This window comes from Pristiophorus japonicus, chromosome 19, assembly GCF_044704955.1.
Source record: "Pristiophorus japonicus isolate sPriJap1 chromosome 19, sPriJap1.hap1, whole genome shotgun sequence".
NCBI lineage: Eukaryota > Metazoa > Chordata > Chondrichthyes > Pristiophoridae > Pristiophorus > Pristiophorus japonicus.
In genome coordinates, this window is record NC_091995.1 from 32,360,308 (window position 1) to 32,432,396 (window position 72,089).

The window sequence follows — 72,089 nt, forward strand, 5'->3', positions numbered from 1 at the left end:
GCAACAGAAGGCACGGCCACCGATGGTTGAGCGATTATAATCAGGGTTGCTCAAGAGGGCAGAATTTGAGGAGCGCAGATATCTCAGGGCGGGAAGTTGTGGGCTGAAGGAGATTACAGATAGGGAGGGGCGAGGCCATGGATGAGAATTTTGAAATTGAGGCTTTGCTTAACCGGGAGCCAATGTAAGTCAGCGAGCACAGGGATGAAACATAGAAACATAGAAATTAGGTGCAGGAGTAGGCCATTCGGCCTCTCAAGCCTGTACCACCATTCAATAAGATCATGGCTGATCATTCAACCTCAGTACCCCTTTCCTGCTTTCTCTCCATACCCCTTGATTCCTTTGGCCATAAGGGCCATATCTAACTCCCTTTTGAATATATCTAATGAACTGGCCTCAACAACTCTCTGCGGCAGGGAATTCCACAGGTTAACAACTCTCTGAGTGAAGAGGTTTCTCCTCATCTCGGTCCTAAATAGCTTACCCCTTATTCTTAAACTGTGACCCCTGGTTTTGGAACTCCCCAGCAACAGGAACATTCTTCCTGCCTCTAACCTGTCCAATCCCATCAGAATTTTATATGTTTCTATGAGATCCCCTCTCATTCTTCTAAACTCCAGTGGATACAAACCGAGTTGATCCAGTCTCTCCTCATATGTCAGTCCTGCCATCCCAGGAATCAATCGGGTGAACCTTTGTGTACTCCCTCAATAGCAAGAACGTCCTTCCTCAGATTAGGAGACCAAAACTGAACACAATATTCCAGGTGTGGCCTCACCAAGGCTCTGTACAACTACAATAAGACCTCCCTGCTCCTCTACTCAAATCCTGTAGCTATGAAGGCCAACATGCCACTTGCCTTCTTCACCACCTGCTGTACCTGCATGCCAACCTTCAATGACTGATGTACCATGACACCCAGGTCCTGTTGCATCTCCCCTTTTCCTAATCTGTCACCATTCAGATAATATCCTGTCTTCCTGTTTTTGCCCCCAAAGTGGATAACCTCACATTTATCCACATTATACTGCATCTGCCATGCATTTGCCCACTCACCTAACCTGTCCAAGTCACCCTGCAGCCTTTTAGCATCCTCCTCACAGCTCACACCACCACCCAGCTTAGTGTCATCTGCAAACTTGGAGATGTTACACTCAATTCCTTCATCTGAATCATTAATGTATATTGTAAATAGCTGGGGTCCCACCACTGATCCCTGCGGCATCCCACTGGTCACTGCCTGCCATTCTGAAAAGGACCCATTTATTCCAACTCTCTGCTTCCTGTCTGCCAACCAGTTCTCTATCCACGTCAATACATTACCCCCAATACCATGTGCTTTAATTTTGCACACCAATCTCTTGTGTGGAACCTTGTCAAAAGCCTTTTGAAAGTCCAAATACACCACATCCACTGGTTCTCCCTTGTCCACTCTACTAGTTACATCCTCAAAAAATTCTCGAAGATTTGTCAAGCATGATTTCCCTTTCATAAATCCATGCTGACTTGGACCGATCCTGTCACTGCTTTCCAAATGCGTTGCTATTTCACCTTTAATAATTGATTCCAACATCTTCCCCACCACCGATGTCAGGCTAACCGGTCTATAATTCCCCGTTTTCTCTCTCCCTCCTTTTTTAAAAAGTGGTGTTACATTAGCATGGTGATGGGTGAGCGGGACTTGGTTCTGGTTAGGACACAGGCAGTCGACTTTTGGATCACCTCAAGTTTACATAGGGTGGAACGTGGGAGGCCAGCCAGGAGTGCACGAGAATAGTCAAGTCGAGAGGTAACAAAGGCGTGGATGAGGGTTTCAGCAGCGGATGAGCTGAGGCAGAGGCGGAGACAGGCGATGTTACAGAGGTGGATACTCTGAACTCATAACTTTATCACATCATGGCTCGATTTCTCTAATGCCTCTCTGCTTCCATGCTCTGTAAGTTACAAATCATTTGCAATGGCACTGCCTGCGTCCCATATGCTCTCGCATTCCCCGACTTCCTGGATATTTGGTTCCTCTGGATTCCTGAACCCCGCTTAAATCTCCCTGCACTGTTCTAATGAAACTGCTCGAGGAATAGCACCTCAACTTTCCACCAGGACAACCTGGTGGACTCAACATTGAGTTCAATAATTTCACATTGCAACCACTGCTCCCGTTCTCTCAGACAGCAGGGTCTGCTTTTGTCATTTACTGTCTTGGACCCATCCTTTGTTTCTTCACTTGTCCCATTACCATCTCCATTTGCCTCGCACCATCATCCCTTTTGAATCTCGCTTGCCTTCCACCCAATCACAGACCTTCCCTTTTGATCTTTCCTCCCCTCCCCCTTTCCTTGGCCCCTCCTTTCCCTTCCCACCTTTCCCAGCCCCCCACCTTTCCTTGCCCCTGCTTTCCCTCCCCCCCCCTTTTCTCTTCTCCTCCCCTTTCCCTTCCCTCCTTTCCATTCCCCCCTTTTTCCTGTTCCTGCCCCTTTCCCTGCATCTCCCCCTTTCCCTGCCTCTCCCCCTTTTCCCATCCGCTCCCCCTTTCCCTGCCACTCCCTTTCCCTGCCCCTCCCCCTTTCCCTGCCTCTCCCCCTTTTCCCATCCGCTCCCCCTGCCCCTTCCCCTTTTCTCCGCCCCTCCCCCTTTTCTCTGCCCTCGCCACTTTCCTTGCTCCTGCACTTGCTTAAAATCCGTTACCTTTCTAACTTTTTCCAGTTTTGACGAAGGGGCATCGACCTGAAATGTTAACTCTTTCTCTCGCCACAGATGCCACCCTGAACCTGCTGAGTATTCGCAGCATGGTCATAAGCCCATCCTCAACCTCACCTGCACACCCTTCGCACCCCCGTCCTGCCTCATTGACCCCTTTCAGTCCGATGTCCCTGCTTGCACCCTTCGACCTCTGACACAGGTCTAACCCTTGTTGCCCATCCTCTTCTCGCCGCCATTTTGGTTTCACGGGATATGGGCATCGCTTGCAAGGCTGGTATGTATTTCCCATTCCTGGCTAACCTGAGATGATGGTGAGACTTCTCCTCGAACCGCTGCAGTAAATGTGGTGAAGGTACTCCCACAGTGCTGTTAGGCAGGGAGTTCCAGGATATTGGCCCAGCGACGATGAAGAAACAGCGATATACTTCCAAGTCAGGCTGGTGTGTAACTTGGAGGGGAGCTTGGAGGTGATGGTGATCTTACAAAATTGACGCTCTTGTTTTTCTCAGTGGTTAGGGGTCGCAGGGGAGGGAGGTGCTGTTGGAGTAACCTTGGTGAGTTGGTGCGGTGCATCTTGTAGATACGACATACAGCGGCCACACTACATCAGTCCCTGGCCAAAGACCGTGCTAAGTGGAGGAAGTGCATCCGGGAGGGCGCTGAGCTCCTCGAGTCTCGTCGCCAAGAGCATGCAGAAATCAAGCGCAGGCAGTGGAAAGAGCGCGCAGCAAACCAATCCCACCCACCCCTTCCCTCAACGACTATATGTCCCACCTGTGACAGAGACTGTGGTTCTCGTATTGGACTGTACAGCCACCTGAGAACTCATGTTAAGAGTGGAAGCAAGTCTTCCTCGATTCTGAGGGACTGCCTATGATGATGGTGATGATACACCAGTGGTAGAGGGGTAGGATATGGAGTTCAGTGGCAGTATTGGCAGCAAGCAAAATACTCCATCCTGGATGGTGTCGAACATCTTGAGTGTTGTTGGAGCTGCACCCATCCAGACAAGCGGTGAATGTTCCAACACAAGAGACGTGTCGAGGGGCAGGAACACAATGATGGGGAATTTGTTTAATTCCGTCCAGCTGGGTGGGACTGCACTCGCCTGCTTCCATTCTCATCTATCCAGTCATAACGGGAGAATCTCCTGCAATAGCTTGTCTTCCCGACCCGCACTGCAGCGTCTGCTGTCCCCCAAGGATCTATCCTTGGTCCCTCCTATTTCTCATCTATATGCTGACCCTTGGTGACATCATCCGAAAACACAGTGTCAGTTTCCACATGTACGCTGATGATACCCAGCTCTACCTCACCACCACTTCTCTCGACCCCTGCTTGGTATCTAAATTGTCAGACTTCTTGTCTGACATCCGGTACGAGTTCCCAAGCCACTGACTCCATTTCTTTCCCGAGCATCTGCCTGAGGTTGAACCAGACAGTTTGCAACCTTGGTGTTATATTTGACCCCGAGATGAGCTTCCGACACTTATCCACACCATCACCGAGAACGCCTATTTCCACCTCCGTAACACTGTCCGACTCCGCCCCTGCCTCAGCTCACCTGCTATTGAAATTCTCATCCATCCCTTTGTTACCTCTCGACTTGAATCTTCCAATGCTCTTCCAGTCTGCCTCCCATCTTCCACCCTCCATAAACTTTGAAGTCATCCAAAACTCGCACCAAGTCCCGTTGACCCATCACCTCCTGTGCTTGCTGACCTACATTAGCGCCCGATCCGGCAATGCCTTAATTTTAAAACTCTGACCTTTGTTTTCAGATCCCTCCATAGCCTCGCCCCTCCCTATCTCTGTAATCTTCAGCCCCACAACCCCCCGAGATATCTGTGTTCCTCCATCCTGGTCTCTTGAGCGTCCCGATTTTACTCACTCCACCATCGGCGGCCATGCCATCAGCTGCCGAGGCCCCAAGCTCTGGAACTCCCTGCCTAAACCTCTCCGTTTCTCTACCTCTCTTTCCTCCTTCAAGATACTCCTTAAAACCTACCTCTTTGACCAAGCTTTTGGTCACCTGCGCTAATATCTCCTTGTGCGGCTCGGGGTCAAAAGTTGTTTGATAATCGCCCCTGTGAAGCGCCTTGGGACCTTTTACTATGTTAAAAGAAATATATAAATGCAAGTTGCTGTCGGTGAGCGTTAGATGGGAGAGCAACTCGTGGAACACAGCAAAAACGAAGTCCAAACCTCATGACTTTGGGTAGCGATCAAGACTTGTGGGATTCTCACCACGATGGGAGACAAGGAAAGGCAGTGTGGTACCGGAGAGGAGAGAAGAGATGTGTCCCCCAGATTGTTATCAGTGGCATATTACCAGGAATGGTAGCACAGTGGTTAATTATGGGACTCATAATCTAGAGGTTTGGGCTATTAATTTAGAGATATGAATTCAAATCCCACCATGGCAGATGGGGAATTTAAACTCAGTTAATTAAATAAATCTGGAATAATGATCTAGCGTCAGTAATAGTGACCATGAAACTATTGGATTGTTGTAAAAACCCAGCTGGTTTACCAATGTCCTCTGGGAAGGAAATCTGCTGCCCTTACCTGGTCTGGCAAATATATGACAACCTCTGACATGTCTTCCTTTTTCCTAAACCGAGGATTTCCCTCCGCCGTGGTTAACATGGTTCTCGACTGTGTTCTATTTCCTGTACCTCTGCTCTCCCTCCCTCCCTCTCAGAACCACGACAGGGTTCCCCCTGTTCTCACCTTTCACCCCACCAGCCTTCGCATGCAAAGGATAATTCGCCGCCATTTCCGCCACCTCCGGTGATCCCACCACCAATCACATCTTCCCCTCCCCTCCCCTCTCAGCATTCTGAAGGGACTGCTCCCTCCACGACACCCTGGTCCATTCCGCAGTCACCCCCAGCACCCCCTCCCCTTCCCACGGCACCTTCCCATGGCAAGCGCCGGAGATGCAACACCTGCCCTTTTACCTCCTCCCTTCCCACTGTCCAGGGCCCCAAACATTCCTTCCAGGTGAAACAGCGATTTACTTGTACTTCTTTCAATTTAGGACACTGTATTCGCTGATCACGAAGTGGTCTCCTCTACAGTGGGGAGACTAAGCGTAGATTACGAAGTACCTACGTTCAGTCTGCAAGTGTGACCCTGAGCTTCCGGTCGCCTGTCACTTTAATTCTCCACTCCATTCCCACTCTGACCTCTCCGTCCTCGGTCTCCTACACTGTTCCAACGAAGCTCAATGCAAGCTCGAGGAACAGCACCTCATCTTTTGTTTAGGCATTTTACAGCCTCCTGGACTCAACAACAAGTTCAACAGGCTCCCTCCCCACCATCCCCGCCCTCCCAAGCCTGTTTCTTTTTTTTCTCCTTGTCTCTAATGACAGCTGGTCATTATTCCACCATTCATACCCTATCTTGACTCATCATCATCATCATAGGCAGTCCCTCGGAATCGAGGAAGACTTGCTTCCACTCTTAATATGAGTTCTTAGGTGGCTGTACAGTCCAATACGAGAACCACAGTCTCTGTCACAGGTGGGACAGATAGTGGTTGAAGGAAAGGGTGGGTGGGACTGGTTTGCCACACGCTCTTTCCGCTGCCTGCGCTTGATTTTTGCATGCTCTCGGCGATGAGACTCGAGATGTTCAGCGCCCTCCCGGATGCACTTCCTCCACTTTGGGCGGCCTTTGGCCAGGGACTCCCAGGTGTCAATGGGGATGTTGCACTTTATCAGGGAGGCTTTGAGGGTGACCTTGTAATGTTTCCGCTGCCCACCTTTGGCTCGTTTGCCCTGAAGGAGTTCCGAGTAGAGCGCTTGTTTTAGAAGTCTCGTGTCTGGCATGCGGACAATGTGGCCTGCCCAGTGGAGCTGATCAAGTGTGGTCAGTGCTTCAATGCTGGGGATGTTGGCCACATCGAAGACGCTAAAGTTGGTGCGTCTGTCCTCCCAGGGGATTTGTAGGATCTTGCGGAGACATCATTGGTGGTATTTCTCCAGAGACTTGACGTGTCTACTGTACATGGTCCGTGTTTCTGAGCCATACAGGAGGGCGGGTATTACTATGGCCCTGTAGACCATGAGCTAGGTGAAGTTTTGAGGGCCTGGTCTTCAAACACTCTTTTCCTCAGGCGGCCGAAGGCTGCACTGGCGCACTGGAGGCAGTGTTGGATCTCGTCGTCAATGCCTGCTCTTGTTGATAGGAGGCTCCCGAGATAAGGAAAGTGGTCCACGTTGTCCAGGGCCGTGCCGTGGATCTTGATGACTGGGGGGCACTGCTGTGCGGCGAGGACAGGCTAGTGGAGGACCTTTGTCTTACTGATGTTTAGCATAAAGCCCGTGCTTTCATACGCCTCAGTAAATACGTTGACTATGTCCTGGAGTTCAGCCTCTGTGTGTGCTGAGATGAAGAAGTGGGTGGGAGGGGGCTCGTGTGGGGCATGAACATCGACATTGATCTGCTGGGTTGAATGGCCTGTTTCTGGGCTGTTAATGCTATGAAAGTCCATGTAAGAAAGAAAGAAAGACTTGCATTTATAGGGCGCCTTTCACGACCACCGGCGGTCTCAAACGCTTCACAGCCAATGAGGTACTTTTGAAGTGTAGTCACTGTTGTAATGTAGGAAACAGAGCAGCCAATTTACACACAAGCAAGCTCCCACAAACAGCAATGTGATGATGACAATAAAATGTTTTTTTGTTATGTTGATTGAGGGATAAACATTGGCCCCGGGAATAACTCCCCTGCTCTTCTTCGAAATAGTGCCGTGCGATCTTTTACGTCCACCTGAGAGGACAGATGGGGCCTCGCTTTAACGTCTCATCAGAAAGACGGCACCTCCGACAGTGCAGCGCTCCCTCAGCACTGCACGGGGAATGTCGGCCTGGATTTTTTAAAAAATGTGCTCAAAACTCCAGAGTGCAGACTTGAACCCACAACCTTCTGACTCAGAGGCCAGTGTGCTACCCACCAAGCCATGGCTGACACACATGATGTAGTGGGGCGTGCAATCAGATATCATTCCCGCGCTGTGATTCAGACGCCCGGACGGGTTCAGTTGGGGGTAGGCGGGGGCGCGGGGAAAGTTGCTGCAGTGGAGCCTGGCAAACGCCCCCACGATTGCAGTTGCCTGCTGCGTTCTGAGCAACAGCGCTGCGAAAAGGGGGCCAGGAGCAGACAAGAAGCAGCAGCAGCAGCAGGAGGAGGAGGCAGAAGACAAGCCTGCGGAACAAAAGAGATCGGCCAGCGGGATTCGTCACGCAGGGCCTAATAGACCAAACCCATAATTAAGTGCCTCGCACATCTCCAGCGCACAACAATCATCTCCACACGTGCCCAGTGCCTGTGCCAAACATAGCGTCCGCTCCATTGGGCCTGTGAGTGCTGCCTCGCTTCTGCCCAACAACCTCAACCTGCCATAAACCAAGAGACATGCCCCAGGGTCAATCACCACCTCCTGCCCCCGCCTCCCCCCCGCAGCCTGTATGCAGCTTTACAGTGTGTGTGTGTGTGTGAGCTCACAACTCCACTTCTGTTGCTGGGCGTGCACAAGCCTCACAATCAATTTAACTAACTCGCAACCAGGCCACAAAAATAAACTGCTCTTTCAAAGAACCGCCACAGGCAAAACGGGCCACAGGACCTCCTTCCATGCTGTACGATTGTACGATTCTATCAAACGCACGGGTACCAACCGGCTGGATTTGTGGTCAGGGACTACTTCGGGCGTGAATGGCGGCGGGTCAGAAAATGGTCTGCGATGGCAGCCAACAGATTCGGTTGCTGCGCCCTGAGAGTGGAGCGGAACGCTAAGGGAGGATATTTCACACCTCGCTTAGGGCGTGAGGCAGGGTGAGCAACTGGAAATCCGTTGCGGAAGAACCGGCCTCGTGGCACCCTCCGAGAGGCTTCCCTGCAATTCAAAAAAACCGGGACAAAAAGCACAAAGAGCATTCCCAATGTATTACCGATTCCAAATGAAGATAAATCGCAAAAGGACAACAAAAGAAAAACCAATCAGACTTAGCTCATGCAGTCATTCCTTCCCTCAGCATTGCCGGGACAGTTCTGCACACCAGCGTTCTCTGGCGGTCTCACTACGGGGCGCTGTGAGTGTCGCTCCAAGCAAATATTGTATTGCTGTCGAAACCAGGGCGATGCACACCTGCGCGACACTCCCGGGCGGGACTGATCACCGCCGCTGAAAAACCGGCAGCAAGTTTCCCAGTGGGGCGCTGGAAGCTGTTCGCGACCTATGACCGCCCCCTCTGGGGTGCTAACAGAGGTGCAATCCCAAGGAACATCCGGCCCACAGAGTACAAGGTCACAGATACCAGGAACAAGCGCATGGGCACAGACAGAATAAACAAAAGCACACACACAATAAACACAGCGACACAAGAGGCGAGGTATTCGGCGGCTCACTCTGCAAAGCGTTTCCACCATCGACAAGCCACAGTCAGGAGTGTGATGGAATGCTCACCACTTGCCTGAATGAGTGCAGCTCCAACAGCACCCCAAGACAAAACACTCAGTCCCACCCTCACTCCCCAACACCAGTCACTCAGTACCACCCTCACTCCCCGAGACCAGTCAGTCAGTCCCACTCTCACTCCCTGAGACCAGTCACTCTGTCCCACCCTCACTCCCCGAGACCAGTCACTCAGTCCCATCCTCACTCCCCGAGACCAGTCACTCAGTCCCATCCTCACTGCCCGAGACCAGTCAGTCAGTCCCACTCTCACTCCCTGAGACCAGTCACTCTGTCCCACACTCAATCCCCGAGACCAGACACTCAGTCCCATCCTCACTCCCCGAGACCAGTCACTCAGTCCCATCCTCACTGCCCGAGACTAGTCAGTCAGTCCCACTCTCACTCCCTGAGACCAGTCACTCTGTCCCACACTCAATCCCCGAGACCAGTCACTCAGTCCCACCCTCACTCCCCAAGATCAGTCACTCAGTCCCACACTCACTCCCCGAGACCAGACACTGTGTCCCATCCATCACTCCCCGAGACCAGGCACTTGTCCCTCCCTCAATACCCGAGACCAGCCACTCAGTCCCATACTCACTCCCCGGGACCGGACACTGTGCCGCTCCCTCAATACCCGAGATCCGTGTCACTCCGTCCCACCTTCACTCCCCGACTCCAGTCACTCAGTCCCACCCTCACGCCCGAAACCAGACACTGCGATCCACACTCATTCCTCGAGTCTAGTCACTCAGTACCACCCTCACTCCACAAAACCAGTCATTCAGTCCCACCCTCACTCCACGAAACCAGTCACTCAGTCCCCCCCCCACTCACCGAGACCAGACATTCAGTTCCACACTTAGCCCCCGAGAACAGACTCTCAGTCTCACCCTCAGTCCCCGAGGCCAGTCACTCAGTCCCACTCTCACTCCCCGAGACCAGTCACTCAGTCCCACCCTCGTTCCCCGAGACCAGTCACTCATTCCCACCCTCACTCCCCGAGACCAGTCACTTAGTCCCAACCTCACTCCCCGAGACAAGTCACTCAGTCCCCCCCACCCTCACTCCGCGAGACAAGTCACTCAGTCCCACCCTCATTCTCCGAGACCAGTCACTCTGTCCCACCCTCACTCACCGACGCCAGTCTCTCAGTCCCCACCGTCACTCCCCGAGAGCAGACACTCAGTCCCACCCTTTCACTCCGATTCCAGTCACTCAGTCCCACCCTCACACCCCGAGAACAGTCACTCAGTACCATCCTCACTCCCTGAGACCAGACACTCAGTCCCACCTTCACTCTAGGAGATCAGTCACTCAGTCCCACCGTCACCCCACGAGACCAGTTACTCATTTGCATCCTCACTCCCCGAGACCAGTCACTCAGTCCCACTTTCACTCCCCGAGACCAGTCACTCAGTCCCACCCTCACTCCCCGAGACCAGTCACTCAGTCCCAACCTCAATCCGCGAGATCAGTCACTCAGTCCCACCCTCACTCCCCGAGACCAGACACTGTGTCCCACACTCAATCCCCGATACCAGTGACTCAGTCCCATCCTCACTCCCTCAGACCAGTCACTCAGTCATACCCTCACACACCAAGACAAGTCACTCAGTCCCACCCTCACTCCCCGAGACCAGACACTCAGTCCCACACTCAATCCCCGAGACCAGTGACTCAGTCCCATCCTCACTCCCTCAGACCAGTCACTCAGTCATACCCTCACACACCGAGACAAGTCACTCAGTCCCACCCTCACTCCCCGAGACCAGTCACTCAGTCCCACCCTCACACCCCGAGACCAGTCACTCAGTCCCACCCTCACTCCCCGACACCAGTCACTCAGTCCCAACCTCACTCCCGAGACCAGTCACACAGACCCATCTTCACTCCCCGAATACAATAACTCAGTCCCACCCTCACACCCAGAGACCAGTCACTCAGTCCCACCCTCACTCCCCGAGACCAGTCACTGTGTCCCAGCATCACTCCCCGAGACCAGACAGTCAGTCCCATCCATCACTCCCCGAGACCAGACACTTGTCCCTCCCTCAATACCCGAGACCAGCCACTCAGTCCCATACTCACACTCCGAGACCAGACACTGTGCCGCTCCCTCAATACCCGAGATCCATGTCACTCCGTCCCACCCTCACTCCCCAAGACCAGACACTCAGTCCCACCCTCACTCCCCGACACCAGTCACTCAGTCCCAACCTCACGCCCGAAACCAGACACTGCGACCCACACTCACTCCTCGAGACTAGTCACTCAGTACCACCCTCACTCCACGAAACCAGTCACTCAGTCCCACCCTCACTCCACGAAACCAGTCACTCAGTCCCCCCCCGCGCTCACCGAGACCAGACACTCAGTCCCACCCTTACTCCCCAAGAACAGATTCTAGGTCCCACCCTCACTCCCCAAGACCAGCCTCTCAGTCCCACCCACACTCCCCGAGACCAGTTACTCAGTCCCACCCTCGCTTCCCGAGACCAGTCACTCATTCCCACCTTCACTCCCCGAGACCAGTCACTCAGTCCCAAACTCACTCCCGAGAAGAGTCACTCAGACCAATCCTCACTCCCCGAGACCATTCACTCAGTCCCACACTCACTCCCCGAGACAAATCAGTCAGTCCCCCCCAACCTCACTCCGCGAGACAAGTCACTCAGTCCCACCCTCATTCTCCGAGACCAGTCACTCTGTCCCACCCTTACTCAGCGACGCCAGTCACTCAGTCCCCACCCTCAATCCCCAAGAGCAGACACTCAGTCCCACCCTCAATCCACGAGACCAGTGAATCAGTCACAACCTCACTCCCGAGACCACTCATTCAGTCCCACCCTCACACCCCGAGAACAGTCACTCAGTACCATCCTCACTCCCTGAGACCAGACACTCAGTCCCACCTTCACTCTAGGAGACCAGTCACTCAGTCCCACTTTCACTCCCCGAGACCAGTCACTTAGTTCCACCCTCATTCCCTGAGACCAGACTCTCACTCCCACACTCACTCCCGAGACTAGTCACACTGAACCTTCCTCACTCCCCGAGACCAGTCACTCAGTCCCACCCTTACTCCCCGAACCAGTCACTCAGTCCCAGCCTCACTCCCTGAGACCAGACACTCAGTCCCACCCTCACTCCCCGAGACCAGTCACTCAGTCCCACCCTCACTCCCCGAGACCAGACACTTTTCCCCACCCTCACTCCTCGAGGCCACTGTCTGTCCCACCCTCACTCCCCGTGACCAGTTACTGAGTCCCACCCTCACTCTACGAGACCAGTCACTCAGTCCCACCCTCACTCGCCGAGAACAGTCACTGTGTCCCACCCTCACTCCCGGAGGCCAGTCACTCAGTACCACCCTCACTCCCCAAGACAAGACACTCAGTCCCACCCTCACTCTAATAGACCAGTCACTCAGTCCCACCCTCACTCCCCGAGATCAGTCACTCAGTCCTACACTCACTCGCCGAGAACAGTCACTGTGTCCCACCCTCACTCCCGGAGGCCAGTCACTCAGTCCCACCCTCACTCTACGAGACCAGTCACTCAGTCCCACCCTCACTCGCCGAGAACAGTCACTGTGTCCCACCCTCACTCCCGGAGGCCAGTCACTCAGTACCACCCTCACTCCCCAAGACAAGACACTCAGTCCCACCCTCACTCTACGAGACCAGTCACTCAGTCCCACCCTCACTCCCCGAGATCAGTCACTCAGTCCCACAATCACTCCCCGAGACCAGACACTGTGTCCCATCCATCACTCCCCGGGACCAGGCACTTGTCCCTCCCTCAATACCCGAGACCAGCCACTCAGTCCCATACTCACTCCCCGGGACCGGACACTGTGCCGCTCCCTCAATACCCGAGATCCGTGTCACTCCGTCCCACCCTCACTCCCCAAGACCAGACATTCAGTCCCACCTTCACTCCCCGACTCCAGTCACTCAGTCCCAACCTCACGCCCGAAACCAGACACTGCGACCCACACTCACTCCTCGAGACTAGTCACTCAGTACCACCCTCATGCTACGAAACCAGTCACTCAGTCCCATCCTCACTCCACGAAACCAGTCACTCAGTCCCCCCCCCACTCACCGAGACCAGACATTCAGTTCCACCCTTAGTCCCCGAGAACAGACTCTCAGTCGCACCCTCAGTCCCCGAGGCCAGTCACTCAGTCCCACTCTCACTCCCCGAGACCAGTCACTCAGTCCCACCCTCGTTCCCCGAGACCAGTCACTCATTCCCACCCTCACTCCCGGAGACCAGTCACTTAGTCCCAACCTCACTCCCTGAGACAAGTCACTCAGTCCCCCCCACCCTCACTCCGCGAGACAAGTCACTCAGTCCCACCCTCATTCTCCGAGACCAGTCACTCTGTCCCACCCTCACTCACCGACGCCAGTCTCTCAGTCCCCACCGTCACTCCCCGAGAGCAGACACTCAGTCCCACCCTTTCACTCCGATTCCAGTCACTCAGTCCCACCCTCACACCCCGAGAACAGTCACTCAGTACCATCCTCACTCCGAGACCAGACACTCAGTCCCACCTTCACTCTAGGAGACCAGTCACTCAGTCCCACCATCACCCCACGAGACCAGTTACTCATTTGCATCCTCACTCCCCGAGACCAGTCACTCAGTCCCACTTTCACTCCCCGAGACCAGTCACTCAGTCCCACCCTCACTCCCCGAGACCAGTCACTCAGTCCCAACCTCAATCCGCGAGATCAGTCACTCAGTCCCACCCTCACTCCCCGAGACCAGACACTGTGTCCCACACTCAATCCCCGATACCAGTGACTCAGTCCCATTCTCACTCCCTCAGACCAGTCACTCAGTCATACCCTCACACACCGAGATAAGTCACTCAGTCCCACCCTCACTCCCCGACACCAGTCACTCAGTCCCAACCTCACTCCCGAGACCAGTCACACAGACCCATCTTCACTCCCCGAATACAATAACTCAGTCCCACCCTCACACCCAGAGACCAGTCACTCAGTCCCACCCTCACTCCCCGAGACCAGTCACTGTGTCCCAGCATCACTCCCCGAGACCAGACAGTCAGTCCCATCCATCACTCCCCGAGACCAGACACTTGTCCCTCCCTCAATACCCGAGACCAGCCACTCAGTCCCATACTCACACTCCGAGACCAGACACTGTGCCGCTCCCTCAATACCCGAGATCCATGTCACTCCGTCCCACCCTCACTCCCCAAGACCAGACACTCAGTCCCACCCTCACTCCCCGACACCAGTCACTCAGTCCCAACCTCACGCCCGAAACCAGACACTGCGACCCACACTCACTCCTCGAGACTAGTCACTCAGTACCACCCTCACTCCACGAAACCAGTCACTCAGTCCCACCCTCACTCCACGAAACCAGTCACTCAGTCCCCCCCCGCGCTCACCGAGACCAGACACTCAGTCCCACCCTTACTCCCCAAGAACAGATTCTAGGTCCCACCCTCACTCCCCAAGACCAGCCTCTCAGTCCCACCCACACTCCCCGAGACCAGTTACTCAGTCCCACCCTCGCTTCCCGAGACCAGTCACTCATTCCCACCTTCACTCCCCGAGACCAGTCACTCAGTCCCAACCTCACTCCCGAGAAGAGTCACTCAGACCAATCCTCACTCCCCGAGACCATTCACTCAGTCCCACACTCACTCCCCGAGACAAATCAGTCAGTCCCCCCCAACCTCACTCCGCGAGACAAGTCACTCAGTCCCACCCTCATTCTCCGAGACCAGTCACTCTGTCCCACCCTTACTCAGCGACGCCAGTCACTCAGTCCCCACCCTCAATCCCCAAGAGCAGACACTCAGTCCCACCCTCAATCCACGAGACCAGTGAATCAGTCACAACCTCACTCCCGAGACCACTCATTCAGTCCCACCCTCACACCCCGAGAACAGTCACTCAGTACCATCCTCACTCCCTGAGACCAGACACTCAGTCCCACCTTCACTCTAGGAGACCAGTCACTCAGTCCCACTTTCACTCCCCGAGACCAGTCACTTAGTTCCACCCTCATTCCCTGAGACCAGACTCTCACTCCCACACTCACTCCCGAGACTAGTCACACTGAACCTTCCTCACTCCCCGAGACCAGTCACTCAGTCCCACCCTTACTCCCCGAACCAGTCACTCAGTCCCAGCCTCACTCCCTGAGACCAGACACTCAGTCCCACCCTCACTCCCCGAGACCAGTCACTCAGTCCCACCCTCACTCCCCGAGACCAGACACTTTTCCCCACCCTCACTCCTCGAGGCCACTGTCTGTCCCACCCTCACTCCCCGTGACCAGTTACTGAGTCCCACCCTCACTCTACGAGACCAGTCACTCAGTCCCACCCTCACTCGCCGAGAACAGTCACTGTGTCCCACCCTCACTCCCGGAGGCCAGTCACTCAGTACCACCCTCACTCCCCAAGACAAGACACTCAGTCCCACCCTCACTCTAATAGACCAGTCACTCAGTCCCACCCTCACTCCCCGAGATCAGTCACTCAGTCCTACACTCACTCGCCGAGAACAGTCACTGTGTCCCACCCTCACTCCCGGAGGCCAGTCACTCAGTCCCACCCTCACTCTACGAGACCAGTCACTCAGTCCCACCCTCACTCGCCGAGAACAGTCACTGTGTCCCACCCTCACTCCCGGAGGCCAGTCACTCAGTACCACCCTCACTCCCCAAGACAAGACACTCAGTCCCACCCTCACTCTACGAGACCAGTCACTCAGTCCCACCCTCACTCCCCGAGATCAGTCACTCAGTCCCACAATCACTCCCCGAGACCAGACACTGTGTCCCATCCATCACTCCCCGGGACCAGGCACTTGTCCCTCCCTCAATACCCGAGACCAGCCACTCAGTCCCATACTCACTCCCCGGGACCGGACACTGTGCCGCTCCCTCAATACCCGAGATCCGTGTCACTCCGTCCCACCCTCACTCCCCAAGACCAGACATTCAGTCCCACCTTCACTCCCCGACTCCAGTCACTCAGTCCCAACCTCACGCCCGAAACCAGACACTGCGACCCACACTCACTCCTCGAGACTAGTCACTCAGTACCACCCTCATGCTACGAAACCAGTCACTCAGTCCCATCCTCACTCCACGAAACCAGTCACTCAGTCCCCCCCCCACTCACCGAGACCAGACATTCAGTTCCACCCTTAGTCCCCGAGAACAGACTCTCAGTCGCACCCTCAGTCCCCGAGGCCAGTCACTCAGTCCCACTCTCACTCCCCGAGACCAGTCACTCAGTCCCACCCTCGTTCCCCGAGACCAGTCACTCATTCCCACCCTCACTCCCGGAGACCAGTCACTTAGTCCCAACCTCACTCCCTGAGACAAGTCACTCAGTCCCCCCCACCCTCACTCCGCGAGACAAGTCACTCAGTCCCACCCTCATTCTCCGAGACCAGTCACTCTGTCCCACCCTCACTCACCGACGCCAGTCTCTCAGTCCCCACCGTCACTCCCCGAGAGCAGACACTCAGTCCCACCCTTTCACTCCGATTCCAGTCACTCAGTCCCACCCTCACACCCCGAGAACAGTCACTCAGTACCATCCTCACTCCGAGACCAGACACTCAGTCCCACCTTCACTCTAGGAGACCAGTCACTCAGTCCCACCATCACCCCACGAGACCAGTTACTCATTTGCATCCTCACTCCCCGAGACCAGTCACTCAGTCCCACTTTCACTCCCCGAGACCAGTCACTCAGTCCCACCCTCACTCCCCGAGACCAGTCACTCAGTCCCAACCTCAATCCGCGAGATCAGTCACTCAGTCCCACCCTCACTCCCCGAGACCAGACACTGTGTCCCACACTCAATCCCCGATACCAGTGACTCAGTCCCATTCTCACTCCCTCAGACCAGTCACTCAGTCATACCCTCACACACCGAGATAAGTCACTCAGTCCCACCCTCACTCCCCGAGACCAGACACTCAGTCCCACACTCAATCCCCGAGACCAGTGACTCAGTCCCATCCTCAGTCCCTCAGACCAGTCACTCAGTCATACCCTGACACACCGAGACAAGTCACTGAGTCCCACCCTCACTCCCCGAGACCAGTCACTCAGTCCCACCCTCACACCCCGAGACCAGTCACTCAGTCCCACACTCACTCCACGAAACCAGTCATTCAGTCCCACCCTCACTCCACGAAACCAGTCACTCAGTCCCCCCCCCACTCACCGAGACCAGACATTCAGTTCCACACTTAGTCCCCGAGAACAGACTCTCAGTCTCACCCTCACTCCCCGAGACCAGTCACTCAGTCCCACCCTCGTTCCCCGAGACCAGTCACTCATTCCCACCCTCACTCCCCGAGACCAGTCACTTAGTCCCAACCTCACTCCCCGAGACAAGTCACTCAGTCCCCCCCACCCTCACTCCGCGAGACAAGTCACTCAGTCCCACCCTCATTCTCCGAGACCAGTCACTCAGTCCCACCCTCACTCCCCGAGACCAGTCACTCAGTCCCACTTTCACTCCCCGGGACCAGTCACTCAGTCCCAACCTCAATCCGCGAGATCAGTCACTCAGTCCCACCCTCACTCCCCGAGACCAGACACTGTGTCCCACACTCAATCCCCGATACCAGTGACTCAGTCCCATCCTCACTCCCTCAGACCAGTCACTCAGTCATACCCTCACACACCGAGACAAGTCACTCAGTCCCACCCTCACTCCCCGAGACCAGACACTCAGTCCCACACTCAATCCCCGAGACCAGTGACTCAGTCCCATCCTCACTCCCTCAGACCAGTCACTCAGTCATACCCTCACACACCGAGACAAGTCACTCAGTCCCACCCTCACTCCCCGAGACCAGTCACTCAGTCCCACCCTCACACCCCGAGACCAGTCACTCAGTCCCACCCTCACTTCCCGACACCAGTCACTCAGTCCCAACCTCACTCCCGAGACCAGTCACACAGACCCATCTTCACTCCCCGAATACAATAACTCAGTCCCACCCTCACACCCAGAGACCAGTCACTCAGTCCCACCCTCACTCCCCGAGACCAGTCACTGTGTCCCAGCATCACTCCCCGAGACCAGACATTTGTCCCTCCCTCAATACCCGAGACCAACCACTCAGTCCCATTCTCTCACTCCGAGACCAGACACTGTGCCGCTCCCTCAATACCCGAGATCCATGTCACGCCGTCCCACCCTCACTCCCCAAGACCAGACACTCAGTCCCAGCTTCACTCCCCGAGACCAGTCACTCAGTCCCACCCTCACACCCCGGGACCAGTCACTCAGTCCCACCCTCACTCCCCGACACCAGTCACTCAGTCCCAACCTCACGCCCGAAACCAGACACTGTGACCCACACTCACTCCTCGAGACTAGTCACTCAGTACAACCCTCACTCCACAAAACCAGTCACTCAGTCCCACCCTCACTCCACGAAACCAGTCACTCAGTCACCCCCCGCACTCACCGAGACCAGACACTCAGTCCCACCCTTACTCCCCAAGAACAGATTCTCAGTCCCACCCTCACTCCCCAAGACCAGCCTCTCAGTCCCACCCACACTCCCCGAGACCAGTTACTCAGTCCCACCCTCGCTTCCCGAGACCAGTCACTCATTCCCACCTTCACTCCCCGAGACCAGTCACTCAGTCCCAAACTCACTCCCGAGAAGAGTCACTCAGACCAATCCTCACTCCCCGAGACCATTCACTCAGTCCCACACTCACTCCCCGAGACAAATCAGTCAGTGCCCCCCAACCTCACTCCGCGAGACAAGTCACTCAGTCCCACCCTCATTCTCCGAGACCAGTCACTCTGTCCCACCCTCACTCAGCGACGCCAGTCACTCAGTCCCCACCCTCACTCCCCAAGAGCAGACACTCAGTCCCACCCTCAATCCACGAGACCAGTGAATCAGTCACAACCTCACTCCCGAGACCACTCATTCAGTCCCACCCTCACACCCCGAGAACAGTCACTCAGTACCATCCTCACTCCCTGAGACCAGACACTCAGTCCCACCTTCACTCTAGGAGACCAGTCACTCAGTCCCACCGTCACCCCACGAGACCAGTCACTCAGTCCCACTTTCACTCCCCGAGACCAGTCACTCAGTTCCACCCTCATTCCCTGAGACCAGACTCTCACTCCCATACTCACTCCCGAGACTAGTCACACTGAACCTTCCTCACTCCCCGAGACCAGTCACTCAGTCCCACCCTTACTCCCCGAACCAGTCACTCAGTCCCAGCCTCACTCCCTGAGACCAGACACTCAGTCCCACCCTCACTCCCCGAGACCAGTCACTCAGTCCCCCCCACCCTCACTCCGCGAGACAAGTCACTCAGTCCCATCCTCATTCTCCGAGACCAGTCACTCTGTCCCACCCTCACTCACCGACGCCAGTCTCTCAGTCCCCACCGTCACTCCCCGAGAGCAGACACTCAGTCCCACCCTTTCACTCCGATTCCAGTCACTCAGTCCTACCCTCACACCCCGAGAACAGTCACTCAGTACCATCCTCACTCCATGAGACCAGACACTCAGTCCCACCTTCACTCTAGGAGACCAGTCACTCAGTCCCACCGTCACCCCACGAGACCAGTTACTCATTTGCATCCTCACTCCCCGAGACCAGTCACTCAGTCCCACTTTCACTCCCTGAGACCAGTCACTCAGTCCCACCCTCACTCCCCGAGACCAGTCACTCAGTCCCACCCTCACTCCCCGAGACCAGACACTCAGTCCCACACTCAATCCCCGATACCAGTGACTCAGTCCCATCCTCACTCCCTCAGACCAGTCACTCAGTCATACCCTCACACACCGAGACAAGTCACTCAGTCCCACCCTCACTCCCCGAGACCAGTCACTCAGTCCCACCCTCACACCCCGAGACCAGTCACTCAGTCCCACCCTCACTTCCCGACACCAGTCACTCAGTCCCAACCTCACTCCCGAGACCAGTCACACAGACCCATCTTCACTCCCCGAATACAATAACTCAGTCCCACCCTCACACCCAGAGACCAGTCACTCAGTCCCACCCTCACTCCCCGAGACCAGTCACTGTGTCCCAGCATCACTCCCCGAGACGAGACAGTCAGTCCCATCCATCACTCCCCGAGACCAGACATTTGTCCCTCCCTCAATACCCGAGACCAGCCACTCAGTCCCATACTCACACTCCGAGACCAGATACTGTGCCGCTCCCTCAATACCCGAGATCCATGTCACTCCGTCCCACCCTCACTCCCCAAAACCAGACACTCAGTCCCACCTTCACTCCCCGAGACCAGTCACTCAGTCCCACCCTCACACCCCGAGACCATTCACTCAGTCCCACCCTCACTCCCCGACACCAGTCACTCAGTCCCAACCTCACGCCCGAAACCAGACACTGCGACCCACACTCACTCCTCGAGACTAGTCACTCAGTACCACCCTCACTCCACAAAACCAGTCACTCAGTCCCACCCTCACTCCACGAAACCAGTCACTCAGTCACCCCCCGCACTCACCGAGACCAGACACTCAGTCCCACCCTTACTCCCCAAGAACAGATTCTCAGTCCCACCCTCACTCCCCAAGACCAGCCTCTCAGTCCCACCCACACTCCCCGAGACCAGTTACTCAGTCCCACCCTCGCTTCCCGAGACCAGTCACTCATTCCCACCTTCACTCCCCGAGACCAGTCACTCAGTCCCAAACTCACTCCCGAGAAGAGTCACTCAGACCAATCCTCACTCCCCGAGACCATTCACTCAGTCTCACACTCACTCCCCGAGACAAATCAGTCAGTCCCCCCCAACCTCACTCCGCGAGACAAGTCACTCAGTCCCACCCTCATTCTCCGAGACCAGTCACTCTGTCCCACCCTCACTCAGCGACGCCAGTCACTCAGTCCCCACCCTCACTCCCCAAGAGCAGACACTCAGTCCCACCCTCAATCCACGAGACCAGTGAATCAGTCACAACCTCACTCCCGAGACCACTCATTCAGTCCCATCCTCACACCCCGAGAACAGTCACTCAGTACCATCCTCACTCCCTGAGACCAGACACTCAGTCCCACCTTCACTCTAGGAGACCAGTCACTCAGTCCCACCGTCACCCCACGAGACCAGTCACTCAGTCCCACTTTCACTCCCCGAGACCAGTCACTCAGTTCCACCCTCATTCCCTGAGACCAGACTCTCACTCCCATACTCACTCCCGAGACTAGTCACACTGAACCTTCCTCACTCCCCGAGACCAGTCACTCAGTCCCACCCTTACTCCCCGAACCAGTCACTCAGTCCCAGCCTCACTCCCTGAGACCAGACACTCAGTCCCACCCTCACTCCCCGAGACCAGTCACTCAGTCCCACCCTCACTCCCCGAGACCAGACACTTTTCCCCACCCTCACTCCCCGAGGCCACTGTCTGTCCCACCCTCAATCCCCGAGACCAGTGACTCAGTCCCACCCTCACTCCCCGTGACCAGTTACTGAGTCCCACCTTCACTCTACGAGATCAGTAACTCAGTCCCACCCGCACTTCCCGAGACCAGTCACGCAGTCCCACAATCACTCCCCGAGACCAGACACTGTGTCCCATCCATCACTCCCCGAGACCAGACACTTGTCTCTCCCTCAATACCCGAGACCTGCCACTCAGTCCCTCACTCACTCCCCGAGACCAGGCACTTGTCCCTCCCTCAATACCCGAGACCAGCCACTCAGTCCCATACTCACTCCCCGGGACCGGACACTGTGCCGCTCCCTCAATACCCGAGATCCGTGTCACTCCGTCCCACCCTCACTCCCCAAGACCAGACACTCAGTCCCACCTTCACTCCCCGACTCCAGTCACTGATTCCCAACCTCACGCCCGAAACCAGACACTGCGACCCACACTCACTCCTCGAGACTAGTCACTCAGTACCACCCTCACTCTACGAAACCAGTCACTCATTCCCATCCTCACTCCACGAAACCAGTCACTCAGTCCCCCCCCCCACTCACCGAGACCAGACATTCAGTTCCACCCTTAGTCCCCGAGAACAGACTCTCAGTCTCACCCTCAGTCCCCGAGGCCACTGTCTGTCCCACCCTCAATCCCCGAGACCAGTTACTGAGTCCCACCCTCACTCCCCGAGACCAGTCACTCAGTCCCACTTTCACTCCCCGAGACCAGTCACTCAGTCCCACCCTCACTCCCCGAGACCAGACACTTGTCCCTCCCTCAATACCCGAGACCAGCCACTCAGTCCCATACTCACTCCCCGAGACCAGACACTGTGCCGCTCCCTCAATACCCGAGATCCATGTCACTCCGTCCCACCCTCACTCCCCAAGACCAGACACTCAGTCCCACCTTCACTCCCCAACTCCAGTCACTCAGTCCCAACCTCACGCCCGAAACCAGACACTGCGACCCACACTCACTCCTCGAGACTAGTCACTCAGTACCACCCTCACTCCACGAAACCAGTCACTGAGTCCCACCCTCACTCCCCGAGATCAGTCACTCAGTCCCACCCTCACTCTATGAGACCAGTCACTCAGTCCCACCCTCACTCGCCGAGAACAGTCACTGTGTCCCATCCTCACTCCCGGAGACCAGTCACTCAGTCCCACCGTCAGCCCACGAGACCAGTCACTCATTTGCATCCTCACTCCCCGAGACCAGTCACTCAGTCCCACCCTCACTCCACGAAACCAGTCACTCAGTCCCCCCCCCCACTCACCGAGACCAGACACTCAGTCCCACCCTTACTCCCCGAGAACAGACTCTCAGTCCCACCCTCACTCCCCAAGACCAGCCTCTCAGTCCCACCCACACTCCCCGAGACCAGTTACTCAGTCCCACCCTCGCTTCCCGAGACCAGTCACTCATTCCCACCCTCACTCCCCGAGACCAGTCACTCAGTCCCAAACTCACTCCCGAGAAGAGTCACTCAGACCAATCCTCACTCCCCGAGACCATTCACTCAATCCCACACTCACTCCCCGAGAGCAGACACTCAGTCCCACCCTCATTCTCTGAGACCAGTCACTCTGTCCCACCCTCACTCAGCGACGCCAGTCACTCAGTCCCCACCCTCACTCCCCGAGAGCAGACACTCAGTCCCACCCTCAATCCACGAGACCAGTGAATTAGTCACAACCTCACTCCCGAGACCAGTCACTCAGTCCCATCCTCACTCCCCGAGACCACTCATTCAGTCCCACCCTCACACCCCGAGAACAGTCACTCAGTACCATCCTCACTCCCTGAGACCAGACACTCAGTCTCACCTTCACTCTAGGAGACCAGTCACTCAGTCCCACCGTCACCCCACGAGACCAGTCACTCAGTCCCACTTTCACTCCCCGAGACCAGTCACTCAGTTCCACCCTCATTCCCTGAGACCAGACTTTCACTCCCACACTCACTTCCGAGACTAGTCACACTGAACCTTCCTCACTCCCCGAGACCAGTCACTCAGTCCCACCCTCGCTCCCCGAACCAGTCACTCAGTCCCAGCCTCACTCCCTGAGACCAGTCACTCAGTCCCACCCTCACTCCCCGAGACCAGACACTTTTCCCCACCCTTACTGGCCACTGTCTGTCCCACCCTCAATCCCCGAGACCAGTTACTGAGTCCCACCCTCACTCCCCGTGACCAGTTACTGAGTCCCACCCTCACTCCCCGAGACCAGTTACTGAGTCCCACCCTCACTCTACGAGACCAGTCACTCAGTCCCACCCTCACTCACCGAGAACAGTCACTGTGTCCCACCCTCACTCCCGGATCCCAGTCACTCAGTACCACCCTCACTCCCCAAGACAAGACACTCAGTCCCATCCTCACTCTAGGAGACCAGTCACTCAGTCCCACCGTCACCCCACGAGACCAGTCACTCATTTGCATCCTCACTCCGTGAGACCAGTCACTCAGTCCTACCCTCAATCGTTGAGACCTGTCACTCAGTCCCATTATCACTCCCCGAGACCAGTCACTCAGTCACACACTCACTCCCCGAGACCAGAAACTGTGTCCCAACCTCACTCCCCGACACCAGTCACTCAGTCCCAACCTCACTCCCCGAGACCAGTTACTCAGTCCCAACCTCAATCCCCGAGATCAGTCACTCAGTCCCACCCTCAGTCCCCGAGACAAGACACTGTGTCCCACACTCACTCCACGAGACCAGTCACTCAACCCACACTCAGTCCCCGAGACTAGTCACACTGAACCTTCCTCACTCCCCGAGACCAGTCACTCAGTCCCATCCTCACCCCCAATACCTGTCACTCAGTCCCAGCCTCACTCCCCGATACCAGACACTGTGTCGCACCCTCACTCCCCGAGACCAGAGACTCAGTCCCACCCTCAGTCACCGAGACAAGTCACTCAGTCCCAACCTCACTCCGCGAGACAAGTCACTCAGTCCCATCCTCACTCCCCGAGACCAGTCACTCAGTCCCCACCCTCACTCCCCGAGAGCAGACTCTCACTCACACTCTCACTCCGTGAGACCAGAGACTCAGTCCCACCCTCACTCCCCGAGAGCAGACACTCAGTTCCACCCTCATTCCCTGAGACCAGACACTGTGTCCCACCCTCAATCCCCGAGACCAGACAGTCAGTTCCATCCATCACTCCCCGAGACCAGACACTTGTCCCTCCCTCAATACCTGAGACCAGCCACTCAGTCCCATACTCACTCCCCGAGACCAGACACTATGCCGCTCCCTCAATACCCGAGATCCATGTCACTTCGTCCCACCCTCACTCCCCAAGACCAGACACTCAGTCCCACCTTCACTCCCCAACTCCAGTCACTCAGTCCCAACCTCACGCCCGAAACCAGACACTGCGACCCACACTCACTCCTCGAGACTAGTCACTCAGTACCACCCTCACTCCACGAAACCAGTCACTCAGTCCCACCCTCACTCCACGAAACCAGTCACTCAGTCCCCCCCCCACTCACCGAGACCAGACACTCAGTCCCACCCTCACTCCCCGAGACAAATCACTCAGTCCCCCTCACCCTCACTCCGCGAGACAAGTCACTCAGTCCCACCCTCATTCTCCGAGACCAGTCACTCTGTCCCACCCTCACTCAGCGACGCCAGTCACTCAGTTCCCACCCTCACTCACCGAGAGCAGACACTCAGTCCCACCCTCACTCCACGAGACCAGTGAATCAGTCACAACCTCACTCCCGAGACCAGTCACTCAGTCCCCTCCTCACTCCCTGAGACCAGTCACTCAGTCCCACCCTCACACCCCGAGAACAGTCAGTCAGTCCCACGTTCACTCCAGAGTCCAGTCACTCAGTCCCACCCTCACACCCCGAGACCACTCATTCAGTCCCACCCTCACACCCCGAGAACAGTCACTCAGTACAATCCTCACTCCCTGAGACCAGACACTCAGTCCCACCGTCACCCCACGAGACCAGTGAATCAGTCACAACCTCACTCCCGAGACCAGTCACTCAGTCCCCCCCTCACTCCCTGAGACCAGTCACTCAGTCCCACCCTCACACCCCGAGAACAGTCAGTCAGTCCCACGTTCACTCCAGAGTCCAGTCACTCAGTGCCACCCTCACACCCGAGACCAGTCACTCAGTCCCATCCTCACTCCCCGAGACCACTCATTCAGTCCCACCCTCACACCCCGAGAACAGTCACTCAGTACCATCCTCACTCCCTGAGACCAGACACTCAGCCCCACCTTCACTCTAGGAGACCAGTCACTCAGTCCCACCGTCACCCCACGAGACCAGTCATTCAGTCCCACTTTCACTCCCCGAGACCAGTCATTCAGACCCACGCTCACTCCCTGAGACCAGTCACTCATTCCCACCCTCACTCCCCAAGACCAATTATTGAGTCCCACCCTCACTCCCCGAGACCAATCACTCAGTCCCACCCTCATTCCTCGAGACCAGTCACTCAGTCTCACCCTCAGACCCCGAGACCAGTCACTCAGTCCCACCCTCACTCCTCGAGACCAGTCAATCAGTCCCACACTCACTCTCCGAGACCAGTCACTCAGTCCCACCCTCACACCCCAAGACCAGTCACTCAGTCCCACCCTCACTCCCCGAGACCAGTTACTCAATCCCACCCTCACTCCCCGAGACCAGTCACCCAGTCCGATCCTCACTCCCCGAGACTAGACATTCAAACCCACCCTCACTCCCCGAACCAGTCACTCAGTCCCACCCTCACTCGCTGAGACCAGACACTCAGTCCCACCCTCACTCCCCGAGACCAGACACTTTTCCCCACCCACACTCCCCGAGGCCACTGTCTGTCCCACCCTCACTCCCGAAGACCAGTTACTCAGTCCAACCCTCACTGCCCGAGACCAGTCACGCAGTCCCACCCTCACTCTACGAGACCAGTCACTCAGTCCCACCCTCACTCGCCGAGAACAGTCACTGTGTCCCACCCTCACTCCCGGAGGCCAGTCACTCAGTACCACCCTCACTCCCCAAGACAAGACACTCAGTCCCATCCTCATTCCAGGAGACCAGTCACTCAGTCCCACCGTCACCCCACGAGACCAGTCACTCATTTGCATCCTCACTCCGCGAGACCAGTCACTCAGTCCTACCCTCAATCGTTGGGACCTGTCACTCAGTCCCATTATCACTCCCCGAGACCAGTCACTCAGTCACACACTCACTCCCCGAGACCAGACACTGTGTCCCAACCTCACTCCCCGAGACCAGTCACTCAGTCCCAACCTCAATCGCCGAGATCAGTCACTCAGTCCCACCCTCAGTGCACGAGACAAGACACTGTGTCCCACACTCACTCAACGAGACCAGTCACCCAACCCACACTCAGTCCCCGAGACCAGACACTCAGTTCCACCCTCATTCCCTGAGACCAGACTCTCACTCCCACACTCACTCCCGAGACTAGTCACACTGAACCTACCTCACTCCCCGAGAACAGTCACTCAGTCCCATCCTCACCCAGAACCAGTCACTCAGTCCCACCCTCACACCCCAAGACCAGTCACTCAGTCACACCCTCACTCCCTGAGACCAGTCACTAAGTCCCACCCTCACTCCCCGAGACCATTCACTCAGTCCCACATTCACTCCCCGAGACCAATCCATCAATCCCACCCTCACTCCCCGAGACCATTCACTCAGTCCCACCCTCGCTCCCTGAAATCAGACACTCAGTCCCACCCTCACTCCTCGAGACCAGTCACTCAGTGTCACCCTCAGAACCCGAGACCAGTCACTCAGTCCCACCCTCACTCCTCGAGACCAGTCACTCAGCCCACATTCACTCCCCGAGACCAGTCCATCAATCCCACCCTCACTCCCCGTGACCAGTCACTCAGTCCCACCCTCACTCCCCGAACCAGTCACAAAGTCCCACCCTCACTCCCCGAGACCATTCACTCAGTCCCCACCCTCGCTCCCTGAAATCAGACACTCAGTCCCACCCTCACTCCCCGAGACCTGTCACTCATTCCCATCGTCATACCCCCAGACCAGTCACTCAGTCCGACCCTCACTCCCCGAAACCAGACATTCAAACCCACCCTCACTCCCCGAACCAGTCACAAAGTTCCACCCTCACTCCCTGAGTCCAGTCACTCAGTCCCACCCTCACTCCCAGAGACCAGTCACTCAGTCCCACCCTCACTCCCCGAGACCATTCACTCAGTCCTACCCTCGATCCCTGAAATCAGACACTCAGTCCCACCCTCACTCCCCGAGACCAGTCACTCATTCCCATCGTCATACCCCCAAACCAGTCACTCAGTCCGACCCTCACTCCCCGAGACCAGACATTCAAACCCACCGTCACTCCCCGAACCAGTCACAAAGTCCCACCCTCACTCCCCGAGACCAGTCACTCAGTTCCACCCTCACTCCTCGAGACCAGTCACTCAGTGTCACCCTCAGACCCCGAGACCAGTCACTCAGTCCCACCCTCACTTCTCGAGACAATTTACTCAGTCCCACCCTCACTCCCCGAGACCAGTCACTCAGTCCCACCCTCACTCCCCGTGACCAGTCACTCAATCCCACCCTCACACCCCAAGACCAGTCACTCAGTCCCACCCTCACTCCCCGAGACCAGTCACTCAGTCCCACCCTCACTCCCCGAGACCATTCACTCAGTCCCACCCTCGCTCCCTGATATCAGACACTCTGTCCCACCCTCACTCCTCGAGACCTGTCACTCATTCCCATCGTCATACCCCCAGACCAGTCACTCAGTCCGACCCTCACTCCCCGAGACCAGACATTCAAACCCACCCTCACTCCCCGAACCAGTCACAAAGTACCACCATCACTCCCTGAGTCCAGTCACTCAGTCCCACCCTCACTCCCCGAGACCAGTCAATCAGTCCCACCCTCACTCCCCGAGACCATTCACTCAGTCCCACCCTCGCTCCCTGAAATCAGACACTCAGTCCCACCCTCACTCCTCGAGACCAGTCACTCAGTGTCACCCTCAGAACCCGAGACCAGTCACTCAGTCCCACCCTCACTCCTCGAGACCAGTCACTCAGTCCCACATTCACTCCCCGAGACCAGTCCATCAATCCCACCCTCACTCCCCGTGACCAGTCACTCAGTCCCACCCTCACTCCCCGAACCAGTCACAAAGTCCCACCCTCACTCCCCGAGTCCAGTCACTCATTTCCATCGTGATACCCCCAGACCAGTCACTCAGTCCGACCCTCACTCCCCGAGATCAGTCACTGAGTCCCACCCTCACTCCCCGAGATCAGTCACTCAGTCCCACCCTCACTCTACGAGACCAGTCACTCAGTCCCACCGTCAGCCCACGAGACCAGTCACTCATTTGCATCCTCACTCCCCGAGACCAGTCACTCAGCCCCACCCTCACTCCCTGAGACCTGTCACTCAGTCAAAACCTCAATCCCCGAGATCAGTCACTCAGTCCCACCCTCAGTCCCCGAGACAAGACACTGTGTCCCACACTCACTCCACGAGACCAGTCACTCAACCCACACTCAGTCCCCGAGACCAGACACTCAGTTCCACCCTCATTCTCTGAGACTAGACTCTCACTCACACACTCACTTCCGAGACTAGTCACACTGAACCTTCCTCACTCCCCGAGACCAGTCACTCAGTCCCAGCCTCACTCCCCGATACCAGACACTGTGTCCCACCCTCACTCCCCGAGACCAGTGACTCATCCCACCCTCACTCCCCGAGACCAGTCACAGTCCCATCCTCACTCCCCGAGACCAGTCACTCAGTCCCACACTCACTTCCCGAGACCAGTCACTGAGTCCCACACTCACTTCCCGAGACCAGTCACTCAGTCCCACCCTCACTCCACGAGACAAGTCACTGTGTCCCACCCTCACTCCCCGAGACCAGACACTGTGTCCCACCCTCATTCCCTGAGACCACACACTCAGTCCCACCCTCAGTCCCCGAGACCAGTCACTCAGTCCCACCCTCACTTCCCGAGACCAGTCACTCAGTCCTACCCTCACGCCCCTAGACCAGACACTGTGCCCCAACCTCACTCCCCGAGAACAGTCTCTCAGTCCCATCCTCACTTCCCGAGACCAGTCACTCAGTTCCACCCTCACTTCCCGGGACCAGTCACTGTGTCCCACCCTCACTACCTGAGACCAGACACTGTGTCCCACCCTCACTCCCCGAGACCAGTGACTCATCCCACCCTCACTCGCCGAGACCAGTCATTTAGTCCCACCTTCACGCCCCGAGTCCAGTCACTCAGTCCCACCCTCATTCCCCGAGACCAGTCACTCAGTCCCAACCTCACACCCCGAGAACAATAACTCAGACCCATCCTCACTCCCCGAGACCAGTCACTCAATCCACACTCAGTCCCCGAGACCAGACACTCAGTTCCACCCTCATTCCCTGAGACTAGACTCTCACTCATACACTCACTTCCGAGACTAGTCACACTGAACCTTCCTCACTCCCCGAGACCAGTCACTCAGTCCCAGCCTCACTCCCCGATACCAGACACTGTGTCCCACCCTCACTCCCCGAGACCAGAGACTCAGTCCCACCCTCACTCACCGAGACAAGTCATTCAGTCCCATCATCACTCCCCGAGACCAGTCACTCAATCCCCACCCTCACTCCCCGAGAGCAGACTCTCACTCACACTCTCACTCCCTGAGACCAGAGACTCAGTCCCACCCTCACTCCCCGAGAGCAGACACTCAGTTCCACCCTCACTCCCCGAGACCAGACTCTCACTCCCACCCTCACTCACCTCGACCAGTCACTCAGTCCCATCCTCACTCCCCCAGTCCAGTCACTCAGTCCCATCCTCACTCCCCGAGTCCAGTCACTCAGTCCCACCCTCACTCCCCGAGAGCAGACACTCAGCTCCACCCTCACTCCCTGAGGCCAGACTCTCACTCCCACCCTCACTCTCCGAGACCAATCATTGCGTCCCCCCTCACACCGCGAGACCAGTCACTCAGTCTCACCCTAAGACCCCGAGACCAGTCACTCAGACTCACCCTCACTCCCCGAGATCAGTCACTCAGTCCCACCCTCACTCCCCAAGACCAAACACTGTGCCGTACCCTCACTCCCTGAAACCAGACTCTCAGTCACACCCTCACTCCTCGAGACCAGTCACTCAGTGTCACCCTCACACCCCGAGACCAGTCCATCAATCCCACCCTCACTCCCCGAGACCAGTCACTCAGTCCCACACTCACTCCTCGAGACCAGTCACTCAGTCCCACCCTCACTCCTCGAGACCAGTCACTCAGTCCCACACTCACTCCCCGTGACCAGTCACTCAGTCCTACCCTCACACCCCAAGACCAGTCACTTCAGTCCCACCCTCACTCCCCGAGCCCAGTCACTCAGTCCCACCCTCACTCCCCGAGACCATTCACTCAGTCCCACCCTCGCTCCCTGAAATCAGACACTCAGTCCCACCCTCACTCCCCGAGACCAGTCACTCATTCCCATCGTCATACCCCCAGACCAGTCACTCAGTCCGACCCTCACTCCCCGAGACCAGACATTCAAACCCACCCTCACTCCCCGAACCAGTCACAAAGTCCCACCCTCACTCCCTGAGTCCAGACACTCAGTCCCACCCTCAGGCCCCGAGACCAGTCACTCATTCCCATCGTGATACCCCCAGACCAGTCACTCAGTCCGACCCTCACTCCCCGAGATCAGTCACTGAGTCCCATCCTCACTCCCCGAGACCAGTCACTCAGTCCCACCCTCACTCCCCGAGACCAGACACTTTGCCCCACCCTCACTCCCCGAGACCATTGTCTGTCCCACCCTCAATCCCCGAGACCAGTGACTCAGTCCCACCCTCACTCCCCGTGACCAGTCACCTAGTCCCACCCTCACACCCCGAGACAGTCACTCACTCCCAGCCTCACTCCTCAAGACCAGTCACTCAGTCTCACCCTAAGAACCCGAGACCAGTCACTCAGACCCACCCTCATTCCCCGAGACCAGTCACTCAGTCCCACCCTCACTCCCCGAGATCAAACACTGTGCCGTACCCTCACTGCCTGAAACCAGACTCTCAGTCACACCCTCACTCATCGAGACCAGTCAATCAGTGTCACCCTCAGACCCCGAGACCAGTCACTCAGTCCCACATTCACTCCCCGAGACCAGTCCATCAATCCCACCCTCACTCCCCGAGACCAGTCACTCAGTCCCACACTCACTCCCCGAGACCAGTCACTCAGTCCCACCCTCACTCCTCGACACCAGTCACTCAGTCCCACACTCACTCCCCGTGACCAGTCACTCAGTCCCACCCTCACACCCCAAGACCAGTCACTCAGTCCCACCCTCACTCCCCGAGACCAGTCACTCAGTCCCACCCTCACTCCCCGAGACCATTCACTAAGTCCCACCCTCGCTCCCTGAAATCAGACACTCAGTCCCACCCTCACTCCCCGAGACCAGTCACTCATTCCCATCGTCATACCCCCAGACCAGTCACTCAGTCCGACCCTCATTCCCCGAGACCAGACATTCAAACCCACACTCACTCCCCGAACCAGTCACAAAGTCCCACCCTCACTCCCTGAGTCCAGACACTCAGTCCCACCCTCAGTCCCCGAGACCAGTCACTCATTCCCATCGTGATACCCCCAGACCAGTCACTCAGTCCGACCCTCACTCCCCGAGATCAGTCACTGAGTCCCACCCTCACTCCCCGAGACCAGTCACTCAGTCCGACCCTCACTCCCCGAGATCAGTCACTGAGTCCCACCCTCACTCCCCGAGACCAGTCACTCAGTCCCACCCTCACTCCCCGAGACCAGACACTTTGCCCCACCCTGACTCCCCGAGACCATTGTCTGTCCCACCCTCAATCCCTGAGACCAGTGACTCAGTCCCACCCTCACTCCCCGTGACCAGTCACTCAGTCCCACCCTCACACCCCGAGACCAGTCACTCACTCCCACCCTCACTCCTCAAGACCAGTCACTCAGTCTCACCTAAGAACCCGAGACCAGTCACTCAGACCCACCCTCACTCCCCGAGACTACTCACTCAGTCCCACCCTCACTCCCCGAGATCAAACACTGTGCCGTACCCTCACTCCCTGAAACCAGACTCTCAGTCACACCCTCACTCATCGAGACCAGTCACTCAGTGTCACCCTCAGACCCCGAGACCAGTCACTCAGTCCCACCCTCACTCCTCGAGACCAGTCACTCAGTCCCACATTCACTCCCCGAGACCAGTCCATCAATCCCACCCTCACTCCCCGAGACCAGTCACTCAGTCCCACACTCACTCCCCGAGACCAGTCACTCAGTCCCACCCTCACTCCTCGAGACCAGTCACTCAGTCCCACACTCACTCCCCGAGACCATTCACTCAGTCCCACCCTCGCTCCCTGAAATCAGACACTCAGTCCCACCCTCACTCCCCGAGACCAGTCACTCATTCCCATCGTGATACCCCCAGACCAGTCACTCAGTCCGACCCTCACTCCCCGAGATCAGTCACTGAGTCCCACCCTCACTCCCCGAGACCAGTCACTCAGTCCCACCCTCACTCCCCGAGACCAGACACTTTGCCCCAACCTCTCTCCCCGAGACCACTGTCTGTCCCACCCTCAATCCCCGAGACCAGTGACTCAGTCCCACCCTCACTCCTCGTGACCAGTTACTGAGTCCCACCCTCACTCTACGAGATCAGTAACTCAGTCCCACCCTCACTGCCCGAGACCAGTCACGCAGTCCCACCCTCACTCTACGAGACCAGTCACTCAGTCCCACCCTCACTCGCCGAGAACAGTCACTGTGTCCCAACCTCACTCCCGGAGACCAGTCACTCAGTACCACCCTCAATCCCCAAGACAAGACACTCATTTGCATCCTCACTCCCTGAGACCAGTCACTCAGTCCCACTTTCACTCCCCGAGACCAGTCACTAAGTTCTACCCTCAATCGTTGAGACCAGTCACTCAGTCCCATCATCACTCCCCGAGACGAGTCACTCAGTCCCAACCTCACTCCCCGAGACCAGTCACTCAGTCCCACCCTCACTCCTCGAGACCAGTCACTCAGTCCCAACCTCAATCCCCGAGATCAGTCACTCAGTCCCACCCTGAGTCTCCGAGACAAGACACTCAGTTCAACCCTCATTCCCTGAGACCAGACTCTCACTCCCACACTCACTCCCGAGACTGGTCACACTGAACCTTCCTCACTCCCCGAGACCAGTCACTCAGTCCCACCCACACTCCCCGAACCAGTCAATGTGTTGTACACTCACTCCCTGAGACCAGAGACACAGGCCCACCCTCACTCTCCGAGACAAGTCACTCAGTCCCAACCTCACTCCGCAAGTCACTCAGTCCCACCCACACTCCCCGAGACCAGTCACTCAGTCCCCAGACTCACTGCCCGAGAGCAGACACTCAGTTCCACCATCACTCCCCGAGACAAGACTCTCACTCACACCCTCACTCCCCGAGACCAGAGACTCAGTCCCACCCTCACTCCCCGAGATCAGTCACTCAGTCCCACCCTCACCCCCCGAGACCATTCACTCAGTCCCACCCTCGCTCCCTGATATCAGACACTCAGTCCCACCCTCACTCCTCGAGACCTGTCACTCATTCCCATCGTCATACCCCCAGACCAGTCACTCAGTCCGACCCTCACTCCCCGAGACCAGACATTCAAACCCACCCTCACTCCCCGAACCAGTCACAAAGTCCCACCCTCACTCCCCGACACCAGTCACTCAGTCCCACCCTCGCTCCCTGAAATCAGACACTCAGTCCCACCCTCACTCCCCGAGACCAGTCAGTCATTCCCATCGTCATACCCCCAGACCAGTCACTCAGTCCGAACCTCACTCCCCGAGACCAGACATTCAAACCCACCCTCACTCCCCGAACCAGTCACAAAGTCCCACCCTCACTCCCCGACACCAGTCACTCAGTCCCACCCTCACTCCTCGAGACCTGTCACTCAGTCCCACCCTCACTCCTCGAGACCAGTCACTCAGTCCCACATTCATTCCCCGAGACCAGTCCATCAATCCCACCCTCACTCCCCGTGACCAGTCACTCAGTCCCACTCTCACACCCCAAGACCAGTCACTCAGTCCCACCCTCACTCCTCGAGACCAGTCACTCAGTCCCACCCTCACTCCCCGAGACCATTCACTCAGTCCCACCCTCGCTCCCTGAAATCAGACACTCAGTCCCACCCTCACTCCCCGAGACCAGTCACTCATTCCCATCGTCATACCCCCAGACCAGTCACTCAGTCCGACCCTCACTCCCCGAGACCAGACATTCAAACCCACCCTCACTCCCCGAACCAGTCACAAAGTCCCACCCTCACTCCCTGAGTCCAGACATTCAGTCCCACCCTCACTCCCCGAGTCCAGTCACTCATTTCCATCGTGATACCCCCAAACCAGCCACTCAGTCCGACCCTCACTCCCCGAGATCAGTCACTGAGTCCCACCCTCACTCCCCGAGATCAGTCACTCAGTCCCACCCTCACTCAACGAGACCAGTCACTCAGTCCCACCCTCACTCGCCGAGAACAGTCACTGTGTCCCAACCTCACTCCCGGAGACCAGTCACTCAGTACCACTCTCACTCCCCAAGACAAGACACTCTGTCCCATCCTCACTCTAGGAGACCAGTCACTCAGTCCCACCGTCAGCCCACGAGACCAGTTACTCATTTGCATCCTCACTCACCGAGACCAGTCACTCAGCCCCACCCTCACTCCCTGAGACCTGTCACTCAGTCCCACCTCAATCCCCGAGATCAGTCACTCAGTCCCACCCTCAGTCCCCGAGACAAGACACTGTTTCCCACACTCACTCCACGAGACCAGTCACTCAACCCACACTCAGTCCCCGAGACCAGACACTCAGTTCCACCCTCATTCCCTGAGACTAGACTCTCACTCACACACTCACTTCCGAGACTAGTCACACTGAACCTTCCTCACTCCCCGAGACCAGTCACTCAGTCCCAGCCTCACTCCCCGATACCAGACACTGTGTCCCACCCTCACTCCCCGAGACCAGTGACTCATCCCACCCTCACTCCCCGAGACCAGTCACAGTCCCATCCTCACTCCCCGAGACCAGTCACTCAGTCCCACACTCACTTCCCGAGACCAGTCACTGAGTCGCACACTCACTTCCCGAGACCAGTCACTCAGTCCCACCCTCACTCCACGAGACAAGTCACTGTGTCCCACCCTCACTCCCCGAGACCAGACACTGTGTCCCACCCTCATTCCCTGAGACCACACACTCAGTCCCACCCTCAGTCCCCGAGACCAGTCACTCAGTCCCACCCTCACTTCCCGAGACCAGTCACTCAGTCCCACCCTCACGCCCCTAGACCAGACACTGTGCCCCACCCTCACTCCCCGAGAACAGTCTCTCAGTCCCATCCTCACTTCCCGAGACCAGTCACTCAGTCCCACCCTCACTTCCCGGGACCAGTCACTGTGTCCCACCCTCACTACCTGAGACCAGACACTGTGTCCCATCCTCACTCCCCGAGACCAGTGCTTCATCCCACCCTCACTCGCCGAGACCAGTCATTTAGTCCCACCTTCACGCCCCGAGTCCAGTCACTCAGTCCCACCCTCATTCCCCGAGACCAGTCACTCAGTCCCAACCTCACACCCCGAGAACAATAACTCAGTCCCACCCTCACTCCCCGAGACCGGTCACAGACCCATCCTCACTCCCCGAGACCAGTCACTCAGTCCCACCCTCACTCCCCGAGACCAGTGACTCATCCCACACTCACTCCCCGAGACCAGTCACAGTCCCATCCTCACTCCCCGAGACCAGTCACTCAGTCCCACACTCACTTCCCGAGACCAGTCACTGAGTCCCACACTCACTTCCCGAGACCAGTCACTCAGTCCCACCCTCACTCCACGAGACAAGTCACTGTGTCCCACCCTCAGTCCCTGAGACCAGACACTGTTTCCCACCCTCATTCCCTGAGACCACACACTCAGTCCCCGAGACCAGTCACTCAGTCCCACCCTCACTTCCCGAGACCAGTCACTCAGTCCCACCCTCACGCCCCTAGACCAGACACTGTGCCCCACCCTCACTCACCGAGAACAGTCCCTCAGTCCCATTCTCACTTCCCGAGACCAGTCACTCAGTCCCACTCTCATTTCCCGGACCAGTCACTGTGTCCCACCCTCACTACCTGAGACCAGTCACTCAGTCCCAACCTCACACCCCGAGAACAATAACTCAGTCCCACCCTCACTCCCCGAGACCGGTCACAGACCCATCCTCACTCCCCGAGACCAGTCACTCAGTCCCATCCTCACTCCCGAGATTAGTGACTCAGTCCCACCTTCACTCCCCGAGACCAGTCACTCAGTCCCACCCTCACTTCCCGAGACCAGTCACAGTCCCAACCTCACTCCCCGAGACCAGTCACTCAGTCCCAGCCTCACTCCCGGAGAACAGTGACTCAGTCCCACCCTCACTCCCCGAGACCAGTTACAGTCCCATCCTCACTCCCCGCGACCAGTCACTCAGTCCCACACTCACTTCCCGAGACCAGTCACTGAGTCCCACCCTCACTCCCCGAGACCAGGCACTGTGGCCCACCCTCACTCCCCGAGAACAGTCTCTCAGTCCCATCCTCACTTCCCGAGACCAGTCACTCAGTCCCACCCTCACTCCCCGAGACCAGTCACTGTGTCCCACCCTCACTCCCCGAGACCAGACACTGTGTCCCACCCTCACTCCCCGAGACCAGTGACTCATCCCACCCTCACTCGCCGAGACCAGTCATTTAGTCCCACCTTCACGCCCCGAGTCCAGTCACTCAGTCCCACCCTCATTCCCTGAGACCAGTCACTCAGTCCAAACCTCACTCCCCGAGAGCAATAACTCAGTCCCACCCTCACTCCCCGAGACCAGTCACAGACCCATCCTCACTCCCCGAGACCAGTCACTCAGTTCCAGCCTCACTCCCCGAGACCAGTGATTCAGTCCCACCTTTACTCCCCGAGACCAGTCACTCAGTCCCACACTCATTTCCCGAGACCAGTCACTCAGTCCCACCCTCACTCCCCGAGGCCAGTCACTCAGTCCCACCCTCTGAGTCCAGTCACCCAGTCCCACCCTCACTCCCGAGACCATCCACTCAGTCCCACCCTCACTCTCCGAGACCAGTGACTCATCCCACCTGCACTCACCGAGACCAGTCAATCAGTCCCACCTTCACTCCCCAAGTCCAGTCACTCAGTCCCACCTTCACGCCCCAAGACCCGTCACTCAGTCCCACCCTCTGAGTCCAGTCACTCAGTCCCACCCTCACTCCCCGAGAGCAATAACTCAGTCCCAACCTCACTTCCCGAGACCAGTCACTCAGTCCCACCCTCACTCCCCGAGAGCAATAACTCAGTCCCAACCTCACTTCCCGAGACCAGTCACTCAGTCCCACCCTCACTCCCCGAGAGCAATAACTCAGTCCCAACCTCACTTCCCGAGACCGGTCACTCAGTCCCAATCTGCGAGATCAGACACTCAGTCCCACCCTCACTCCCCGAGACGAGTGACTCATTCCACCCTCACTCCCCGAGACCAGTCACTCAGTCCCATCCTCACTCCCCGAGACCAGTGACTCAGTCCCACCCTTACTCCCCGAGACCAGTCACTCAGTCCCACACTCACTTCCCGAGACCAGTCACTCAGTCCCACCTTCAGTCCCCGAGACCAATCACTCAGTCCCACCCTCACTCCCCGAGGCCAGTCACTCAGTCCCATCCTCACTCCCGAGACCATCCACTCAGTCCCACCCTCACTGCCCGAGACCAGTGACTCATCCCACCTGCACTCGCCGAGACCAGTCACTGAATCCCACCTTCACTCCCCAAGTCCAGTCACTCAGTCCCACCCTCACTCCCCGAGAGCAATAACTCAGTCCCACCCTAACTCCCCGAGACCATTCACAGTCCCATCCTCACTCCCCGAGACCAGTCACTCAGTCCCAGCCTCAGTCCCGGAGAACAGTGACTCAGTCCCACCCTCACTCCCCGAGACCAGTCACAGTCCCATCCTCACTCCCCGAGACCAGTTACTCAGTCCCACACTCACTTCCCGAGACCAGTCACTGAGTCCCACACTCACTTCCCGAGACCAGTCACTCAGTCCCACCCTCACTCCCCGAGACCAGACACTGTGTCCCACCCTCATTCCCTGAGACCAGTCACTCAGTCCCACCCTCAGTCCCCGAGACCAGTCACTCAGTCCCACCCTCACTCCCCGAGGCCAGTCACTCATCCCATCCTCATTCCCGAGACCATACACTCAGTCCCACCCTCACTCCCCGAGACCAGTCACTCAGTCCCATCCTCACTCCCCGAGACTAGTGACTCAGTCCCACACTCACTTCCCGAGACCAGTCACTCAGTCCCACCCTCACTTCCCGAGACCAGTCACTCAGTCCCACCCTCACGCCCCTAGACCAGACACTGTGCCCCACCCTCACTCACCGAGAACAGTCTCTCAGTCCCATCCTCACTTCCTGAGACCAGTCACTCAGTCCCACTCTCATTTCCCGGGACCAGTCACTGTGACCCACCCTCACTCCCCGAGACCGGTCACAGACCCATCCTCACTCCCCGAGACCAGACACTCAGTCCCATCCTCACTCCCGAGATTAGTGACTCAGTCCCACCTTCACTCCCCGAGACCAGTCACTCAGTCCCACCCTCACTTCCCGAGACCAGTCACAGTCCCAACCTCACTCCCCGAGACCAGTCACTCAGTCCCAGCCTCACTCCCGGAGAACAGTGACTCAGTCCCACCCTCACTCCCCGAGACCAGTTACAGTCCCATCCTCACTCCCCGCGACCAGTCACTCAGTCCCACACTCACTTCCTGAGACCAGTCACTGAGTCCCACCCTCACTCCCCGAGACCAGGCACTGTGGCCCACCCTCACTCCCCGAGAACAGTCTCTCAGTCCCATCCTCACTTCCCGAGACCAGTCACTCAGTCCCACCCTCACTCCCCGAGACCAGTCACTGTGTCCCACCCTCACTCCCCGAGACCAGACACTGTGTCCCACCCTCACCTCCCGAGACCAGTGACTCATCCCACCCTCACTCGCCGAGACCAGTCATTTAGTCCCACCTTCACGCCCCGAGTCCAGTCACTCAGTCCCACCCTCATTCCCTGAGACCAGTCACTCAGTCCAAACCTCACTCCCCGAGAGCAATAACTCAGTCCCACCCTCACTCCCCGAGACCAGTCACAGACCCATCCTCACTCCCCGAGACCAGTCACTCAGTTCCAGCCTCACTCCCCGAGACCAGTGATTCAGTCCCACCTTTACTCCCCGAGACCAGTCACTCAGTCCCACATTCATTTCCCGAGACCAGTCACTCAGTCCCACCCTCACTCCCCGAGGCCAGTCACTCAGTCCCACCCTCTGAGTCCAGTCACCCAGTCCCACCCTCACTCCCGAGACCATCCACTCAGTCCCACCCTCACTCCCCGAGACCGATGACTCATCCCACCTGCACTCGCCGAGACCAGTCAATCAGTCCCACCTTCACTCCCCAAGTCCAGTCACTCAGTCCCACCTTCACGCCCCAAGACCCGTCACTCAGTCCCACCCTCTGAGTCCAGTCACTCAGTCCCACCCTCACTCCCCGAGAGCAATAACTCAGTCCCAACCTCACTTCCCGAGACCAGTCACTCAGTCCCACCCTCACTCCCCGAGAGCAATAACTCAGTCCCAACCTCACTTCCCGAGACCAGTCACTCAGTCCCACCCTCACTCCCCGAGAGCAATAACTCAGTCCCAACCTCACTTCCCGAGACCGGTCACTCAGTCCCAATCTGCGAGATCAGACACTCAGTCCCACCCTCACTCCCCGAGACGAGTGACTCGTTCCACCCTCACTCCCCGAGACCAGTCACTCAGTCCCATCCTCACTCCCCGAGACCAGTGACTCAGTCCCACCCTTACTCCCCGAGACCAGTCACTCAGTCCCACACTCACTTCCCGAGACCAGTCACTCAGTCCCACCCTCAGTCCCCGAGACCAATCACTCAGTCCCACCCTCACTCCCCGAGGCCAGTCACTCAGTCCCATCCTCACTCCCGAGACCATCCACTCAGTCCCACCCTCACTGCCCGAGACCAGTGACTCATCCCACCTGCACTCGCCGAGACCAGTCACTGAATCCCACCTTCACTCCCCAAGTCCAGTCACTCAGTCCCACACTCACTCCCCGAGAGCAATAACTCAGTCCCACCCTAACTCCCCGAGACCAGTCACAGTCCCATCCTCACTCCCCGAGACCAGTCACTCATTCCCAGCCTCAGTCCCGGAGAACAGTGACTCAGTCCCACCCTCACTCCCCGAGACCAGTCACAGTCCCATCCTCACTCTCCGAGACCAGTTACTCAGTCCCACACTCACTTCCCGAGACCAGTCACTGAGTCCCACACTCACTTCCCGAGACCAGTCACTCAGTCCCACCCTCACTCCCCGAGACCAGACACTGTGTCCCACCCTCATTCCCTGAGACCAGTGACTCATCCCACCTGCACTCGCCGAGACCAGTCACTCAGTCCCACCCTCACTCCCCGAGACCAGTGACTCATCCCACACTCACTCCCCGAGACCAGTCACTCAGTCCCACCTTCACTCCCCGAGACCATTCACTCAGTACCACCTTCACTCCCTGAGATCAGTCACTCAGTCCCACCCTCTGAGTCCTGTCACTCAGTCCCACCCTCTGAGTCCAGTCACTCAGTCCCACCCTCACTCCCCGAGACCAGTCACTCAGTCCCATCCTCACTCCCCGAGACCAGTCAATCAGTCCCACCCTCACTCCCCGAGACCATTCACTCAGTCCCACCCTCGCTCCCTGAAATCAGACACTCAGTCCCACCCTCACTCCCCGAGACCAGTCAGTCATTCCCATCGTCATACCCCCAGACCAGTCACTCAGTCCTACCCTCACTCCCCGAGACCAGACATTCAAACCCACCCTCACTCCCCGAACCAGTCACAAAGTCCCAACCTCACTCCCCGAGACCAGTCACTCAGTCCCACCCTCACTCCTCGAGACCAGTCACTCAGTGTCACCCTCAGAACCCGAGACCAGTCACTCAGTCCCACCCTCACTCCTCGAGACCAGTCACTCAGTCCCACATTCACTCCCCGAGACCAGTCCATCAATCCCACCCTCACTCCCCGTGACCAGTCACTCAGTCCCACCCTCACACCCCAAGACCAGTCACTCAGTCCCACCCTCACTCCCCGAGACCAGTCACTCAGTCCCACCCTCACTCCCCGAGACCATTCACTCAGTATCACCCTCGCTCCCTGAAATTGAAACACTCAGTCCCACCTTCACTCCCCGAGACCAGTCACTCATTCCCATCGTCATACCCCCAGACCAGTCACTCAGTCCGACCCTCACTCCCCGAGACCAGACATTCAAACCCACCCTCACTCCCCGAACCAGTCACAAAGTCCCACCCTCACTCCCTGAGTCCAGACATTCAGTCCCACCCTCACTCCCTGAGTCCAGTCACTCAGTCCCACCCTCACTCGCCGAGTCCAGTCACTCATTTCCATCGTGATACCCCCAGACCAGTCACTCAGTCCGACCCTCACTCCCGGAGATCAGTCACTGAGTCCCACCCTCACTCCCCGAGATCAGTCACTCAGTCCCACCCTCACTCTACGAGACCAGTCACTCAGTCCCACCCTCACTCGCCGAGAACAGTCACTGCGTCCCAAACTCACTCCCGGAGACCAGTCACTCAGTACCACTCTCACTCCCCAAGACAAGACACTCTGTCCAATCCTCACTCTAGGAGACCAGTCACTCAGTCCCCACCGTCAGCCCACGAGACCAGTCACTCATTTGCATCCTCACTCCCCGAGACCAGTCACTCAGCCCCACCCTCACTCCCTGAGACCTGTCACTCAGTCCAAACCTCAATCCCCGAGACAAGACACTGTGTCCCACACTCACTCCACGAGACCAGTCACTCAACCCACACTCAGTCCCCGAGACCAGACACTCAGTTCCACCCTCATTCCCGGAGACTAGACTCTCACTCACACACTCACTTCCGAGACTAGTCACACTGAACCTTCCTCACTCCCCGAGACCAGTCACTCAGTCCCAGCCTCACTCCCCGATACCAGACACTGTGTCCCACCCTCACTCCCCGAGACCAGTGACTCATCCCACCCTCACTCCCCGAGACCAGTCACAGTCCCATCCTCACTCCCCGAGACCAGTCACTCAGTCCCAGACTCACTTCCCGAGACCAGTCACTGAGTCCCACACTCACTTCCCGAGACCAGTCACTCAGTCCCACCCGCACTCCACGAGACAAGTCACTGTGTCCCACCCTCACTCCCCGAGACCAGACACTGTGTCCCACCCTCATTCCCTGAGACCACACACTCAGTCCCACCCTCAGTCCCCGAGACCAGTCACTCAGTCCCACCCTCACTTCCCGAGACCAGTCACTCAGTCCCACCCTCACGCCCCTAGACCAGACACTGTGCCCCACCCTCACTCCCCGAGAACAGTCTCTCAGTCCCATCCTCACTTCCCGAGACCAGTCACTCAGTCCCACCCTCACTTCCCGGGACCAGTCACTGTGTCCCACCCTCACTCCCCGAGACCAGTGACTCATCCCACCCTCACTCGCCGAGACCAGTCATTTAGTCCCACCTTCACGTCCCGAGTCAAGTCACTCAGTCCCACCCTCATTCCCCGAGACCAGTCACTCAGTCCCACCCTCACTTCCCGAGACCAGTCACTCAGTCCCACCCTCACGCCCCTAGACCAGACACTGTGCCCCACCCTCACTCCCCGAGAACAGTCTCTCAGTCCCATCCTCACTTCCCGAGACCAGTTACTCAGTCCCACCCTCACTCCCCGAGACCGGTCACAGATCCATCCTCACTCCCGAGACCATCCACTCAGTCCCACCCTAATTCGCTGAGACCAGTCACAGTCCCAACCTCACTCCCCGAGACCAGTCACTCAGTCCCAGCCTCACTCCCGGAGAACAGTGACTCAGTCCCACCCTCACTCCCCGAGACCAGTCACAGTCCCATCCTCACTCACCGCGACCAGTCACTCAGTCCCATGCTCACTTCCCGAGACCAGTCACTGAGTCCCACACGCACTTTCCGAGACCAGTCACTCAGTCCCACCCTCACTCCCCGAGAACAGGCACTGTGTCCCACCCTCACTCCCCAAGAACAGTCTCTCAGTCCCATCCTCACTTCCCGAGACCAGTCACTCAGTCCCACCCTCACTCCCCGAGACCAGTCACTGTGTCCCACCCTCACTCCCCGAGACCAGACACTGTGTCCCACCCTCACTCCCCGAGACCAGTGACTCATCCCATCTGCACTCGCCAAGACCAGTCAATCAGTCCCACCTTCACTCCCCGAGTCCAGTCACTCAGTCCCACCCTCTGAGTCCAGTCACTCAGTCCCACCCTCACTCCCCGAGAGCAATAACTCAGTCCCAACCTCACGACCCGAGACAAGTCACTCAGTCCCACAATCACTCCCTGAGACCGGTCGCTCAGTCCCAATCTGCGAGATCAGACACTCAGTCCCACCCTCACTCCCCGAGACCAGTCACTCAGTCCCACCCTCACTCCCCGAGACCAGTCACTGTGTCCCACCCTCACTCCCCGAGACCAGACACTGTGTCCCACCCTCACTCCCCGAGACCAGTCACTCAGTCCCATCCTCACTCCCCGAGACCAGTGACTCAGTCCCACCCTCACTCCCCGAGACCAGTCACTCAGTCCCATCCTCACTCCCCGAGACGAGTGACTCAGTCCCACCCTTACTCCCCGAGACCATTCACTCAGTCCCACACTCACTTCCCGAGACCAGTCACTCAGTCCCACCCTCACTCCCCGAGGCCAGTCACTCAGTCCCATCCTCACTCCCGAGACCATCCACTCAGTCCCACCCTCATTCCCCGAGACCAGTGACACATCCCACCTGCACTCGCCGAGACCAGTCACTCAGTCCCACCCTCACTCCCCGAGACCAGTGACTCATCCCACACTCACTCCCCGAGACCAGTCACTCAGTCCCACCTTCACTCCCCGAGACCATTCACTCAGTACCACCTTCACTCCCCGAGATCAGTCACTCAGTCCCACCCTCTGAGTCCTGTCACTCAGTCCCACCCTCTGAGTCCAGTCACTCAGTCCCACCCTCACTCCCCGAGAGCAATAACTCAGTCCCAACCTCACTCCCGGAGACCAGTCACTCAGTCCCACACTCACTCCCCGAGATCGGTCACTCAGTCCCAATCTGCGAGATCAGACACTCAGTCCCACCCTCACTCCGCGAGACGAGTGACTCATTCCACCCTCACTGCCCGAGACCAGTCACTCAGTCCCACACTCACTTCCCGAGACCAGTCACTCAGTCCCACCCTCACTCCCCGAGACCAGACACTGTGCCCCACCCTCACTCCCCGAGAACAGTCTCTCAGTCCCATCCTCACTTCCCGAGACCAGTCACTCAGTCCCACCCTCACTCCCCGAGACCAGTCACTGTGTCCCACCCTCACTCGCCGAGACCAGTCATTTCTTCCACCTTCACGCCCCGAGTCCAGTCACTCAGTCCCACCCTCATTCCCTGAGACCAGTCACTCAGTCCCAACCTCAGTCCCCGAGAGCAATAACTCAGTCCCACCCTCACTCCCCGAGACCAGTCACAGACCCATCCTCACTCCCCGAGACCAGTCACTCAGACCCATCCTCACTACCCGAGACCAGTGACTCAGTTCCTCCCTTACTCCCCGAGACCAGTCACTCGTCCCACACTCACTTCTCGACACCAGTCACTCAGTCCCATCCTCACTCCCGAGACCATACACTCAGTCCCACCCACACTCCCCGAGACCAGTCACTGTGTCCCACCCTCACTCCCCGAGACCAGACACTGTGTCCCACCCTCACTCCCCGAGACCAGTGACTCATCCCACCCTCACTCGCCGAGACCAGTCATTTAGTCCCACCTTCACGCCCCGAGTCCAGTCACTCAGTCCCACCCTCTTTCCCTGAGACCAGTCACTCATTCCCAACCTCACTCCCCGAGAGCAATAACTCAGTCCCACTCTCACTCCCCGAGACCAGTCACAGACCCATCCTCACTCCCCTAGACCAGTCACTCAGTCCCATCCTCACTCCCCGAGACCAGTCACTCAGTCCCACCCTCATTCCCTGAGACCAGTCACTCATTCCCAACCTCACTCCCCGAGAGCAATAACTCAGTCCCACCCTCACTCCCCGAGACCAGTCACAGACCCATCCTCACTCCCCTAGACCAGTCACTCAGTCCCATCCTCACTTCCCGAGACCAGTCACTCGTCCCACACTCACTTCCCGAGACCAGTCACTCAGTCCCACCCTCACTCCCCGAGACCAGTCACTGTGTCCCACCCTCACTCCCCGAGACCAGACACTGTGTCCCACCCTCACTCCCCGAGACCAGTGACTCATCCCACCCTCACTCGCCGAAACCAGTCACTCAGTCCCACACTCACTTCCCGAGACCAGTCACTAAGTCCCACCCTCAGTCCCCGAGACCAGTCATTCAGTCCCACCCTCACTCCCCGAGGCCAGTCACTCAGTCCCATCCTCACTCCCGAGACCAATCACTCAGTCCCACCTTCACTCCCCAAGTCCAGTCACTCAGTCCCATCATAACTCCCCGAGACCAGTCACTCATTCTCACCCTCACTCCCCAGACCAGACACTCAGTCCCACCCTCACTCCCCGAGACCAGTAACTCAGTCCCAGCCTCACTCCCAGAGACCAGTGAATCAGTCCCACCCTCAATCCCCGAGACCAGTCACTCAGTCCCACACTCACTTCACGAGACCAGTCACTCAGTCCCACACTCACTTCCCAAGACGAGTCACTCAGTCTCACCCTCACTCTACCGAGACCGGTAACTCACTCCCACCCTCACGCCCCGAGACCTGTCACTCAGTCCCATCCTCACTCCCGAGACCATCCACTCAGTCCCACCCTCACTCCCCGAGACCAGTGACTCATCCCACCTGCACTCGCCGAAACCAGTCACTCAGTCCCACCTTCACTCCCCAAGTCCAGTCACTCAGTCCCACCTTCACTCCCCGAGTCCAGTCACTCAGTCCCAAACTCTGAGTCCAGTGACTCAGTCCCACCCTCACTCCCCGAGAGCAATAACTCAGTCCCAACCTCACTTCCCGAGACCAGTCACTCAGTCCCAGCCTCACTTCCCGAGACCAGTCACTCAGTCGCACTCTCACTCCCCGAGACCAGTCACTCAGTCCCACCCTCAGTCCCCGAGACCAGACACTCAGTCTCACACTCAATTCCCGAGACCAGTCACTCAGTCCCACCTGCACTCCCCGAGACGAGTGACTCATTCCACCCTCACTGACCGAGACCAGTCACTCAGTCCCACCCTCAGTCCCCGAGACCAGTCACTCAGTCCCACCCTCACGCCCCGAGTCAGTTACTCAGTCGCACCCTCACTCCCCAAGACCAGTCACTGTGTCCCACCCTCACTTCCCGAGACCAGACACTGTGTCCCACCCTCAATCCCCGAGACCAGTGACTCATCCCACCCTCACTCGCCGAGACCATTCATTTAGTCCCACCCTCACTCCCCAAGACCAGTCACTGTGTCCCACCCTCACTCCCCGAGACCAGACACTGTGTCCCACCCTCACTTCCCGAGACCAGACACTGTGTCCCACCCTCAATCCCCGAGACCAGTGACTCATCCCACCCTCACTCGCCGAGACCATTCATTTAGTCCCACCTTCACGCTCCGAGTCCAGTCACTCAGTCCCACCCTCACTCCCCGAGACCAGTCACACTCCCACCCTCACTCCCCGAGACCAGTCACAGTCCCATCCTCACTCCCCGAGACCAGTCACTCAGTCCCACACTCACTTCCCGAGACCAGTCACTCAGTCACACCCTCAATCCCCGAGACCAGTCACTCAGTCCCACCCTCAGTCCCCGAGACCAGACACTCAGCCCCACCCTCAGTCCCCGAGACCAGTCACTCAGTCCCAACCTCACTCACTGAGACCAGTCACTCAGTCTCACACTCAATTCCCGAGACCAGTCACTCAGTCCCACCTGCACTCCCCGAGACGAGTGACTCATTCCACCCTCACTGACCGAGACCAGTCACTCAGTCCCACCCTCAGTCCCCGAGACCAGTCACTCAGTCCCACCCTCACGCCCCGAGTCAGTTACTCAGTCGCACCCTCACTCCCCAAGACCAGTCACTGTGTCCCACCCTCACTTCCCGAGACCAGACACTGTGTCCCACCCTCAATCCCCGAGACCAGTGACTCATCCCACCCTCACTCGCCGAGACCATTCATTTAGTCCCACCCTCACTCCCCAAGACCAGTCACTGTGTCCCACCCTCACTCCCCGAGACCAGACACTGTGTCCCACCCTCACTTCCCGAGACCAGACACTGTGTCCCACCCTCAATCCCCGAGACCAGTGACTCATCCCACCCTCACTCGCCGAGACCATTCATTTAGTCCCACCTTCACGCTCCGAGTCCAGTCACTCAGTCCCACCCTCACTCCCCGAGACCAGTCACACTCCCACCCTCACTCCCCGAGACCAGTAACAGTCCCACACTCACTTCCCGAGACCAGTCACTCAGTCCCACACTCACTTCCCGAGACCAGTCACTCAGTCCCATCATAACTCCCCGAGACCAGTCACTCAGTCACACCCTCAATCCCCGAGACCTGTCACTCAGTCCCATCCTCACTCCCGAGACCATCCACTCAGTCCCACCCTCACTCCCCGAGACCAGTGACTCATCCCACCTGCACTCGCCGAAACCAGTCACTCAGTCCCACTTCACTCCCCAAGTCCAGTCACTCAGTCCCACCTTCACTCCCCGAGTCCAGTCACTCAGTCCCAAACTCTGAGTCCAGTGACTCAATCCCACCCTCACTGCCCGAGACCAGTCACAGTCCCATCCTCACTCCCCGCGACCAGTCACTCAGTCCCACACTCACTTCCCGAGATCAGTCACTGAGTCCCACACGCACTTTCCGGGACCAGTCACTCAGTCCCATCCTCACTTCCCGAGACCAGTCACTCAGTCCCACCCTCACTCCCCGAGACCAGTCACTGTGTCCCACCCTCACTCCCCGAGACCAGACACTGTGTCCCACCCTCACTCCCCGAGACCAGTGACTCATCCCACCTGCACTCGCCGAGACCAGTCAATCAGTCCCACCTTCACTCCCCGAGTCCAGTCACTCAGTCCCACCCTCTGAGTCCAGTCACTCAGTCCCACCCTCACTCCCCGAGAGCAATAACTCAGTCCCAACCTCACTCCCCGAGACCAGTCACTCAGTCCCACAATCACTCCCTGAGACCGGTCGCTCAGTCCCTATCTGCGAGATCAGACACTCAGTCCCACCCTCACTCCCCGAGACGAGTGATTCATTCCACCCTCACTCCCCGAGACCAGTCACTCAGTCCCATCCTCACTCCCCGAGACCAGTGACTCAGTCCCACCCTTACTCCCCGAGACCAGTCACTCAGTCCCACACTCACTTCCCGAGACCAGTCACTCAGTCCCACCCTCAGTCCCCGAGACCAATCAATCAATCCCACCCTCACTCCCCGAGGCCAGTCACTCAGTCCCATCCTCACTCACGAGACCATCCACTCAGTCCCACCCTCACTGCCCGAGACCAGTGAGTCATCCCACCTGCACTCTCCGAGACCAGTCACTGAGTCCCACCTTCACTCCCCAAGTCCAGTCACTCAGTCCCACCCTCACTCCCCGAGAGCAATAACTCAGTCCCACCCTAACTCCCCGAGACCAGTCACAGTCCCATCCTCACTCCCCGAGACCAGTCACTCAGTCCCAGCCTCACTCCCGGAGAACAGTGACTCAGTCCCACCCTCACTCCCCGAGACCAGTCACAGTCCCATCCTCACTCCCCGAGACCAGTCACTGAGTCCCACCTTCACTCCCCAAGTCCAGTCACTCAGTCCCACCCTCACTCCCCGAGAGCAATAACTCAGTCCCACCCTAACTCCCTGAGACCAGTCACAGTCCCATCCTCACTCCACGAGACCAGACACTGTGTCCCACCCTCATTCCCTGAGACCAGTCACTCAGTCCCACCCTCAGTCTCCGAGACCAGTCACTCAGTCCCACCCTCACTCCCCGAGGCCAGTCACTCAGTCCCATCCTCACTCCCGAGACCATACACTCAGTCCCACCCTCACTCCCCGAGACCAGTCACTCAGTCCCATCCTCACTCCCCGAGAATAGTGACTCAGTCCCACCCTTACTCCCCGAGACCAGTCACTCAGTCCCACACTCACTTCCCGAGACCAGTCACTCAGTCCAGCCCTCACTCCCCGAGGCCAGTCACTCAGTCCCATCCTCACTCCCGAGACCATCCACTCAGTCCCACCCTCATTCCCCGAGACCAGTGACTCATCCCACCTGCACTCGCCGAGACCAGTCACTCAGTCCCACCCTCACTCCCCGAGACCAGTGACTCATCCCACACTCACTCCCCGAGACCAGTCACTCAGTCTCACCTTCACTCCCCGAGACCAGTCACTCAGTCCCACCTTCACTCCCCGAGACCAGTCACTCAGTCCCACCCTCTGAGTCCAGTCACTCAGTCCCACCCTCTGAGTCCAGTCACTCAGTCCCACCCTCACCCCCTGAGAGCAATAACTCAGTCCCAACCTCACTCCCCGAGACCAGTCACTCAGTCCCACACTCACTCCCCGAGATCGGTCACTCAGTCCCAATCTGCGAGATCAGACACTCAGTCCCACCCTCACTCCGCGAGACGAGTGACTCATTCCACCCTCACTGCCCGAGACCAGTCACTCAGTCCCACACTCACTTCCCGAGACCAGTCACTCAGTCCCACCCTCACTCCCCAAGTCCAGTCACTCAGTCCCACCTTCACTCCCCGAGTCCAGTCACTCAGTCCCAAACTCTGAGTCCAGTGACTCAATCCCACCCTCACTGCCCGAGACCAGTCACAGTCCCAACCTCACTCCCCGAGACCAGTCACTCAGTCCCACTACTCACTTCCCGAGATCAGTCACTGAGTCCCACACGCACTTTCCGGGACCAGTCACTCAGTCCCACCCTCACTCCCCGAGACCAGGCACTGTGGCCCACCCTCACTCCCCGAGAACAGTCTCTCAGTCCCATCCTCACTTCCCGGGACCAGTCACTCAGTCCCACCCTCACTCCCCGAGACCAGTCACTGTGTCCCACCCTCACTCCCCGAGACCAGACACTATGTCCCACCCTCACTCCCCGAGACCAGTGACTCATCCCACCTGCACTCGCCGAGACCAGTCAATCAGTCCCACCTTCACTCCCCGAGTCCAGTCACTCAGTCCCACCCTCTGAGTCCAGTCACTCAGTCCCACCCTCACTCCCCGAGACCAGTCACTGTGTCCCACCCTCACTCCCCGAGACCAGACACTATGTCCCACCCTCACTCCCCGAGACCAGTGACTCATCCCACCTGCACTCGCCGAGACCAGTCAATCAGTCCCACCTTCACTCCCCGAGTCCAGTCACTCAGTCCCACCCTCACTCCCCGAGAGCAATAACTCAGTCCCAACCTCACTCCCAGAGACCGTCACTCAGTCCCACAATCACTCCCTGAGACCGGTCGCTCAGTCCCTATCTGCGAGATCAGACACTCAGTCCCACCCTCACTCCCCGAGACGAGTGACTCATTCCACCCTCACTCCCCGAGACCAGTCACTCAGTCCCATCCTCACTCCCCGAGACCAGTGACTCAGTCCCACCCTTACTCCCCGAGACCAGTCACTCAGTCCCACACTCACTTCCCGAGACCAGTCACTCAGTCCCACCCTCAGTCCCCGAGACCAATCACTCAATCCCACCCTCACTTCCCGAGGCCAGTCACTCAGTCCCATCCTCACTCACGAGACCATCCACTCAGTCCCACCCTCACTGCCCGAGACCAGTGACTCATCCCACCTGCACTCGCCGAGACCAGTCACTGAGTCCCACCTTCACTCCCCAAGTCCAGTCACTCAGTCCCACCCTCACTCCCCGAGAGCAATAACTCAGTCCCACCCTAACTCCCCGAGACCAGTCACAGTCCCATCCTCACTCCCCGAGACCAGTCACTCAGTCCCAGCCTCACTCCCGGAGAACAGTGACTCAGTCCCACCCTCACTCCCCGAGACCAGTCACAGTCCCATCCTCACTCCCCGAGACCAGTCACTCAGTCCCACACTCACTTCCCGAGACCAGTCACTCAGTCCCACCCTCACTGCCCGAGACCAGTGACTCATCCCACCTGCACTCGCCGAGACCAGTCACTGAATCCCACCTTCACTCCCCAAGTCCAGTCACTCAGTCCCACCCTCACTCCCCGAGAGCAATAACTCAGTCCCACCCTAACTCCCCGAGACCAGTCACAGTCCCATCCTCACTCCACGAGACCAGACACTGTGTCCCACCCTCAGTCCCCGAGACCAGTCACTCAGTCCCACCCTCACTCCCCGAGGCCAGTCACTCAGTCCCATCCTCACTCCCGAGACCATACACTCAGTCCCACCCTCACTCCCCGAGACCAGTCACTCAGTCCCATCCTCACTCCCCGAGAATAGTGACTCAGTCCCACCCTTACTCCCCGAGACCAGTCACTCAGTCCCACACTCACTTCCCGAGACCAGTCACTCAGTCCCACCCTCACTCCCCGAGACCAGTCACTGTGTCCCACCCTCACTCGCCGAGACCAGTCATTTCGTCCCACCTTCACGCCCCGAGTCCAGTCACTCAGTCCCACCCTCATTCCCTGAGACCAGTCACTCAGTCCCAACCTCAGTCCCCGAGAGCAATAACTCAGTCCCACCCTCACTCCCGAGACCAGTCACAGACCCATCCTCACTCCCCGAGACCAGTCACTCAGACCCATCCTCACTACCCGAGACCAGTGACTCAGTCCCTCCCTTACTCCCCGAGACCAGTCACTCGTCCCACACTCACTTCCCGACACCAGTCACTCAGTCCCATCCTCACTCCCGAGACTATACACTCAGTCCCACCCACACTCCCCGAGACCAGTGACTGTGTCCCACCCTCACTCCCCGAGACCAGACACTGTGTCCCACCCTCACTCCCCGAGACCAGTGACTCATCCCACCCTCACTCGCCGAGACCAGTCATTTAGTCCCACCTTCACGCCCCGAGTCCAGTCACTCAGTCCCACCCTCATTCCCTGAGACCAGTCACTCATTCCCAACCTCACTGCCCGAGAGCAATAACTCAGTCCCACCCTCACTCCCCGAGACCAGTCACAGACCCATCTTCACTCCCCGAGACCAGTCACTCAGTCCCATCCTCACTCCCCGAGACCAGTGACTCAGTCCCTCTCTTACTCCCCGAGACCAGTCACTCATCCCACACTCACTTCCCGACACCAGTCACTCAGTCCCACCCTCACTCCCCGACACCAGTCACTGTGTCCCACCCTCACTCCCCGAGACCAGAGACTGTGTCCCACCCTCACTCCCCGAGACCAGTGACTCATCCCACCCTCACTCGCCGAGACCAATCATTTAGTCCCACCTTCAAGCCCCGAGTCCCGTCACTCAGTCCCACCCACATTCCCTGAGACCAGTCACTCAGTCCCAACCTCACTCCCCGAGAGCAATAACTCAGTCCCAACCTCACTCCCCGAGACCTGTCACTCAGTCCCACCCTCACTCCCCGAGGCCAGTCACTCAGTCCCATCCTCACTCCCGAGACCATCCACTCAGTCCCACACTCACTCCCCGAGACCAGTGACTCATCCCGCCTGCACTCACCGAGACCAATCACTCAGTCCCACCTTCACTCCCCAAGTCCAGTCACTCAGTCCCATCATAACCCCCCGAGACCAGTCACTCAGTGTCACCCTCACTCCCCAGACCAGACACTCAGTCCCACCCTCACTCCCCGAGACCAGTAACTCAGTCCCAGCCTCACTCCCAGAGACCAGTGAATCAGTCCCACCCTCAATCCCCGAGACCAGTCACTCAGTCCCACACTCACTTCACGAGACCAGTCACTCAGTCCCACACTCACTTCCCAAGACGATTCACTCAGTCTCACCCTCACTCTCCGAGACCGGTAACTCACTCCCACCCTCACGCCCCGAGACCTGTCACTCAGTCCCATCCTCACTCCCGAGACCATCCACTCAGTCCCACCCTCACTCCCCGAGACCAGTGACTCATCCCACCTGCACTCGCCGAAACCAGTCACTCAGTCCCACCTTCACTCCCCAAGTCCAGTCACTCAGTCCCACCTTCACTCCCCGAGTCCAGTCACTCAGTCCCAAACTCTGAGTCCAGTGACTCAGTCCCACCCTCACTCCCCGAGAGCAATAACTCAGTCCCAACCTCACTTCCCGAGACCAGTCACTCAGTCCCAACCTCACTCCCCGAGACCGGTCACTCAGTCCCAATCTGCGAGATCAGACACTCTGTCCCACACTCCGAGTCCAGTCACTCAGTCTAACTCTCACTCCCCGAGACCAGTCACTCAGTCCCACCCTCAGTCCCCGAGACCAGACACTCAGCCCCACCCTCAGTCCCCGAGACCAGTCACTCAGTCCCAACCTCACTCACTGAGACCAGTCACTCAGTCTCACACTCAATTCCCGAGACCAGTCACTCAGTCCCACCTTCAGAGCCCGAGACCAGTCACTCAGTCCCACCCTCACTCCCGAGACCAGTCACTCAGTCCCACCCTCACTCCCCGAGACCAGTCACTCAGTCCCACCTGCACTCCCCGAGACGAGTGACTCATTCCACCCTCACTGACCGAGACCAGTCACTCAGTCCCACCCTCAGTCCCCGAGACCAGTCATTCAGTCCCACCCTCACGCCCCGAGTCAGTTACTCAGTCGCACCCTCACTCCCCAAGACCAGTCACTGTGTCCCACCCTCACTCCCCGAGACCAGACACTGTGTCCCACCCTCAATCCCCGAGACCAGTGACTCATCCCACCCTCACTCGCCGAGACCATTCATTTAGTCCCACCCTCACTCCCCAAGACCAGTCACTGTGTCCCACCCTCACTCCCCGAGACCAGACACTGTGTCCCACCCTCAATCCCCGAGACCAGTGACTCATCCCACCCTCACTCGCCGAGACCATTCATTTAGTCCCACCTTCACGCTCCGAGTCCAGTCACTCAGTCCCACCCTCACTCCCCGAGACCAGTCACACTCCCACCCTCACTCCCCGAGACCAGTCACAGTCCCATCCTCACTCCCCGAGACCAGACACTCAGTCCCACACTCACTTCCCGAGACCAGTCACTCAGTCCCACACTCACTGCTCGAGACCAGTCACTCAGTCCCACACTCACTTCCCGAGACCAGTCACTCAGTCCCACACTCACTTCCCGAGTCCAGTCACTCAGTCCCATCATAACTCCCCGAGACCAGTCACTCTGTCACACCCTCAATCCCCGAGACCTGTCACTCAGTCCCATCCTCACTCCCGAGACCATCCACTCAGTCCCACCCTCACTCCCCGAGACCAGTGACTCATCCCACCTGCACTCGCCGAAACCAGTCACTCAGTCCCACCTTCACTCCCCAAGTCCAGTCACTCAGTCCCACCTTCACTCCCCGAGTCCAGTCACTCAGTCCCAAACTCTGAGTCCAGTGACTCAGTCCCACCCTCACTCCCCGAGAGCAATAACTCAGTCCCAACCTCACTTCCCGAGACCAGTCACTCAGTCCCAACCTCACTCCCCGAGACCGGTCACTCAGTCCCAATCTGCGAGATCAGACACTCTGTCCCACACTCCGAGTCAAGTCACTCAGTCGCACTCTCACTCCCCGAGACCAGTCACTCAGTCCCACCCTCAGTCCCCGAGACCCGACAATCAGCCCCACCCTCAGTCCCCGAGACCAGTCACTCAGTCCCAACCTCACTCACTGAGACCAATCACTCAGTCTCACACTCACTTCCCGAGACCAGTCACTCAGACCCACCTTCAGATCCTGAGACCAGTCACTCAGTCCCACCCTCACTCCCGAGACCAGTCACTCAGTCCCACCCTCACTCCCCGAGACCAGTCACAGTCCCATCCTCACTCCCCGAGACCAGTGACTCAGTCCCACCCTTACTCACCGAGTCCAGTCACTCAGTCCCACCCTCACTGCCCGAGAGCAGACACTCAGTTCCACCATCACTCCCCGAGACAAGACTCTCACTCACACCCTCACTCCCCGAGGCCAGTCACTCAGTCCCACCTTCACTCCCCGAGTCCAGTCACTCTGTCCCACCCTCCGAGACCAGTCACTCAGTCGCACTCTCACTCCCCGAGACCAGTCACTCAGTCCCCCCCTCACTCCCCGATACAATCCACAGTCCCATCCTCACTAACCGAGAGCAGTCACTCAGTCCCACCTTCACTCCCCGAATCCAGTCACTCAGTCCCACCTTCACTCCCCGAGTTCAGTCACTCAGTCCCACCCTCACTCCACGAGTCAAGACACTGTGTCCCACCCTCACTCCCCGAGACCAGAATCTCAGTCCCACCCTCACTCCCCGAGACCAGTCACTCAATCCCACTCTCAATCCTTGATACCATTCTGTCCGAACCGCACTCCCCGAGATCAGTCACTCAGTCCCACCCTCAATCCTTGATACCAGACATTCTGTCCCAACCTCACTCCCTGAGAACAGTCACTCAGACCCACCCTCACTCCCCGAGACCAGTCACAGTCCCATCCTCACTCCCCGAGAGCAGTCACTCAGTCCCATCCTCACTCCCCGAGACCAGTCACTCAGTCCCACCCTGCGAGACCAGACACACACTTGCACCCTCACCCCCCGAGACCAGTCACTCAGTCCCACCCTCACACACCGAGACCTGTCACTCAGTCCCACCCTCACTCCCCTAGACCAGTCACTCAGTCCTAACCTCATTGCACGAGAGCAGTCCCTCAGTCCCACCCGCACTCCCCGAGACCAGTCACTCAGTCCCACCCTCACTCCCCGAGACCAGTCACTCAGCCTCACCCTCAATCTTTGATACCATTCTGTCCCAACCTCACTCCCTGAGAACAGTCACTCAGTCCCACCCTCACGCCCCGAAACCAGTCACTCCGTCCCACCCTCACTCCCCGAGACCAGTCACTCAGTTCCACCTTCACTCCCTGAGTCCAGTCACACAGTTCCACCCTCCGAGTCCAGCCACTCAGTCTCACCCACACTCCCCGAGATCAGTTACACAGTCCCACCCACACTCCCCGAGACCAGTCACTCAGTCCCACCCTCACTCCCCGAGACCAGTCACTCAGCCTCACCCTCAATCTTTGATACCATTCTGTCCCAACCTCACTCCCTGAGAACAGTCACTCAGTCCCACCCTCACGCCCCGAAACCAGTCACTCCGTCCCACCCTCACTCCCCGAGACCAGTCACTCAGTTCCACCTTCACTCCCTGAGTCCAGTCACACAGTTCCACCCTCCGAGTCCAGCCACTCAGTCTCACCCACACTCCCCGACATCAGTCACACAGTCCCACCCACACTCCCCGAGACCAGTAACTCAGTCCCACCCTCACTACCCGAAACCTTCACAGTCCCACCCTCACTCCCCGAGACCAGTCACTCAGTCCAAACCTCACTGCCCGTGACCAGTCACTCAGTCCCACACTCACTTCCCGAGAAAAGTTACTTTGTCCCATCCTCACTCCCCGAGACCAGAGACTCAGTCCCGTCCTCATTCCCCGAGACCAGTCACTCAGTCCCACACTCACTGCCCGTGACCAGACATTCTGTCCCAACCTCACTCCCCGAGACAAGCCACAGTCCCATCCTCACTCCCCGAGACCAGTGACTCAGTCCCACCCTCACTCCCTGAGACCAGTTACTGAGTTCCAGCCTCACTCACCGAGACCAGTCACTCAGTCCCACCCTCAGTTCCCGAGACCAGTCACTCAGTCCCTCCCTCCGAGACTAGTAACTCAGTCCCACCCTCATTCCCTGAGGCCAGTCACACTCCGATCCTCATTCCCCGAGACCAGTCACTCAGTCCCACCCTCACTCCACAAAACCAGCTGCTCTGTGCCACCCGCACTCCCCGAGATCAGTCACTCAGTCCCACACTCACTCCCCGAGACCAGTCTCTCAGTCCCATCCTCACTCCCCGAGACCATTCACTCAGTCCCATCCTGACTCACCGAGAGCAGTCACTCAGTCCCACCCTCACTCCCGAAGACCAGTCACTCAGTCCCACCCTCACTCCCCGAGACCAGTCACTCAGTCCCACCCTCACTCCCGAAGACCAGTCACTCAGTCCCACCCTCACTCACCGAGACCAGTCACTCAGTCCCACCCTCACTCCCGAAGACCAGTCACTCAGTCCCATCCTGACTCAACGAGAGCAGTCAATCAATCCCACCTTCACTCCCTGAGTTCAGTCACTCAGTCCCAACTTCACTCCGAGAGACCAGTCACTCAGTCCCACCATCACTCCCCGAGACGATAGACTCAGTCCCACCCTCACTCCCCGAAACCAGTCACTCAGTCCCACCCTGAGAGACCAGACACTCAGTCCCACCCACAGTCCACGAGACCAGTCACTCAGTCCCACCCTCACTCACCGAGACCAGTAACTGAGTCCCACACTCACTTCCCGAGACCTGTCACTCAGTCCCACCCTCACTCACCGAGACCAGTCACTCAGTCACACACTCACTCCCCGAGGCCAGTCACTCAGTCCCACCCTCCAAGTCCAGTCACTCAGTCCCACTCTCACGACCCGAGACCAGTCACTCAGTCCCACCCTCACTCCTCGAGACCAATAGCTCAGTCCCAGCCTCACTCCCCGAGACGAGTCACAGTCCCATCTCACTCCCCGAGACCAGTCACTCATGTCCCAGCCTCACTCCCCGAGTCCAGTCACTCTGTCCCACCCTCCGAGACCAGTCACTCAGTCGCACTCTCACTCCCCGAGACCAGTCACTCAGTCCCCCCCTCACTCCCCGATACAATCCACAGTCCCATCCTCACTCACCGAGAGCAGTCACTCAGTCCCACCTTCACTCCCCGAATCCAGTCACTCAGTCCCACCCTCACTCCCCGAGACCAGTCACTCAGTCCCACCCTCACTCCCGAAGACCAGTCACTCAGTCCCACCCTCACTCACCGAGACCAGTCACTCATTCCCACCCTCACTCCCGAAGACCAGTCACTCAGTCCCATCCTGACTCAACGAGAGCAATCAATCAATCCCACCTTCCCTCCCTGAGTTCAGTCACTCAGTCCCAACTTCACTCCGAGAGAACAGTCACTCAGTCCCAGCATCACTCCCCGAGACGATAGACTCAGTCCCACCCTCACTCCCCGAAACCAGTCACTCAGTCCCACCCTGAGAGACCAGACACTCAGTCCCACCCACAGTCCACGAGACCAGTCACTCAGTCCCACCCTCACTCACCGAGACCAGTAACTGAGTCCCACACTCACTTCCCGAGACCTGTCACTCAGTCCCACCCTCACTCACCGAGACCAGTCACTCAGTCACACACTCACTCCCCGAGGCCAGTCACTCAGTCCCACCCTCCAAGTCCAGTCACTCAGTCCCACTCTCACGACCCGAGACCAGTCACTCAGTCCCACCCTCACTCCTCGAGACCAATAGCTCAGTCCCACCCTCACTTCCCGAGACCAGACACTCAGTCCCGACCTCAGTCCCCAAGACCAGTCACTCAGTCCAAGCCGCACTCCCCGAGACGTGTCACTCAGTCCCAACCTCACTTCTCGAGACCAGTCACTTAGTCCCACTCTCACTCCCCGAGACCAGTCACTGTGTCCCACCCTCATTCCCTGAGACCAGACACTCAGTCACACCCTCACGCCCCGAGACCAGACACTGTGTCGTACCCTCACTTCCTGAGACCCGTCACTCAGTCGCACCCTCACTCCTCGAGACCAGTCACTCAGTCCCAACCTCACTCCCCAAAACCAGCTGCTCTGTGCCACCTGCACTCCCCGAGATCAGTCACTCAGTCCCACACTCACTCCCCGAGACCAGTCACTCAGTCCCACCCTCACTCACCGAGACCAGTCAATCAGTTCCACCCTCACTCCTCGAGAAAAGTCACTTTTTCCCATCCTCACTCCCCGAGACCACTCGCTCAGTCCTACACTCATTCCCCGAGACCAGTCACTCAATCCCAAGTTCACTCCGAGAGACCAGTCACTCAGTCACACCCTCACTCCCCGAGACGATAGACTCAGTCCCACCCTCACTCCCCGAAACCAGTCACTCAGTCTCACCCTGCGAGACCAGACACTCAGTCCCACCCAGAGTCCCCGAGACCAGTCACTCAGTCCCACCCTCACTCACCGAGACCAGTCACTGAGTCCCACACTCACTTCCCGAGACCTGTCACTCAGTCCCATCCTCACTCCCCAAAGCCAGCTGCCCTGTGCCACCCGCACTCCCCGAGATCAGTCACTCAGTCCCACACTCACTCCCCGAGACCAGTCACTCAGTCCCATCCTGACTCACCGAGGGCAGTCACTCAGTCCCACCCTCACTCACCGGGACCAGACACTCAGTCCCACCCTCACCCCCCAAGACCAGTCACTCAGTCCAAGCCTCACTCCCCGAGACCAGTGACTCAGTCCCACCCTCACTCCCTGAGACCAGTGACTGAGGTCCACCCTCACTCGCCGAGACGTGTCATTCAGTCCCACCTTCACTTCCCGAGACCCGTCACTCAGTCCCACTCTAACTCCCCGAGAGCAGACACTCAGTCCCACCCTCACTCACCGAGACGAGACACTGTGTCCCAGCCTCACTCCCCAAAACCAGTCACTCAGTCACACCCTCACGCCCCGAGACCAGACACTGTGTCGCATCCTCACTCCTCGAGACTAGTCATTCAGTCCCACCCTCACTCCCCAAAACCAGCTGCTCTGTGCCACCCGCACACCCCCAGATCAGTCACTCAGTTCCACACTCACTCCCCGAGACCAGTCACTCAGTCCCATCCTGACTCACCAAGACCAGTCACTCAGTCCCACTCTCACTCCCGAAGACCAGTCACTCAGTCCCACTCTCACTCCCCGAGACCAGTCACTCATGTCCCAGCCTCATCCCCGAGTCCAGTCAGTCTGTCTCACCCTCCGAGTCCAGTCACTCAGTCGCACTCTCACTCCCCGAGACCAGTCACTCAGTCCCACCCTCACTCCCCGAGACAAGCCACAGTCCCATCCTCACTCCCCGAGACCAGTCACTCAGTCCCAGCCTCACTCCCCGAGACCAGTCACTCAGTCCCATCCTCACTCCCCGAGAGCAGTCACTCAGTCCCGCCCTCAGTCCCCAAGACCAGTCACTCAGTCCAACCCTCACTCGCCGAGACGTGTCACTCAGTCCCACCCTCACTTCCCTTTGACCAGTCACTCAGTCCCACGCTCACTCCCCGAGACCAGTCACTGTGTCCCACCCTCACTCCCTGAGACCAGACACTCAGTCCCACCCTCACTCCCCGAGACCAGTCACTCAGTCCCACCCTCACTTCCCTTTGACCAGTCACTCAGTCCCACACTCACTCCCTGAGACCAGTCACTGTGTCCCACCCTCACTCCCCAAGACCAGTCACTCACTCCCACCCTCACTCCCCGAGACCAGACACTCAGTCCCAACTTCACTCCCTGAGACCAGACACTCAGTCCCACCCACACTCCTCGAGACCAGTGACTCATTCCACCCTCACTCCCCGAGACCTGCCATTCAGACCCACCAGCACTCGCAGAGACCAGTCACTCAGTCCCTCCCTCTGAGACCAGTCACTCAGTCCCACCTTCACTCCCCGAGTCCAGTCACTCAGTCAAACACTCCGGGTCCAGTCACTCAGTCCCACCCTCACTCCCCGAGACCAGTCACTCAGTCCCACCCTCACTCCCCGAGACCAGTCACTCAGTCCCACCCTCAGTTCCAGAGACCAGTCACTCAGTCCCTCCCTCCGAGACTAGTAACTCAGTCCCACCCTCACTCCCTGAGGCCAGTCACAGTCCCATCCTCACTCCCCGAGACCAGTCACTCAATCACACCGTCAGTCCCCGAGATCAGTCACTCAATCACACCCTCAGTCCCCGAGATCAGTCACTCAGTCCCATTCTCAATGCCCGAGACCAGTGACTCATCCCACCCTCAATCGCCTAGACCAGTCACTCAGTCCCAACTTCACTCCGCGAGTCCAGTCACTCAGTCCCACCTTCACTCAACAAGTCCTGTCACTCAGTCCTACCCTCCAAATCCAGTCACTCAGTCCCACTCTCACGCCCCGAGACCAGTCACTCAGTCCCACCCTCACTCCCCGAGACCAATAACTCAGTCCCAGCCTCACTCCCCGAGTCCAGTCACAGTCCCATCCTCATTCCCCGAGACCAGTCACTCAGTCCCAGCCTCACTCCCCGAGACCAGTCACTCATGGCCCAGCCTCACTCCCCGAGTCCAGTCACTCTGTCCCACCCTCCGAGTCCAGTCACTCAGTCGCACTCTCACTCCCCGGGACCAGTCACTCAGTCCCACCCTCACTCCCCGAGACAAGCCACAGTCCCATCCTCACTCCCCGAGACCAGTGACTCAGTCCCACCCTCACTCCCTGAGACCAGTTACTGAGTTCCAGCCTCACTCACCGAGACGTGTCACTCAGTCCCACCCTCACTCCCCGAGACCAGTCACTCAGTCCCACCCTCAGTTCCCGAGACCAGTCACTCAGTCCCTCCCTCCGAGACTAGTAACTCAGTCCCACCCTCATTCCCTGAGGCCAGTCACACTCCGATCCTCACTCCCCGAGACCAGTCACTCAGTCCCACCCTCACCCCCCAAGACCAGACACTCAGACGAACTCTCACTCCCCGAGAACAGTCACTCTGTCCCACCCTCATTCCCCGAGACCAGGCACTCTGTTCCACACTCACTCCCCGAGAGCAGACACTCAGTCCCACCCTCACTCACCGAGACCAGACACTGTGTCCCACCCTCACTCCTCGAGACCAGTCACTCAGTCCCACCCTCACTCCACAAAACCAGCTGCTCTGTGCCACCCGCACTCCCCGAGATCAGTCACTCAGTCCCACACTCACTCCCCGAGACCAGTCACTCAGTCCCATCCACACTCCCCAAGACCATTCACTCAGTCCCATCCTGACTCACCGAGAGCAGTCACTCAGTCCCACCCTCACACCCGAAGACCAGTCACTCAGTCCCACCCTCACTCCCCGAGACCAGTCACTCAGTCCCACCCTCACTCCCGAAGACCAGTCACTCAGTCCCACCCTCACTCACCGAGACCAGTCACTCAGTCCCACCCTCACTCCAGAAGACCAGTCACTCAGTCCCATCCTGACTCAACGAGAGCAGTCAATCAATCCCACCTTCACTCCCTGAGTTCAGTCACTCAGTCCCAACTTCACTCCGAGAGACCAGTCACTCAGTCCCACCCTCACTCCCCGAGACGATAGACTCAGTCCCACCCTCACTCCCCGAAACCAGTCACTCAGTCCCACCCTGAGAGACCAGACACTCAGTCCCACCCACAGTCCACGAGACCAGTCACTCAGTCCCACCCTCACTCACCGAGACCAGTAACTAAGTCCCACACTCACTTCCCGAGACCTGTCACTCAGTCCCACCCTCACTCACCGAGACCAGTCACTCAGTCACACACTCACTCCCCGAGGCCAGTCACTCAGTCCCACCCTCCAAGTCCAGTCACTCAGTCCCACTCTCACGACCTGAGACCAGTCACTCAGTCCCACCCTCACTCCTCGAGACCAATAGCTCAGTCCCAGCCTCACTCCCCGAGACGAGTCACAGTCCCATCTCACTCCCCGAGACCAGTCACTCATGTCCCAGCCTCACTCCCCGAGTCCAGTCACTCTGTCCCACCCTCCGAGACCAGTCACTCAGTCGCACTCTCACTCCCCGAGACCAGTCACTCATTCCCCCCTTCACTCCCCGATACAATCCACAGTCCCATCCTCACTCACCGAGAGCAGTCACTCAGTCCCACCTTCACTCCCCGAATCCAGTCACTCAGTCCCACCCTCACTCCCCGAGACCAGTCAGTCAGTCCCACCCTCACTCCCGAAGACCAGTCACTCAGTCCCACCCTCACTCACCGAGACCAGTCACTCAGTCCCACCCTCACTCCCGAAGACCAGTCACTCAGTCCCATCCTGACTCAACGAGAGCAGTCAATCAATCCCACCTTCACTCCCTGAGTTCAGTCACTCAGTCCCAACTTCACTCCGAGAGACCAGTCACTCAGTCCCACCATCACTCCCCGAGACGATAGACTCTGTCCCACCCTCACTCCCCGAAACCAGTCACTCAGTCCCACCCTGAGAGACCAGACACTCAGTCCCACCCACAGTCCACGAGACCAGTCACTCAGTCCCACCCTCACTCACCGAGACCAGTAACTGAGTCCCAGACTCACTTCCCGAGACCTGTCACTCAGTCCCACCCTCACTCACCGAGACCAGTCACTCAGTCACACACTCACTCCCCGAGGCCAGTCACTCAGTCCCACCCTCCAAGTCCAGTCACTCAGTCCCACTCTCACGACCCGAGACCAGTCACTCAGTCCCACCCTCACTCCTCGAGACCAATAGCTCAGTCCCACCCTCACTTCCCGAGACCAGACACTCAGTCCCGACCTCAGTCCCCAAGACCAGTCACTCAGTCCAAGCCTCACTCCCCGAGACGTGTCACTCAGTCCCAACCTCACTTCTCGAGACCAGTCACTCAGTCCCACTCTCACTCCCCGAGACCAGTCACTGTGTCCCACCCTCATTCCCTGAGACCAGACACTCAGTCACACCCTCACGCCCCGAGACCAGACACTGCGTCGCACCCTCACTTCCTGAGACGCGTCACTCAGTCACACTCTCACTCCCCGAGATCAGTCACTCAGTCCCACCCTCTCTCCCCGAGAGCAGACACTCAGTCCCACCCTCACTCACCGAGACGAGACACTGTGTCCCACCCTCACTCCCCAAAACCAGTCACTCAGTCACACCCTCACGCCCCGAGACCAGACACTGTGTCGCACCCTCACTCCTCGAGACCAGTCACTCAGTCCCAACCTCACTCCCCAAAACCAGCTGCTCTGTGCCACCTGCACTCCCCGAGATCAGTCACTCAGTCCCACACTCACTCCCCGAGACCAGTCACTCAGTCCCACCCTCTCTCACCGAGACCAGTCACTCAGTTCCACCCTCACTCCTCGAGAAAAGTCACTTTTTCCCATCCTCACTCCCCGAGACCACTCGCTCAGTCCTACACTCATTCCCCGAGACCAGTCACTCAATCCCAAGTTCACTCCGAGAGACCAGTCACTCAGTCCCACCCTCACTCCCCGAGACGATAGACTCAGTCCTACCCTCACTCCCCGAAACCAGTCACTCAGTCTCACCCTGCGAGACCAGACACTCAGTCCCACCCAGAGTCCCCGAGACCAGTCACTCAGTCCCACCCTCACTCACCGAGACCAGTCACTGAGTCCCACACTCACTTCCCGAGACCTGTCACTCAGTCCCATCCTCACTCCCCAAAGCCAGCTGCCCTGTGCCACCCGCACTCCCCGAGATCAGTCACTCAGTCCCACACTCACTCCCCGAGACCAGTCACTCAGTCCCATCCTGACTCACCGAGGGCAGTCACTCAGTCCCACCCTCACTCACCGGGACCAGACACTCAGTCCCACCCTCACCCCCCAAGACCAGTCACTCAGTCCAAGCCTCACTCCCCGAGACCAGTGACTCAGTCCCACCCTACTCCCTGAGACCAGTTACTGAGTTCCACCCTCACTCGCCGAGACGTGTCATTCAGTCCCACCTTCACTTCCCGAGACCCGTCACTCAGTCCCACTCTAACTCCCCGAGATCAGTCACTCAGTCCCACCCTCACTCCCCGAGAGCAGACACTCAGTCCCACCCTCACTCACCGAGACGAGACACTGTGTCCCACCCTCACTCCCCAAAACCAGTCACTCAGTCACACCCTCGCGCCCGAGACCAGACACTGTGTCGCATTCTCACTCCTCGAGACTAGTCATTCAGTCCCAACCTCACTCCCCAAAACCAGCTGCTCTGTGCCACCCGCACTCCCCCAGATCAGTCACTCAGTTCCACACTCACTCCCCGAGACCAGTCACTCAGTCCCATCCTGACTCACCGAGACCAGTCACTCAGTCCCACTCTCACTCCCGAAGACCAGTCACTCAGTCCCACTCTCACTCCCCGAGACCAGTCACTCATGTCCCAGCCTCATCCCCGAGTCCAGTCACTCTGTCTCACCCTCCGAGTCCAGTCACTCAGTCGCACCCTCACTCCCCGAGACCAGTAACTCAGTCCTACCCTCATTCCCCGAGACCAGTCACTCAGTCACACCCTCACTCCCCGAGACCAGTCACTCAGTCCCACCCTCACTCCCGAGACCAGTCACTCAGTCCCACCCTCACTTCCCGAGACCAGTAACTCAGTCCTACCCTCATTCCCCGAGACCAGTCACAGTCACACCCTCACTCCCTGATACCAGTCAGTCAGTCCCACCCTCACTCGCCGAGACCAGTCACTCAGTCCAACCCTCACTACCCGAGACCAGTCACAGTCACACCCTCACTCCCCGAGACCAGTCACAGTCACACCATCACTCCCCGAGACCAGTCACTCAATCCCACCCTCAATCCTTGATACCATTTTGTCCCAACCTCACTCCCCGAGATCAGTCACTCAGTCCCACCCTCAATCCTTGATACCAGACATTCTGTCCCAACCTCACTCCCCGAGATCAGTCACTCAGTCCCACCCTCAATCCTTGATACCAGACATTCTGTCCCAACTCACTCCCTGAGAACAGTCACTCAGTCCCACCTCACGCCCCGAAACCAGTCACTCCGTCCCAGCCTCACTCCCCGAGACCAGACACTCAGTCCCACCCTGACTCCCGGCTTCCAGTCACTCAGTCCCACCCTCACTCCCGGAGGCCACTCACTCAGTCCCACCCTCTCTCCCCGAGACCACACACTGTCCCAACCTCTCACCACGAGACCAGTCACTCATCCCAAACTCACTCCCCGAGAACAGTCATTGTGTCCCACCCTCACTCCCCAAGACCAGTCACTCAATCCCACCCTCACTTCCCAAGACCAGTCACAGTCCCATCCTCACTCCCCGAGACAAGTCACTCAGTCCCATCCTCACTCCCCAAGACCAGTGACTCAGCCCCACCCTCACTCCCCGAGACCAGTCACAGTCCCATCCTCACTCCCCGAGAGCAGTCACTCAGTCCCACCCTGCGAGACCAGACACTCACTTGCACCCTCACCCCCCGAGACCAGTCACTCAGTCCCACCCTCACACACCGAGAGCAGTCACTCAGTCCCACCCTCACTCCCCGAGACCTGCCACTCAGTCGCACACTCACTTCCGAGACCAGTCACTCAGTCCTAACCTCACTGCACGAGAGCAGTCACTCAGCCTCACCCTCAATCTTTGATACCATTCTGTCCCAACCTCACTCCCTGAGAACAGTCACTCAGTCCCACCCTCACGCCCCGAAACCAGTCACTCCGTCCCACCCTCACTCCCCGAGACCAGTCACTCAGTTCCACCTTCACTCCCTGAGTCCAGTCACACAGTTCCACCCTCCGAGTCCAGCCACTCAGTCTCGCCCACACTCCCCGAGATCAGTCACTCAGTCCCACCCACACTCCCCGAGACCAGTAACTCAGTCCCACCCTCACTACCCGAAACCTTCACAGTCTCACCCTCACTTCCCGAGACCAGTCACTCAGTCCAAACCTCACTGCCCGTGACCAGTCACTCAGTCCCACCCTCACTTCCCGAGAAAAGTTACTTTGTCCCATCCTCACTCCCCGAGACCAGAGACTCAGTCCCAGCCTCATTCCCCGAGACCAGTCACTCAGTCCCACCCTCACTCCACGAGACCAGTCACTCAGTCCCACCCTCACTCCCGAGGAAAGTCACTCATTCCCACCCTCACTCCCTGAGTCCAGTCACACAGTTCCACCCTCCGAGTCCTGTCACTCAGTCTCACCCACAATCTCCGAGACCAGTCACTCAGTCCCACCCTCACTCCCGAGACAAGTCACTCAGTCCTACCCTTACTCCCCGAGACCAGTCACTCAGTCCCACCCTCACTTTTCGAGAAAAGTTACTTTGTCCCATCCTCACTCCCCGAGACCAGTCACTCAGTCCCACCCTCATTCCCTGAGTCCAGTCACTCAATCCCACATTCACTCCCCGAGACCTGCCACTCAGTCGCACACTCACTTCTGAGACCAGTCACTCAGTCCTAACCTCACTGCACGAGAGCAGTCACTCAGTCCCACCCTCACTCCCCGAGACCAGTCACTCAGTCCCACCCTCACTCCCCGAGACCTGTCACTCAGTCCCACCCTCACTCCCCGAGACCAGTCACTCAGTCCCACCCTCACTCCCCGAGACCAGTCACTCAGCCTCACCCTCAATCTTTGATACCATTCTGTCCCAACCTCACTCCCTGAGAACAGTCACTCAGTCCCACCCTCACGCCCCGAAACCAGTCACTCTGTCCCACCCTCACTCCCCGAGACCAGTCACTCAGTTCCACCTTCACTCCCCGAGTCCAGTCACACAGTTCCACCCTCCGAGTCCAGCCACTCAGTCTCACCCACACTCCCCGAGACCAGTCACTCAGTCCCACCCTCACGCCCCGAAACCAGTCACTCCGTCCCACCCTCACTCCCCGAGACCAGTCACTCAGTTCCACCTTCACTCCCTGAGTCCCTTCACACAGTTCCACACTCCGAGTCCAGCCAATCAGTCTCACCCACACTCCCCGAGACCAGTCACTCAGTCCCACCCACACTCCCCGAGACCAGTAACTCAGTCCCACCCTCACTACCCGAAACCTTCACAGTCCCACCCTCACTCCCCGAGACCAGTCACTCAGTCCAAATCTCACTGCCCGTGACCAGTCACTCAGTCCCACCCTCACTTCCCGAGAAAAGTTACTTTGTCCCATCCTCACTCCCCGAGAACAGAGACACAGTCCCGTCCTCATTCCCCGAGACCAGTCACTCAGTCCCACACTCACTGCCCGTGACCAGACATTCTGTCCCAACCTCACTCCCCGAGACAAGCCACAGTCCCATCCTCACTCCCCGAGACCAGTGACTCAGTCCCACCCTCACTCCCTGAGACCAATTACTGAGTTCCAGCCTCACTCACCGAGACCAGTCACTCAGTCCCACCCTCAGTTCCCGAGACCAGTCACTCAGTCCCTCCCTCCGAGACGAGTAACTCAGTCCCACCCTCATTCCCTGAGGCCAGTCACACTCCGATCCTCATTCCCCGAGACCAGTCACTCAGTCCCACCCTCACTCCACAAAACCAGCTGCTCTGTGCCACCCGCACTCCCCGAGATCAGTCACTCAGTCCCACACTCACTCCCCGAGACCAGTCTCTCAGTCCCATCCTCACTCCCCGAGACCAGTCACTCAGTCCCACCCTCACTCCCGAAGACCAGTCACTCAGTCCCACCCTCACTCACCGAGACCAGTCACGCATTCCCACCCTCACTCCCGAAGACCAGTCACTCAGTCCCATCCTGACTCAACGAGAGCAATCAATCAATCCCACCTTCACTCCCTGAGTTCAGTCACTCAGTCCCAACTTCACTCCGAGAGACCAGTCACTCAGTCCCAGCATCACTCCCCGAGACAATAGACTCAGTCCCACCCTCACTCCCCGAAACCAGTCACTCAGTCGCACCCTGAGAGACCAGACACTCAGTCCCACCCACAGTCCACGAGACCAGTCACTCAGTCCCACCCTCACTCACCGAGACCAGTAACTGAGTCCCACACTCACTTCCCGAGACCTGTCACTCAGTCCCACCCTCACTCACCGAGACCAGTCACTCAGTCACACACTCACTCCCCGAGGCCAGTCACTCAGTCCCACCCTCCAAGTCCAGTCACTCAGTCCCACTCTCACTCCCCGAGACCAGTCACTGTGTCCCACCCTCATTCCCTGAGACCAGACACTCAGTCACACCCTCACGCCCCGAGACCAGACACTGTGTCGTAACCTCACTTCCTGAGACCCGTCACTCAGTCGCACCCTTACTCCTCGAGACCAGTCACTCAGTCCCAACCTCACTCCCCAAAACCAGCTGCTCTGTGCCACCTGCACTCCCCGAGATCAGTCACTCAGTCCCACACTCACTCCCCGAGACCAGTCACTCAGTCCCACCCTCACTCACCGAGACCAGTCACTCAGTTCCACCCTCACTCCTCGAGAAAAGTCACTTTTTCCCATCCTCACTCCCCGAGACCACTCGCTCAGTCCTACACTCATTCCCCGAGACCAGTCACTCAATCCCAAGTTCACTCCGAGAGACCAGTCACTCAGTCCCACCCTCACTCCTCGAGACCAATAGCTCAGTCCCACCCTCACTTCCCGAGACCAGACACTCAGTCCCGACCTCAGTCCACGAGACCAGTCACTCAGTCCCACCCTCACTCACCGAGACCAGTAACTGAGTCCCACACTCACTTCCCGAGACCTGTCACTCAGTCCCACCCTCACTCACCGAGACCAGTCACTCAGTCACACACTCACTCCCCGAGGCCAGTCACTCAGTCCCACCCTCCAAGTCCAGTCACTCAGTCCCACTCTCACGACCCGAGACCAGTCACTCAGTCCCACCCTCACTCCTCGAGACCAATAGCTCAGTCCCACCCTCACTTCCCGAGACCAGACACTCAGTCCCGACCTCAGTCCCCAAGACCAGTCACTCAGTCCAAGCCGCACTCCCCGAGACGTGTCACTCAGTCCCAACCTCACTTCTCGAGACCAGTCACTTAGTCCCACTCTCACTCCCCGAGACCAGTCACTGTGTCCCACCCTCATTCCCTGAGACCAGACACTCAGTCACACCCTCACGCCCCGAGACCAGACACTGCGTCGCACCCTCACTTCCTGAGACCCGTCACTCAGTCGCACCCTCACTCCTCGAGACCAGTCACTCAGTCCCAACCTCACTCCCCAAAACCAGCTGCTCTGTGCCACCTGCACTCCCCGAGATCAGTCACTCAGTCCCACACTCACTCCCCGAGACCAGTCACTCAGTCCCACCCTCACTCACCGAGACCAGTCACTCAGTTCCACCCTCACTCCTCGAGAAAAGTCACTTTTTCCCATCCTCACTCCCCGAGACCACTCGCTCAGTCCTACACTCATTCCCCGAGACCAGTCACTCAATCCCAAGTTCACTCCGAGAGACCAGTCACTCAGTCCCACCATCACTCCCCGAGACGATAGACTCAGTCCCACCCTCACTCCCCGAAACCAGTCACTCAGTCTCACCCTGCGAGACCAGACACTCAGTCCCACCCAGAGTCCCCGAGACCAGTCACTCAGTCCCACCATCACTCCCCGAGACGATAGACTCAGTCCCACCCTCACTCCCCGAAACCAGTCACTCAGTCTCACCCTGAGAGACCAGACACTCAGTCCCACCCAGAGTCCCCGAGACCAGTCACTCAGTCCCACCCTCACTCACCGAGACCAGTCACTGAGTCCCACACTCACTTCCCGAGACCTGTCACTCAGTCCCATCCTCACTCCCCAAAGCCAGCTGCCCTGTGCCACCCGCACTCCCCGAGATCAGTCACTCAGTCCCACACTCACTCCCCGAGACCAGTCACTCAGTCCCATCCTGACTCACCGAGGGCAGTCACTCAGTCCCACCCTCACTCACCGGGACCAGACACTCAGTCCCACCCTCACCCCCCAAGACCAGTCACTCAGTCCAAGCCTCACTCCCCGAGACCAGTGACTCAGTCCCACCCTCACTTCCCGAGACCAGACACTCAGTCCCGACCTCAGTCCCCAAGACCAGTCACTCAGTCCAAGCCGCACTCCCCGAGACGTGTCACTCAGTCCCAACCTCACTTCTCGAGACCAGTCACTTAGTCCCACTCTCACTCCCCGAGACCAGTCACTGTGTCCCACCCTCATTCCCTGAGACCAGACACTCAGTCACACCCTCACGCCCCGAGACCAGACACTGCGTCGCACCCTCACTTCCTGAGACCCGTCACTCAGTCCCACCCTCATTCCCTGAGGCCAGTCACACTCCGATCCTCACTCCCCGAGACCAGTCACTCAGTCCCACCCTCACCCCCCAAGACCAGACACTCAGACGAACTCTCACTCCC